The sequence below is a fragment of the Hyperolius riggenbachi genome, chromosome 3 (assembly GCF_040937935.1).
Source record: "Hyperolius riggenbachi isolate aHypRig1 chromosome 3, aHypRig1.pri, whole genome shotgun sequence".
In the NCBI taxonomy this organism is placed as follows: domain Eukaryota; kingdom Metazoa; phylum Chordata; class Amphibia; order Anura; family Hyperoliidae; genus Hyperolius; species Hyperolius riggenbachi.
In genome coordinates, this window is record NC_090648.1 from 502012574 (window position 1) to 502084662 (window position 72089).

General features: G+C 46.3%; 2 protein-coding genes across 3 annotated transcripts in view; one reads left to right on the plus strand and one right to left on the minus strand.

Annotated features, from left to right (window-relative positions):
* Positions 1-3808: 3808 nt before the first annotated feature.
* On the minus strand, positions 3809-44443 carry IKBIP (IKBKB interacting protein). 2 transcript variants are annotated; one of them, XM_068278322.1, is made up of 3 exons: positions 43864-44443; positions 40492-40609; positions 3809-5809 (listed from the first exon to the last, which is right to left on the minus strand). In XM_068278322.1, exons 1-3 carry the CDS (start codon positions 44082-44084, stop codon positions 5066-5068), a joined length of 1083 nt encoding a protein of 360 aa, XP_068134423.1. In that variant the 5' UTR covers positions 44085-44443; the 3' UTR covers positions 3809-5065. The 2 variants fall into 2 exon arrangements, with proteins under 2 accessions (XP_068134423.1, XP_068134422.1); XM_068278321.1 differs by lacking the exon at positions 3809-5809 and adding an exon at positions 21683-22948.
* Positions 44444-58837: 14394 nt separating this feature from the next.
* POLR3B (RNA polymerase III subunit B) overlaps positions 58838-72089 on the plus strand; it is a 186349-nt gene continuing 173097 nt past the window's right edge. The window contains 6 exon segments of the mRNA XM_068278323.1: positions 58838-58977; positions 62306-62338; positions 69219-69275; positions 69356-69420; positions 71899-71974; positions 72071-72089. The exon segment at positions 72071-72089 is cut by the window's right edge and continues 82 nt beyond it. Of these exon segments, the coding sequence (XP_068134424.1) occupies positions 58906-58977; positions 62306-62338; positions 69219-69275; positions 69356-69420; positions 71899-71974; positions 72071-72089 (322 nt within the window). The 5' untranslated portion in view covers positions 58838-58905.

Sequence of the window (72089 nt, forward strand, 5' to 3'; positions counted from 1 at the left end):
ATATATCCGGTGAGCAGGGGCAAGACAGGAGGTGTTCGCTATCTCCCGTAACTCAGGGTGGCAGACCTTTTCCTCACGCAGTGTGTGATGTGCACTAGGGTGTACTGTGGAGGCATTACTCACTATGAGAACGCTCCTCTTGCTGTGTTCTTATTTTTAAGGTTTCACAATCTGGATTGATTGTGTATGGATTACTGGCATGACTATTGTGGTTGAAAATTACTTGGGACATTGTCTTATGTGTATAGTCAGCAGCCTGAAACAGGAAAACCCAGGAAAATAGACTGAGCGCAACATCACGGTGAAATAATTATGTATAAATGATTTAGTCAGTTTTTGCTCATTGTAAAATCTTTCCTGTTCCTGATTTACATTCTGACATTTATCACAAGGTGACATTTTTACTGCTGGCAGGTGATGTCATTGGAAGGAGATGCTGCTTGCTTTTTTGGCAGTTGGAAACAGCTGCTATTTCCCTCAATGCAACAAGGCTCCCACAGTATGTCAGGACCTCAGTGCTGTGAGGCGCTGACATCACACTGTGGGAGGGGTTTCATCACAAAATCAGCCATACAGACCCCCCCCCCCTGATTATCTATTGCGAGAAAAGGAAAAGATTTCTCATGGGAAAGGGGGTATCAGCTACTGATTGGGATGAAGTTCAATTCTTGGTTACGGTTTCTCTTTAAACAGGGGCTCCCTGGCTACCTACATGACCACACCCACTTTCTGATATATGACCAGGTCGATTTTTTTGTGGGCACAATAACTGTCTGCTTAAACCCCTAGTTATGTCTCTGTGGCCACTCTAGAATGGGCTGATGTATGAGACTTCCCCTCCCGAGTTAAGTATCCATTTCTTTCCTTTTTTTTTTTTAAAGTCACAGGTTAACTTTAAATAAGTCCAGTTTACTTGTATCTTGGCAAACCTTGCATCCATTTGGTTAATTTTGTTTCCCTTTTTTTTTTTTTTTTGTATTGTTCTTCAATTTCAATGTCCTTTCTATAGTGTAGTGTAGTGTGGTGCCCAAAACTGCATCACATACTCCAGCCTGTGTGGCCTCACAAGTGATTTATACAGAGGGAGTAATATACTAGCACCTTCTTTTAATATTCCATTGTAAGCATCTTCAAAACTTTAAAGGGCCTCCGAGCAGTGCAGAAACTATGGAAAGATGCATATCATTTTAAAGCTCTCTTTCTCCTCTTTCCAATGATATATAAACCGCCGCCCTACGCCTTTTAGTTTTCTCTATTTTTGCGAAAACTAAAATAACGCGAATAATAGCGAAAACTAAAAGGCATAGGGTGGTGGTTTATATATCATTGGAAAGAGGAGAAAGAGAGCTTTAAAATGATATCCATCTTCCCATAGTTTCTGCACTTCTCGGAGTCCCTTTAAAGAGGAACTCCAGTGAAAAATAAACGTAATGAACAAAAGTGCTTAATTTTTGCAATAATTATGTATGAATGATTAAAGGGATACTGTAGGGGGGTCGGGGGAAAATGAGCTGAACTTACCCGGGGCTTCTAATGGTCCCCCGCAGACATCCTGTGTTGGCGCAGCCACTCACCGATGCTCCGGCCCCGCCTCCAGTTCACTTCTGGAATTTCTGACTTTAAAGTCAGAAAACCACTGCGCCTGCGTTGCCGTGTCCTCGCTCCCGCTGATGTCACCAGGAGTGTACTGCGCAGACACAGACCATACTGGGCCTGCGCTGTGCGCTCTTGATGACATCAGCGGGATCGAGGACACGGGCGTGCAGGCGCAGTGGTTTTCAGACATTAAAGTCTGAAATTCCAGAAGTGAACCGGAGGCGGGGCCGGAGCATCGGTGAGTGGCTGCGCCAACACAGGATGTCTGCGGGGGACCATTAGAAGCCCCGGGTAAGTTCAACTCATTTTCCCCTGACCCCCACTACAGTATCCCTTTAAGGCCCCATACACACTTGAGCGTTTTGCCGGCGATTTCGGCAAAACACTCAAGCGCTAGCGCTTTTTAAAGCACTAGTGCAATCATTCCGTATGGGCCCGTTCTCACTTGGGCGATTCGCGTTAATCGCCGGCGATTAATGCAAATCGCCAAACGCAAACTTGTAGCCTGCACCATTTTCAGACGATTTTCCTGCGATCACATTTAGTGCAATAGAAGCGCTAAACGCAAAGGTGAAAAAAAAATCGCCACGTGTGAATGGCGATTTTTTTTGTGTTAAACGCCAAAAATCGCCTGAGCTGTGTTTTGCAAGTGTGAATGGGGCCTTAGTCAGTGTTAGCCCATTGTAAAATCTTTCCTCTCCCTGATTTACATTCTGTCATTTATCACATAGTGACATTTTTACCTCTGGCAGGTGATGTCACTGGAGGGAGATGCTGCTTGCTGTTTTGGCAGTTGGAAACAGCTGTTTCCCATAATGCAACAAGGCTCTCACAGTGTGATGTCAGAACCATGGTCCTGACATCACACTGTGGGAGGGGTTTCACCACAATATCAGCCATACAGCGCCCCCTGATGATCCGTTTGTGAAAAAGAAAAGATTTCTCATGGGAAAGGGGGTATCAGCTACTGATTGGGATGAAGTTCAATTCTTGGTCACCGTTTCTCTTTAAATGCTTTAGGGCTCATTCACACTACAAGAGCTTTTCTGAGCGCTTTGTGATTTTAAAAGCTCCTGCTAATATTATCCTATGTGTGTGTGCACACTGGAGCGATGTGATTTTGTAAAAGTCCCCCATAGCATTGCATTAGCAAGAGCTTTTAAAATCTCTGTTTAAAAAGCTCTTGTAATATGAATCGGCCCTGAGTGGCTACTGCTTGGCATAAAATACATTTCCTCCAGTCTGATGTTTTTAGCCGTATCCCATTTAGTTTGCATACAGTATTGCTATGCCACTGGCTCAGCCATCCTGCATGACCTTACTTTATTTTCTGGTATGTGGAGAAAAAACAAAACAAAACTTGACACTGTACATATTTTAGCAATAAAGCCGGGTACACACTTTCAATTATGATTGCTTGGACAACCACGGACCAATTTTACCACCATGTAGTATGCGAGTTTACCTACACAATATGCTCATAGGATTCAATATCTTTTGGAAACAGAAACACAAAAGAGAGGAGGAGCGCTCTCTGGTGCATTAACTTTTTTAATTATGCCTCTTTCGCAAGATAAAAATATAAAACTCACAATGTAAAATAACAATATAGCTTATAACGTACTAGGCGCAGGGCAGCTGCCGACATCACCTAGTGTTCCTGGCCCCGCTAGCGCTACTGGATCTCCGGATTCCCACGACTACTGGCCATAGAGTGGAGGCGATTCAGCAGGAGATACCATCCCTTGGGCACGGTGATATACACCTTGTGTGTTATAAGCTATATTGTTATTTTACATTGTGAGTTTTATATTTTTATCTTGCGAAAGAGGCATAATTAAAAAGGTTAATGCACCAGAGAGCGCTCCTCCTCTCTTTTGTGTTTCTGTTTCCAATCAGCTTTAATACTTTGGTCCCAGAGTATTTTTGGAGCAGCAAGTGGTGGACACCCTGTGTCGTTGTGTCATTCCACTTAATTGAGCGCAGCGGAAAGGTGTTTGTGTGTTCAATATCTTTTGACCTTCCTACTGTATGAAGGTGGTAAAATTGGTCAGTTGTTGGCCAATCATAATTGAAAATGTGTACCAGGCTTAAAGAGAATCTGTATTGATAAAATCGCACAAAAGTAAACATACCTGTGCGTTAGGGGACATCTCCTATTACCCTCTGTCACAATTTCGCCGCTCCCCGCCGCATTAAAAGTAGTCAAAAACAGTTTTAAAAAGTTTGTTTATGAACAAACACAATGGCCACCAAAACAGGAAGTAGGTTGATGTACTGTATGTCCACACATAGAAAATACATCCATACACAATCAGGCTGTATACAGCATTCCTTCTGAATCTCAAGATATCATTTGTGTGTTTACCTTCTTCCCCCTGCAGCTCTCATCCACTGAAGAGTGACAGGCTGATTGTTTCTTCCTGCAGACAGCTCTGCGGTGTCTGTAATTCCTCAGCATGTGACAGCTCAGCTCCTTTCACAGCCTAACAGAGGAGGATTTATCCAGCTTGTAAAGCTCTCTTCTCTCACTGAGAGAGCAGAGAGGCTGCCTAATGTAAATAACACACACGGGAGTGTGCATAGAGGGGGCCTGGAGAGGGGCGGGCATAACACAATGATCTTAAAAATGATCTTTCTATCTCGTGGTTTTGCTTTACAATGCAAGCCTGGTACACACCTTCAATTTTGATTGGCCAAATATTGGCCAATTTCACCGCCTCCAGCTTTGATGTGTACCGTAATCGTACAAATCAAAGATGCTAATCATTTTTTTTTAACGGTGCCAGTTATAAGCAGCTTGGAACTACTGGTAGATTAAAAATCACCAACTACTACTCCTTTTGATTGGGCCAATTCCAACCTGCATAAATTTGCATAAAATGAGCACAAAATTTGCACAACTCAACATCATTAGCAACTCATCGACCATCACTAGCATCCTACAGAGCCAGGAAGGTTTTTTCTTTTTCAATTTTGGGCTGGCAATGTTAGAGAATTAAACAGAAGATTTCGGATTTTGGATCTATGCTAATCATTGACTCTTAGAAATAATAATAAAAAATCTGTTTATTTTGCTACTGTACAAAATGACATAACATGACCATTGCATGGCACAAAAGCTACAGCTCACATTGGGGCTCCTCCTTAGTCTGGTTCTGGATATGTGTTTAGTTTACAGGGACAACAAAGGGACAATTTGCATATTTAGCAGTGATACATTGTGGGACACCTTATATGCTCACTCCAACCTGAATAATTCACAAATAGCTTCTGGTTTCAGATGGCAAAATTCTGTTTTTCCTATAGTCCTGAGTTATGAAAAACTCTTATATATCTAAATGTTAACTCTTTCAGGCAGAGGAAGAAAAAAAATGAACACAGCCTAGTCATTTGTGTGTTAGGCACTGTAAATACACATGTCTATCTCATTATGTCACATGTCACCTCGGGTATCCTTTCTTAAGACCTACACATTACTTATTTGATTTTCTAAAGATAAAATCTCAGATTTAATGACCGTTAGGTTGTGCATTTTTTCACTTAGCACGCTAATGTCTTTCTCCCTGTTCAGTAGATCCGCCGCTAGTCGCCCAATTCTTAGCGAGAGGTCACTCAACAACTCATCTAAACGTGTGAAGTCCTTCCTCAGGGTGTGGACCTTGGGCTTCAGCTCATTGGCAAAATTCACGGCCTGCAAGACCTTCAGCCGGTCGCTTTCGAGACCCGAGAGCTTATCGGAATTCTTAGTAAAGTTGGCTCTGAGTTCTTGCAGTCTCTGCTTAAGGTGGTCTATCCGGTTGGAGTTTGTGGACACCGAACTCTTGAGGGCAGCAATTCGGTCAATGCTGTGAGCTACGGCATCTCCGATAGTTTGCGCCATGTTTTTCTCCACTTTCTCCAACTTCTCCTCCAACTCCTTGACAGAGTTGGCCAGCAGCACAACGTCCTCCTCCATGCCAGAGACTCTTCTGACGTCCGTCTTCACGGTGGCGATCTTGGTAGAGACGTCTTTTGCGGTGGCTGCCGTGCTCTGTTCTATTTGGGAGATTGCTTCTCCGAGGCTGGTTAGGTTGCCCTCCAGCTGGTTTCTTTTTCCGGCAATACCATCAGTCCATTGCTCCATGTTGGCTATATCCTTCTGCAGCTGTTCAATGCGCTGGTGGACACCAAACTCCTTCAGCTTGGCCACAATATGGGAGGCTTCCTTCAACTAGAAAAACAAAACATGGATTCAACATCAGCGATTGCACCTGAAAAGCACCTGTCTAAATAGAGCATCGAAATACTGTAGCTTGCCAACATCATCATGCTGAAATGTTACATTTATGTGAAATGACAAGACTTCTGCAGCTTGTACTGACACCAAAGCTTCTGAGCCCACACCAGATTCTCAGCTGAGGTGGTCCTTAGGCCACCTTGGCCAGGTTAAACGCAGCATGTGTACGAAGCTTAAAAAGTACCTGTTTTTTTTTATTTAAATGTAAAGCTCTATTTCAGAGCTACAAGGATCAGCAAATGTCAGCGGCAGTCTCTTCCCGTAAATCATTGGATGTCTGAAAAGCAGTACTCCTCCACAGTCAAGCTGGCCATGGCCCTCTTTACGCTATACGGGAGGGGGAGGGGGAAGCACTCTTTGGCTACCTATACTGGGGAGGGCACTTTCTTGCTACTTACACTGGTGGGGGATGCCCGGTCTGGCTACCTATATTGGGGGGCACTTTCTAGCCACCCACATGGGGGGGGGGGGCACTGTTTAGCTACTCATAAAGGGGAGGGTGGGGAATACTGGAGGAGTCCCGACACCCAAGGGCCACAAAGCTTCACTTTTGCTGATGGGGGGGGGGGGGGGGTGTTTGGGAGTTGGCATTTCAGACCTCTAATGATTAGCGGGCAAATGGGGTGACTTACAGCAACTGATATCTGCTGATCCTTGTAGCTCTGATATAGTTTTAAATTGAACATTTTACAAACTCTAAAAAAAGTCCACGGCATGACTTAGTTTTGCAAAGATGCAACCAAACAAATCACAAGACTTCTCAGACAGTATCCTTTATATCAACTGTAAAGCACGGAGGTGGAGAGGCGATAACTTGGGGTTGTAAAAGTGCAGAACTGTCCCAGCGTGTATGGAGGGCTTGGGCTGCGGCAGAAGGGGTTACCTCACCTACGTCGCCCCTTCTGCCCTGCCGCCGTCCGTGTACCCCTCCCCCCAAACAATTACTTCACATTCTTGCTAAAGAGGACTTGAACTCAGAACTTCATCTCTGCTCTAAAAGATAAGCAATAGCTTAATAACCTTTAAAGGAAAACATTTCTCTGTTACAGCTGATGCAAATCCTGCAATAAATCTGCAATGTGTCTACTTCCTGCTTTCATGGAAGCAGACATATTGTTAACATCCTGTGTTTAAAAATTAGCAGCTCTGTCATGGCAGAGATTTAGGCCTCATTCACACCTAAAATTGAAAACGCAAGAGTTTTGCGTTTCTGTGCACTTTTTTCCCCCCACCCGGCGCTCCACTGCGCGCTGCGTTTTGGTAAAATCGCTTTTCCAGAACGGTTTTGTAATTCAGTCCCTGACATAGGTCAAGAAGTGAACTCTTTGACCTGGAAAAGAATAAATGCAATGTATTTATTCTTAAAAACCCTCACGCAATCGCTGCACGGCGCAATTTTGTGAGCGTTTTTCCTAAACCTTCCATTATAGCAAAAACGCCCCAAAAAATGGTACAGGCGCCGCTTTGCAGAAACAACGCGCTGATCTGAACCTTCTCACAGAGATTCATTGTACAAGCATTTTATGGGCGATTTTGAAAATCACCTGCGCTTGAAAAAAAGGGCAAAACGCCCTTAGTGTGAAGAAGCCCTTCCTGAGCTGACACAGCTGAGAGATCATATTACAGTGGTGATTAGACAGGGATGCAGGGGAATTAGACAGGCTAAACTCTCTAAATACATACTGGGTGCATTTCTCTGTGTTTTCCTTCCGTTCTGTGCAAGAGTTCAGGTCCCCTTTAAGAATGCAAAAAAATTACATTTTGCAAGTATCTGAATAGTGGGGTGTACTCAGTTTTTCACACACATCTTACCTATTTTGGCATTTTTATATAGTAGATAACAACACCGAGGGAGACTCTGTTGTGTGATCTTTATTTTTAGAATCTGCTAAAGATGAGATGAGATGATTTTCTGCTACATAAAATCGTAGAATACTTTCTCCTCCAGACTGTAATACGTTGACCCCTCTTTGACTAGGTGAGTTTACATCTTAAGTGAAGCAGGGAATTTCCTAGGTGGCTGGATTATTCGATATTTGCCCGCACTGGTGAACTGCGTGGTGTAAGGATCATTTCAGCTATACTTTGGTGATTATTCACACAGCAAGACTAATGCCAATCTGCTGTCTCCTGCATCTGACCTGCTTACTCTAGAAGTGATATTCCTGCATACTAATACACACAGCTGATAAAATCTGCCCAACTATACAGCACACAATGATATGGACTGCATTGCTGGATCAACATTTAGGGCTGGTGCACACCAAAACCCGCTAGCAGATCCGCAAAATGCTAGCAGATTTTTAAACGCTTTTTTAAATTTTTCTATGGCGTTTTGCTAGCGTTTTGCGGATTGCTGCTGCGGATTTCAGTATAGTAGATTTTATATATTGTTACAGTAAAGCTGTTACTGAACAGCTTCTGTAACAAAACCGCCTGGCAAACCGCTCTGAAGTGCCGTTTTTCAGAGCGGTTTGCGTTTTTCCTATACTTAACATTGAGGCAGAAACGCATCCGCAATCCAAAAAATGCCTCACCCAGGCATTTTTCGTTTCTGCAAAACGCCTGCCGCTCTGGTGTGCACCACCCCATTGAGATACATTGACCAAGCAGATCCGCAGCCGCAAGCGGATCTGAAAACGCCCAAAAAGCCGCTCGGTGTGCACCAGCCCTTAAAGGGAACCTAAACTGAGAAGGATATGGATTTTTCCTTTTAAAATAATACCAGTTGCCTGACTCTCCTGCTGATCCTGTGTCTCTAATACTTTTAATCACAGCCCCTCAACAAGCATGCAGATCAGGCACTCTGACTGAAGTCAGACTGGATTAGCTGCATGCTTGTTTCAGGTGTGTGATTCAGATACTACTGCAGCCAAAGAGATCAGCAGGACTGCCAGGCAACTGGTATTGTTTAAAAGGAAACACCCATATCCCTCTCAGTTAAAGGGACTCCGAGCACCTCTCATGGGTATGCCTTTAAGCCAGACGACTTCCAACAAAGTCGTGGTATGACCCTCTAGAGGAGCCTCTTGTAATGGCCATGCGTGTCACTTCCTCTTCCTGCTTCATTCAGTGATGCACTTCTCTAACAGAGAAGACAGGGGTGACCCGGAAGTTATAACATAGCAAAGATGGCAGCTACGATTTTTAAATTGAAAACGAACAAAAACTATTTGGTGTAGAATGGCATCAAATGAAAGAGGAGAGCACAAGCTACAGAACGGTATGCATCTTTAAGAACTTTGCAGTACTGGTCAGAGTCTTAAAGGCATACCCATGAGAGGTGCTCAGAGTCCCATTAAGGTTCCCTTTAAACATACAGGCCAATAACATGAGATCCCTTAAAAGTGGACCTGAGTTTGTAAGCGATTTAATGAGCGTTTTAGGGAGCGCTTTTAAAAAGTGTAAACAATTTGCCAGCGGTTGTGTAGCGATTAGCATTTTAAAGTCTGAGTGGTCCTTTCAATTAATTTTAATTTTGTTACAGTGTGCAGTACCTTCAAAACGCTAGCAAAATCGCTCTGTGTAGGTTTTGATGAGCGATTACGCCAGCGATGATATACTTTACATTGAAGCACTAACGCTAACAAAATGCTGCATGTCCTGCGTTTGTGAATCTTCTAATCGCAATCGCTCCAGTGGAAGTTGTCCCATCCATTTACATTAGCTGAGCATTTTTACAAAACGCTAGCATTGTCAAACGCTCCCTAAACGCTCAAAAAAAAAAAAAAAAAAAACGCCCTTGTGGGTACCAGCCCTAAAAGTTGCACGTGTGTATGAGACTTATGGCCCATACTCACGGGCGGCAAAAGTGGCCTGTCGCCAGCACACGTGAGCGTGTGGGCGAAAGGCCGGCGACAGCTCCTCGCCAGGTCCCTCCGCGTACACACGCGGAAGAGGGACCAGCGGCGCGACGGAAGCTGTCGCCGACCTTCCTCCTCCCTCCGCCGGAAGCTCTTCATACTCAATGGAGGTTGCTGTCGCTAGTCCGCGTACTCACGCGGACTAGCGACAGCTGCGGCGGAGTTGCGGCGGCGACTATCGCCAGGCGATTGAACTTTTCAATCGCCTGGCGACATCAGCGACGGGCGACAGTTCGGGGTGCGCGCCCGTTGCGGGCGACAGTTCGGGGTGCGCGCGGCCCATACTCACGGGCGACCTGTCGCCGCAACTCGCGCGCCCCGCATGTTGCAGCGACAATTGTCCCTCGTGAGTATGGGCCATTAAGGTGCGTACACGTCTGATATTTCTGAACAACTTGTCGTTTGAACGACTTGTAGTTCAAACAACAAGTCGTTCAGATGTCCTGTACACACTGACCAACAAGTCGTTTGATATGCTAATTTACATGTCGTTTAACGAACTTGGTAATGGACAATGGACTAGATTAAATGACTGATCAAACGACCTGTTGTTTGAATGTCTTTTAGTATCAAACTAATAGACTTTCAAACAAGTCGTTTGTACACATGTACGGACCTAAAGGTGGCCATACACTTATAGATTTGCAGCAGATTCGACCATCAGATAGATTTCTGTCAGATGCCTGTCAAGTCGAATCTGACAGGAATCTATCTGATGTGTGCCACACACTAGGAACAGATTTCCATTTTAAGCCCAATCTACACGATACGATTCTTTGTACGATCCGATTAAATCAGTCATGTCTGATTGGTATTCGATTCAATTCGATTTGCCATTGCAAAACAAGGGCAAATCGAATTGAATCCTGATCGGACATGTCTGATTTAATCGGATTGTAAATAGAATCGTAATCGAATCGTACAAAGAATCGTATCGTGTAGATTGGGCTTTAGAGTTAAATCTATTGTAAATCGATCTAAATGCATTAGATCCAATTCAACTCTATGGGCCATTGATCTGCTGCCAACAGCAGATCGACCTAGATCTTCCATCCTGTCAGATAGATCAAATCCATCGAAATCGATCGAAATTGGCCACAAATCCATCGATTGATAAATTTGAAAGAATCGATTTCTGATTGATCTATCGATGGCTGAAATCGACCAGTGCATGGGCCCCTTTACTGCTGTTTGACCGACAGTTAGTTCCCGGATCCGCCAAGCAGATCAGCCAAAACTGCTGCTATCAGTCTAAAGGTGGCCACGAACGGTCCAATTTCTAGCAAAAAAAAATCGTTCGAACGATCAGAAATTCTGATCGGACGAAAAATCGTTTACTACACCATCAACTAACCAATCATTGCTTCCCATCTTTCACGACCAACAAGAAAATCCAAATTTTGGTTCGACGAAAATTCAATCGGACGATTGTTTTTATAATTGTTCATCATCGATTGTGCCCATCAACTGAGATTATTTACAACCAATCCGATCAGAATTTCTGATCACTCGAACGATTTTTCGCTAGAAATTGGACCATTAGTGTCCAGCTTTACAATCGTTTGTACACACGCCAAGCTGTCGTTCAAACAACCGGTTTGAACGACAAGTCGTTCAGAGATATTAGACGTGTGTACGTACCTTTATGCCTGGTACACATTTTCATTTTGAATGGCCAACGACAGACCAATTTTACCACCTCCATGTAGCAGGTTTGAATACCATGAGCAGATTGTGCAGGTAAACCCTCATACTACATGGTGGTGGTAAAATTGGTGATTGGCGGTGTATACCATACTTTAGGCTTCTTGCACACTGCAAGCGATTCCGATTCAGATTCCGCTTTTTAATCAGTTTTTACCTCCGATTCAGATTTCGATTTGCAGTGTGCAAGGAGCAAACTGCAAATCGGAATCTGAATCGGAAGTAAAAACAGATTAAAAAGCGGAATCTGAATCTGAATCGCTTGCAGTGTGCAAGAGGCCTTAGTGTGTGTTTTTTTTTGTTTTGTTTTTATTATAATCTATGAAAAGGATTCCCGTTTTGGTTGTGACTGTGAGCAATGCTAGCTTTCTGTAGCACAGCAGCTTAGTTGTAACGTTTATTGGCTATGTACCGGTTACTACGCATTGTTGATTGTGCACCTAATCACACCTCAATCCAACAAGACTGAGTACTTGCACTTGCCCATATTGAAATAATCAAATATTTGCTTTATATTCTGGCGCTTTGAGTCCGCAAGGAGAAAAGCGCAATATAAATGTTATTTGTCTTGTCTTGTCTTGTCTTTATGAATTCATCTGCAAAATGAAGTAATCCCCAGACTGTACCTTTCTTATACTAGGTACACACCATGCAATTTTCTGGCAGATTTACCTGTCAGATCGATTATTTCCAACATGTCCAATCTGCATTTCAAGCGATTTATCGATTTTCTGATCGTTTTTTTAATCGTTTTTTCGATTGATTTTCATAGAACTGAACGAAAATCAACTGAATAACGATTAAAAAAAAACGATTGGAAAATTGAAAAATCTATTGAAATTCAGATCGAACATGTTGGAAATAAATAGATCTGGCAGGTAAATCTGCCAGAAAATTGTATGGTGTGTACCTGGCAGAACATATGTTTACTAAACAAACAAAATGTACTAAAGAGGAATTGTAGTAAAAATAAATAATGAATACAATTGCATGTGTACAAGTGCCCCTCAATCTTGTTTAAAACCACTTTACCACCACCAGATAGAGTATCTACATCCCTGTATTTACACAAATCTAAACAAATAAACACTTGGTTCTGTTTCTATTTTTAGAACACATTAACTCTATCTCCATCTTGTGGCCAAAAAGTAAAACCACATCCAAATACCCTATTATACACCTTCCTATAGAAAAATGAAATACATTTTCATTATTTTTAAAAACCCTTGGAGGTCAAGTTATCCGATATAGTTAAACGTAGAAGAAAAGCAGATCGGGCACTGGTAGCAATGATCCAGAATTACTTTAATCCAGCACGGTACAGATTACATACAAGGAGTGATAGGGGTCGGCCTAACGGCCGTTTCGCAGGTCTCCCTGCTTCTTCAGAGGCCAAAAGGTGCCATCTAGTCTGCCGTCTGAGTGCCTGCCTTACACTTTTTTTCTCCGACTTGAATTTTTGTTTAAAGAGAACCAGAGACGAAGCACCCTCATGTATTTTATTACATTTATCAGTGGGAACATGACAGTAAACACCTACCCTGCTTTTAGTTTTATTCTTCTCAGTCTAATCTATCTGTTATCAACTGTGATAAGAATCCACCGACTATTCAGTCGAGGTTTGACCTGGAATCATTATAGCTGAGTCACTCTTCTGTGAAGTCTTTTCAAGCCCAAGCCTCCCCCCTCCTGGCTCAAATTTCATGCTTTACATACTGAGAGCTGTGATGATATGGGAGGGGCTGATGCTGCAGGAAAAATCTCTGTCTAACACAGACAAGTGTGGCTGTGTGATCTGTGTGCTCTGTCTGTGCAGCCAGTCATCATTATTATCTACTGTATGCAGTTTCATTACTATGAGAGACACTTCCTACAGGCAGCCACAAAGCATACCAGAATATGAAGTTGAAAGCACACAGATGAAAGCCTACAGCAGCCCTTCTTGTCTATAGTCTCATATAGCCTATACAGCACATCCAGAACACCTCATAACCTGGAACAGAAGGAATATGAGCCGGCGGCCATATTGGATATTTCCTGGAGGAATAATGGATAAAAAGCACTCAAAATGGCACACCAGAGTGGCGAAATTATCAGGGTAGAGCATTTATTCTTTACAAGCTATCAACTGATATGTTTATTTTGTGTGAATCGTTCATCTCTGGTTCCCTTTAAATATCCAGAGCACCAGATCTGTAAACAGCACCCATGAATGAGTGCATTGTCCCCCTCCTTACACACGCACAATTACTACAGGGATTGTGAGTCGATCCTAGGGCGACATTTCGGGGTGGAGTTCTGTACGACTAGCAACACCTTCAGTTCCTATTCAGGGGGAAGGAGGACTTATGGCGCAGCACATGACAGAGTGGGCAGGGTGAGTAGAAGAACAATAGGGACAGCTTGAGCTTGGTCGAGATGAACTGTCAGTCTGGATCCCTGGGTGACACATTGTAGGTTTCCAGACACACCCAAGATTCTTGGCATAGGCTGCTCTGACTGGCCCACCTAAGCCAAGAACCGAAACAGGGAAAAAAGGGCGTCGCCGTAAGGGTGTGGGTGGGATCTTTTGCAATCCTGACCACCCTGGATTGCAGACTAGAGAAATACAGGAAGTCCAGGAATGGGGGTGGGATGGGCAGGGAATCAACTCGACAGTAAGAAGGGCGCGAGACATGCCAAACGTTTTCAGCTGGCGCAGGAAGAGCAGGCGTTGTTGGGCTTTCTTCTGCGTTTTAGTGGCGTTTGTTTCGCACCTTAGGTTGCTGGAGATGGTAGTACCCAGGGGTCAGGCGCTGTCCTGTAGGCTTTGGGGCTCCATATCAGTACAATGGTTGGGGCCCCCTGTAAAATTAACACTGGGGCCCCAACCAATTCTCCACAGCAAATGAGCTCCTGTGTGGAATTCAGATGTTCTTATACCAAACGTGGGTTAAAGAGAACCCGAGGCGGTTCCTTGGTGGGCAGATGGGACACAGGGCCATGTCCTCTGCCTCATGACATGCCTCTACTTTCTGCCCCCCTCACCCCCCCCCCCCCACACACACACACAACCACGCTATAGCCCCTCGAGATTAGAGACAATATTTGTCACTATCTCGGAGGGTAAACAGAAGAGAGGAATTCCCTGTTCAATACGCCCGCCAGGGGCGTTCCTGCAGGATTTCCAGAGCTGCCACTGGGCAGCTGCCCCTGGCCACGCCTCCTGCCACTCTCCCGCCTCCCTGCATGCTGAGAGACACAGGCTATCATTCATAAAAGTATATTCGGTAAAAAAATCTGGGTGGGAAAATACCGCATTCGGTATTTTAGACTTCTGTGTGCTCATTCATAAAAATGTTTACCGTTGCGATAGAGGTTCGTGATTTGCCGAACTAGGCTGGCGGTAACATGAGAAGCTGCCGAGTTGATACATTTTCTCCGTGCAGAGACAGCGTTACAATAAAAGAGGCATCCCCAACTTCCTATTAGATGTGCATTTTATTTGTAACACTGCTTCCCTTTGACCTGAATCTGCACTGAATATGTCTATTAGTCTTTCTAAACAATCTGTTTATTTGCCACAGCTTAGAAGAACTTCAAGAATGGTTACACATGCCAGCTTTCTGATGTAAAAAAAACCTATGAAAACAGGTACACAAGAGGTTAAAAAAAAAAAAACACAGCCTGGGGTATTCCGGGAAGCCTTGTTTGTTCTGCTCTCACTGCTGCTGCCTGGGAGATCTGTCTCCATTAACTTTGCTCTTATCCGCACCCTTATCGCCTCTTCAAAGCAGGCGGTATGTTCCGTCCCAATACCGCCTGCTCTAATCTTTATGAACTGACATTTACTGACATGTGCTGGAGGTGTTCACCACACAAAGCGGTAATTTAGCTCACTGCTCGGGAATGTCAGCTTTTCATGCAGTAACAGCCTTTATGAATGCACATTTTGCTAAGTGCTCGGTAAAGTCAGCTGTTTTCAGCATTTCCGCATGCGGGAGTGCTTTATGAATGATAGCCACACAGTCTCTCCTTGCAGTGACATGACCCAGAGGTCACGAAAGTGAAAGTGGGCCACTGCGGCCCACAGGAGCAGCGGTTTTGTAGGCTATCTGATCCGCCCAGCCCCCCGAATCAGGTAGCATCTTTTTTTTTTTTTCTTTAAATAATTTGAAGAGCCCACCTTGGGATCTCTTTAAAGAGAATCTGTACTGTAAAATTCTTACAATAAAAAGCATACCATTCTATTCATTATGTTCTCCTGGGCCCCTCTGTGCTGTTTCTGCCACTCCCTGCTGCAATCCTGGCTTGTAATTGCCAGTTTTAGGAAGTGTTTACAAACAAAAGACATGGCTGCTAACAGCATGTGATGGGCTGAGAGTAGCTCAGTGTGCGAGTCTTACAAAGCTTGGAGAGGGCCTGGAGAGGGTGTGTATAGCTTCTATCCTATCACAGCAGAGGAGCACATTCCAGCCTGAGTCCGACAAAGCTGACAAAGGAAAGAAGATTAGATGATATAACAGAGATAACACAGCCACTGTGCAACTAGGAAAGGCTGCAGTAAGCCAGAGCACATTAGAACAGGTATAGGAACTTATAAGATAGAAGAAATAAAGCTGGAAATTTTGTTACAGAGTCTCTTTAAGGCTACATGCTGTGACAGTAAATCCAGGCCCAGGGATCCTCCAAGGCTCAGGCCTGTAGCAGGACATGTTATTTCAGGATTTATAGCTTATTGGTGACACAACAGTGCTCTCTACTGTCATCAGCAGAATCAAACATTCTTGCGATATCTCCAGTTGTAAAAATTCAAGATGTTATATGGCTGATTCGGGTCGGGGTGTGACAGGGAAGGAATGCCAAATATGTGACTTACTGAGCTTCTATAATCTACCTATAATATGTAAAATAATTGGCCCATTGCATATATTAGGCCTTAAAGGACACTTGAAGTGAGAGGGATATGGAAGGTGCAATATTTACTTCTTTTAAACAATGCACATTGCCTGGCTGTCCTGCTGATACTTTGCCTCTAATACTTTTACCCATAGACACTGAACTAGCATGCAGATCAGATTTTTCTAACTTAAAGGGGTTCTGTGGATCTTTAAAAAAAACAAAAACCAGACACAGCATCAGGGGAATAATTGGACCGGGACAGGCGGTGGGGAATTTAGGATCATATGAGGACGGCGCAGGACATGACAGCTGCAGGGGGCTGATAGAAGGCCCAGGTAAGTGTCGGTTTTTGTTTTTGTAAAGATCCACAGAACCCTTTTAAAAGGACACCTGACGTGAAAGTGATATGGAGACTGCCATATTTATTTTCTCTTGAACAATACCAGTTGCCTGGCAGGCCTGCTGGACTATTTGGCTGCAGTAGTGTCTGAATCAAACCAAAAATAAGCATGCAGCTAATCTTGTCAAATTAGAAAATGTCAGAAACACCTGATCTGCTGCATGCTTGTTCAGGGTCTATGGCTAAAAATTTTAGAGGCAGAGGATCAACAGGACAGCCAGGGAACTGGTATTGCTTAAAAATAAATATGGCAGACTCCATATCCCTCTTGTTACAGTTGTCCTTTGAAGCATAAAATGAAGCAAACTGCAACCAAAAAGTCCTGTCTTGAAAAATTCTGATACCATGAACCAGAAAACCAGAGTACAGTCAGTTTAAGACTCTGTGGGAGGAGCTGCTGCTTGAATTACATCATCCTGCTGTTCAGACTGGAAGAGGGTGGGCGAAGACTGAATCTCTCTGTAAGACTGCAGCCTTTAGCAAGGGCACTAAGTGACAGTAAGTGGACAGTGTCTGAGATCCTAACAAATTATTTGACATCAGCGAACACAAACACAAGCAAACATTTACACGGACTGCTACACAGATCTCTGAAAACTTGCCCGGAGTGGGACTTTAAACATAAACTTGTATATCTGTGAGCGCTGGTGACAGACCGTGGGGAGCTACAGGGTGGTTTATAAGTCACAGCTGCCTGGCTGTCCCCAGCTGAGCTTCCTGTGGGAAGAATGGGATGTTTTCATTAGTAATTCAGCCTGTCTGTCATTTTGCCCTTGAGCTATTTTTATGAAGAGAGTTTGGAGACGAGCCAGAACACCAGAGCAGGGAGCGAGGGGGGTTTATTATCTCACATAATCACAAACTCTGGTAGAGAGCTGAGCGTACCTGGGGTACATTATTATTATTAAGTATATAGCGCCATTATGTTCTGCAGCACTTTACAGAGTACATAGTCATGTCACTGACTGTCCTCAGAGGAGCTCACAATCTATTCCCTACCATAGTCATAGTCTAATGTCCTTCCATATTATTATTATGTATTTATATAGCACTGACATCTCCTGCAGCACATTACAGAGTACATAGTCATGTCACTGACTGTCCTCAGAGGAGCTTACAATCTAATCCTACCATAGTCATAGTCTAATGTCCTACCATATTATTATTATGTATTTATATAGCATTGACATCTTCTGCAGCACTTTACAGAGTACATAGTCATGCCACTGGCTGTCCTCAGAGGGGCTCACAATCTAATCCTGCCATAGTCATAGCCTAATGTCCTTCCATATTATTGTTATGTATTTATATAGCAGTGACATCTTCTGCAGCACATTACAGAGTACATAGTCATGTCACTGACTGTCCTCAGAGGAGCTCACAGTCTAATCCTACTATAGCCATAGTCTAATGTCCTATCATATTATTATTATGTATTTATATAGCAGTGACATCTTCTGCAGTACATTACAGAGTACATAGTCATGTCACTGACTGTCCCCAGAGGAGCTTACAATCTAATCCTATCATAGTCATAGTCTAATGCCACTACCATACTATCATTATTTATATAGCACTGACATCTTCTGCTGTACATTGTACACAGTATACACAGGAACAGGAAGGGCAGCACAGAGCAATGATAAGACCTGATCTACAAGTCATGTGAGTAAAGCTGTCACACAGGGATGCAGAGATATCAGAGCTGGTGTACACTGTATACAGTATAGACAGGAACAGGAAGGACAGCACAGAGCAATGATCAGACCTGATCTACAAGTCATGTGAGTAAAGCTGTCGCACAGGGATGCAGAGATATCACAGCCGGTGTACAGTGTATACAGTATAGACAGGAACAGGAGGGACAGCACAGAGCAATGATCAGACCTGGTCTACAAGTCATGTGAGTAAAGCTGTCACACAGGGATGCAGAGATATCACAGCCGGTGTACAGTGTATACAGTATAGACAGGAACAGGAAGGACAGCACAGAGCAATGATCAGACCTGATCTACAAGTCATGTGAGTAAAGCTGTCGCACAGGGATGCAGAGATATCACAGCCGGTGTACAGTGTACATAATATACAGTATAGACAGGAACAGGGAGGACAGCACTGAGCAATGATCAGACCTGATCTACAAGTCATGTGAGTAAAGCTGTCACACAGGGATGCAGAGATATCAGAGCTGGTGTAAAGTGTACACAGTATAGACAGGAACAGGAGGGACAGCACAGAGCAATGATCAGACCTCATGTTTGATCATTTTACTGTTCGATTTCTCATAGAAGTGAATGGAAAGAGATAAGAAAAACAAGCGGACGGAAGATAAGAGAATTGAGTGGAGAATCGAGCGACAAAACTGATCGAGCGAAAAAAATACATCATATATTCCCAGCATAAGTAAAGCTGTCACACAGGGATGCAGAGATATCAGAGCTGGTGTACAGTGTACACAGTATACAGTATAGACAGGAACAGGGAGGACAGCACAGAGCAATGATCAGACCTGATCTACAAGTCATGTGAGTAAAGCTGTCACACAGGGATGCAGAGATATCACAGCCGGTGTACAGAGTACAGGCTGCTGTGTACAGTTTATAGTGACAACTGTCTCCACACTGCAAACAGAATGTGACAGTATAGAACTTGTTAAAAAACAAAAAACAAGCTTTATTTCCAAGCCAATAGCATACTAATATACATTTTCTATAACAAGGTCTCCATTTTTGCCGAGGCTTCTGAGAAACAGTGCAAATAATAGAATACAGTGCGTAATACAATTAACATTGCAGTGACTGACTAATGATGTGCAGCTACAATGCTGTAGCGTACTATAAAAGCAGAGGTGATGCTATGTACATTATTAGCACCCTCAGAACAGCACCCAGCCTGCTAGTAAAGACTGTCATCCGAAATAAAAGAATCTTCCCAGTTATAGCCAGGGCCGGATTTGTACTCTTGACTGCCCAAGGCCACTGTCACCAGCCGCCCCCCTTCAGTATAGGTAGCGAGATTACCGCCCCCCACCTTCCCTTCAGTATAGGTATCGAGCTGACTCCTCCACCCTTTCCCTCCAGTATATGTAGCCAGATGACCCCTCCCACCTTTCCCTTCAGTATAGGTAGTGAGCTGACCCCTCCCACCTTTCCCTCCAGTATAGGTAGCCAGATGACTCCCTTAATCCCTCCTTCCCCCCCCCCCCTTCAGTATAGGTAGCCAGCTTGCCTTTACACTGCAGCAGCCATCAGTGTCACTCATTTTTCCACTCTTCTCCAGTGCAGAAGTTTCCTCTTCCTTTCCGTCTCCAATTCTGACCAAGCCAATAGCCACAATGCAAATGTGCACAGAGAGCAAGATGGCTGCTGCACAGGCGGCTGGCAGCAGAGTACCGCGGTCAGGCACTCGCCTGATCTCCCTGCATTGCCGCATTTGCAAGCTTACAAATGCTGCACCAGCTTAGCCTGCTGCTTTGGTGCCCTTGCTCCTGTGGTGCCCTAGGCCATGGCCTAGGTGGCCTTAGCCTAAATCCGGCCCTGGTTATAGCATTTAATGTAATTAATTGCTGAATACTATTTTCCCTTGTTCAGAATATCCTTTGAAATATTCCTGCAAATAACATTTAAGTTATAGAAAACACAGCGCATAAGGGAGAGCTTTAAAATAGCTGTTAGGACTGAACATTGTAGTTCTGAGGTACAGCCATGTACCCCTTCCACTCCCACCCCTTACACACCCCCTGCTGTATCAGTCATGCCCACTCCCACCCTTACACACCCCTTGCTGCATCAGCCATGCCCCCTCCCACCCCATGCTGTATCAGCTGTGCCTCCTCCCACCATTACGCACCCCCTGCTCTATCAGCCATGCCTCCTCCTCCCACTCCTTACACACCTCCTGCTGTATCAGCCATGCCCCCTCCCACTCCTTACACACCTCCTGCTGTATCAGCCATGCCCCCTCCCACCCCTTCTGCTGTATCAGCCATGCCCCCTCCCACCCCTTACACACCCCCTGCTGTATCAGCCATGCCCTCTCCCACCCCATGCTGTATCAGCCATGCCCCCACGCACTCCTTACACACTTCCTGCTGTATCAGCCATGCCCCCACGCACTCCTTACACACTTCCTGCTGTATCAGCCATGCCCCCACGCACTCCTTACACACTTCCTGCTGTATCAGCCATGCCCCCTCCCACCCCTTACGCACCCCCTGCTGTATCAGTCATGCTCCCCCACTACCCCTTACGCACTCCCTTCTGTCTCAGTCATGCCCCCTCTCATCTCTTACGCACCCCCTGCTGTCTCAGCCATGCCCCCTCTCACCCCTTACACACCCCCTGCTGCATCAGCCATGCTCTCTCCCTACTTGCTGTTCACAAAATGTAGACATACAGCAAGTAGACATACGTGAACCGGCCTGCTGTGAACAGCAGAATTTAGACTGAGAAGGGGAGGAGCAGAACCGTCCTGCCAATCAAAACACTGGGATCCTCCTCACAATAGAAGGGACAACAGTGATGTCTCCATGTGCTACTGCATTCCCCAATCGGAACACCCTAACCTGCTAAATTTGCTTAAAACCCAATAACTGCCTCACATTTTTGTAAATGCGATTGATAGTAAATATGCATTAATTATATATATATATATATATATATATATATATATATATATATATATATATATATATATATATATATATATATATATATATATATTTGCAAATTTAGTATCATGTGTATGTAAACCCCTCCCACAAGAAACTCTGAGGACCGTGGTACTGTTTCCTGTCTGTGAACCTTGTTACCTTGTGGGAAATAGCTGTTTACAGCTGTTTCCAACTGCCAAAAAGCATGCAGCAGCTACATCACCTGTCAGCAGTAAAATGTCACCATGTGATAAATGTCAGAATGTAAGTCAGGGAGAGGAAAGATTTTACAATGGGCAAACACTGACTAAATCATTTATACATATTTATTGTAAAAATGAAGCACTTTTTTTAAATTTTTTTCACTGGAGTTCCTCTTTAAGCGAAAAGGGAAGGGGGCGTGGCTGATACAAGTTGGCCAATTGGAACAGCTTAGTGCGGGAGGAAGGGGATGGGTACATCTTATGACTTAGGTCTGAGTCACACTCCATAGCCTGTTGGACAAATGTGCAGTTTAAATTCTCAGGTAAAATATCAGGTCAGGTTGTTAGGTGTACTGTATGAAGCCACCTGATTTACAGAAATGAATGGACAGGAGTAAAAACATTTTTATCCAATTTTTTAGTATAGTTAATTTGCATATTTAGCTTTCAGCCTGGGGTTCAATTGTAAGTGAATGTTCAAAAATCAATTGCCTTTTTTTCTACCCAAAATGATATACAACCTAATGTTCAAAGTGGTGATTAGAAACTGTGCTTTGTCAGTTATTTTCAGTCATTTGATTCCTCCTCGGGCAGCGAGTCATCACTCGTTAAAGATGGCGTTTGCATTTTGTCCTTCAAAGCAGAGAGGTCATTTTGCATCTTCAGAATACTGTTGTCAAGTTGTATCCCCTCCAGGGCATGCTGGATCTCCAAGGTCTCGGAGATGATCTTCAGCAGATTGTCCTCTGTGTTGAACACCTGCACAGTCAGTTCGTTGATCTTTTTGTCAAAGTCAAGCATCTCTCTGGAGATCTTAACGAGACTACGGACAGCATCATCAACGGTTGGCAAGTTGGCGATGCACTCCTGCAGCTTTGGCTCCAGCTGATGCATGTTCTTCTGGACTTCTTCATTTATGTTGGCCAAGTCATCCTGCTCCTTCTCCAGCTGCTCAATGGCCTTGCCATCGTATTCCATGACCGCTGTGATACCTTGAAGTTCTTCATCCTCCTGACGTTTCACGGTTCTCAAGTTCCTCGGTGTGCTGTCTGCAAACTCTTTAAGTCTCTCAGACAGAACTTTGATGGTCTGGTCGGCCGTATTAATTTTTGAAGTCATCTCCTGGTGGAAGGCCTTTGCCTCGGATTTCAAGGAGCCGGTTTCCAAGTTCATCTCTTCCAGGCTATTCTTCCAGGTTTCTGTGACGTTCTGAAATTTTGTGCTGATGTTCTGCATCATTTTGGAAAGTGTCTGTTCTTTGCTTTGAATGCTGTCGATATCGTTGTGGAGATTAGATACTTGCTGCTCTAACTGGTTTACTAGAGAAGATGAGGCGGTGGCTTCGGCAAGGAGGTCATCAGTCGTCACAAGCTGCAAGAGAACGCCCATGTGCTTTAGTGGAACACAAATGACTGCTTTTAATAGAATGCAAAAAGCTAAAAATGGGTTGCAGGCTAAAATATTTAGCAGGATAGGGAGGTAACCATTATACGTCCATATTCTGAGTTTTAGGCTGGTTTCACAGTGGGACGTTACAGGCGCACGTTAGAGCAGCCTGTAACGCTCCCCAACGTACAGCAATGAAAAATCAATGGGCTGTTCACAGTGCCCACGTTGCGTTACATTGAAACGCTGCGCCATAAGACTACTTTACACGCGGCAGAGCCGCGTTAGACTGCTTGCACATGCTCAGTGAAGTTGGGGAGGAGCGGAGAGTGGCCGGGCACATGGCTAATTAATATTCACTGCACGGTGTGACGTGCAGTGTTTACTTCCTGGAGCGGCCGCTCTGTGCGGCGATTGGCCGGGCGGGACCACGTGATGCCGCATGCGTCCAAGAGTATGCATCACGGCATCATGGACGCCAGAGTGAGCTGCACAACGCGGCTCACTCTGACGTCCACATCAGAGAGCACCAGGCGTTGCGTTAGGGGCACGTTATGCGACCTTAACGTCCCCTCTAGCGCAACGTCCTGGTGTGAAACCAGCCTAAAGAAGAATCTCAGCTAATGTTATACCATAGTTCGCATAATGCAAAAGTGCCACTACTGACATCCTCCCTCCCCCCCCCAATCACCAACGTCACCCCCAGCACTTAATATACTCTGGGGGGTTGGGAGGAGGGAGGGGGATATCAGGGAAAAGGATTGGCGGCAGTGATCTGGAGGGTCTGTACCTCCCCGGACTAAAGTAAAGAGCTGACCGAGTGGTGGAAGTCTGACTCAACAGCATCATTTAGTGGTTGGGGGTATTTAAAGGAAACCTCAACCGTGGATATAAAAAAAAAAAAAAAAAAAAAAAAAAAAAAAAAAGTTTCACTTACCTGGGGCTTTCCCAAGCCTCCTGCAGCCGTCCTGTGCCTGCGCAGCTCCTCCAGTGTCCTCCGGTCCCCCGCCGCGGCTTAGTTTAGTTTTCAGCCGACTGCCAGTCGTCCTCCTGCAACGTGTCCTTTTCTTCTGCATTCCGACGTAAAGCACGTCCATGAAACGCATTCCCCGCCGTGAAGCGCGTCCGAATGACACGCTTTACGCCACTTTACGTCGGGGAATGCGGAAGAATAGGACGCGTTGCAGGAGGACGACTGGCAGTCGGCCGAAAACGAAACTAAGCCGCGGCGGGGGACCGGAGGACACTGGAGGAGCTGCGCAGGCACAGGACGGCTGCAGGAGGCTTGGGAAAGCCCCAGGTAAGTGAAACTTTTTTTTTTTTTAATCCACGGTTAAGGTTCCCTTTAAGGGATCCCCACAACAGTATTATATTTATTCTCCGAGGAAGCAGTCAGTACTGCGAAACGCGAGTATCACATTGCAGTAGGTCTGAAGTGTTTCTGCGCTCTGTGACCTGCTTGGTAAGCCGACGTTTCCCTATAAGTTTTTTAGCATGTGTGGTGTTTCTTATCACTAAATTTCTGGGACGCTAATCAGAGTTATCCTTTATTTGTTTTACCTAGCATGTGTTTGTTTGATTATGGATTGGCCACATGCCATTTATAGTTTGAGCATCCCATTCTGGGACCATTGCCATATGGAATATCCGTATAATATATACCCTGGGGACCCCCGCCAAATTGTGGGACCCCCAGCTCTCCTCAGCCTGCGGGTGTCAGGCCTGTAGGGATATCTACTCACGAATCAGCTCCAATGCCCCAATCTAAATCCACACGCTTCACCCTATGTGGCGCGTCCAGTGGCGTAACTAAGGAGCTGTGGGCCCCGATGCAAGTTTTACAATGGTCCCCCCAAGCATTCTATACATAGCAATTGATACGACGCACCAAAACCTGCCAATGGCAGCTACAGTGTCAGAGGTGCAAGAAGGGGATGGGGAACAGTTTGTTAATGATTACCACTATTCAAAGTATCTATAGAAGTGATTATTATGAGCACAGGACCAATAGAGAGCTAATACTACAGTTGAGGGAGGGCCCTTTGGGGCCCCTCTGGCCCAAGGGCCCCGATGCGGTCGCAACCTCTGCACCCCCTATTGCTACGCCCCTGGGTGTGCCCCACTTGAACGGTAGGTGAAGAGACAACACCTGCCCGACTTCGGTTACACCCAGGCCTTAGTGTGGGAGGTATTGGAGCTGAATGCAGGGTGAGCAAATAAACTTTAAGTATCAGCTGAGAGAGAGATCAGCTGACACGAGTGGCAATACATGTCAGCTGAGTAACCAGTAAACATCCTGACTGTGTGTCAGCTATAGCATAGTGGTAGGAGCACTGCCGCTGACGTGAGAAACCAGGGTTCAATCCCAGCCAGGGTCAGCATCATATATTACTATTAATTACATAAACCCCTGCCTAAGTGTCAGCTGACTCTACCTCTGTTGCCTCCTCAGACCATACTGCAGCCGAGAGGAGCGATCCCTTACAGCGGGAGTCTTCTGGCAGGCAGAGCATGGCTACGGGAAGATGGCGCCCAAAGCCCTGCACTGGTAACAATTGGTGATGGTGGTTGGGGGGATGCCACAGGTTTTCTCGCCTGGAGTGACAAACTTTGTTATACTGGACAGTTTATTCTGTATTTACTTATTGGCTAGATGAATGTCTCTTGATTTTGTGGTGTTCATCATCCAGTGCCAGCCACTTCTTATGTCGGACTATGCCCGACACCGGACCCATAAAGGAATAGGCAAATGTCGGACATGGTCCAACAAAAGCGTACTTTTACAATGGTCAGCCCGGCCTGCTGCCACTGAAACTCAGGGCTGTGTTAAATACTATTCCCCTCATGAGCTTTAACAACTTGGGGGCAAACACATATCCAGAGCAGGAGATTTGGGCGCAGCTGGCGCCACCATAGACCGTAATAGGAACTACGGCTTTAGCAGCGCACAGTGAGTAACTTCGGCGCCGTCAGAAGACAGAGCTGAAGTTACTTTTAAAACACTGTAATTCCCTACCATCCACGTGAACCTGAAGGGGGAATAGTAATGAATGCCGCCAGGACTTGTGCAGCAGGGTAAGCCGTATATCGGCTTTATCCTGCGCCCAAGTCTCCCGGTGGCGATTTCACTCGTACTAACTTGGGGGAGATATGCGAGTCGAGCACCAGCTATTGCCGGGGCTGAATTACCTCTTTTTTTTTCTAATTTGAGCTCCAGCAATCACTGGCACCCAAACCAGCCTCTGAGCTCCGCTACAGCCGTAATTCTCATTACGGCCTATAGCGGCACCTGAATGATTGGCGTAGTGTTGTGCTGAAATTAGTTGATCCGCAACACAGGATTGGAAGGTTTTAATTTGCAGAGTTTACCAAGAAAGGTCAATACTGGCAAAATACTAGGACATGAGGATTCAACAGTGGTGTTCACACCAGTATTGGACATTATCGTCCAATTTGCGCCATTTTCGTCTTTCTGTAATTCCCCGGTATCCCAGTGTAATTTCCCCAATTGTTATAAAGGTGTGAGAAATCTATTGGAGCAGAGGCAATACTGTGACTGTAAAAATGTGCATACACACACACACACACACACACACACACACACACACACACACACACACACACACACACACACACACACACACACACCCCTATACACAACACCACACACACACACACACACACACACTGTACACACACTGTACACACACACACACACACACACCCACTGTACACACACACACACACACACACACACACACACACACACACTATAACTCTGGCCCAGAGGGATTGGGACTCCACCCCTAGGGCAATAGTTCTGGCCCTGAGCTTCAAAAATCTTCTGTAGCGCTGTACATAGTACAAAACAAATAGTGGGGAGCATAGATACAAGGGACTTTCAAAACTCTGTACAATCAGGACATCCAGCAATACAAATACAGACAGGTCTGGTGTGTGGTTTGAGACATGACCAATACTGGTACACGTTCATATGATAAATTACAGCAGAATAAGAAACACTAGGAGGAGGTCTCTGCCCTTGTGAGTTTACAATCTAGAGGGTAGTGGGGTGGAGACATTAGGGAAGGGGTTAGCGGATGAGGCAGAGAGCCTCCAATGCTGCCTATTGCAAATTATACAGTAGGCTTGTCTGAACAGGTATGCTTTGAGAAGGGCTGTGGAGTTGAAATCAGAGTTGAGGACCAATTTTTAGGTACCTGGAGTCAGAGTTTTCATAAACTGAGGAGTCGGATGAATTTTGTACCAACTCCACAGCCCTAGTAAGTATTAGACTAATAAGTCAGGGTCAAGCAGTGGGAGCAATTTTGGGGACCTGGAGTCTGGGAAGCAGTAGATTTGGGCGCATGAGACAAGTGGACAAAAAGGGCGCCCCATTCACTTCCATTATAAATATCGTTTAATGGGCGCCGAACAGTGAAAAAAAGGCGCCGGAGATTATTAACGTTTTAACAAAGGCGCCCGGAGATTTTTAAGGATTTATAACTATGTTTGTGATGATTTAACTTTACAAAATGAGCCCGTGACGAATAACGTTTATGAAGATACTAAATCACTATTTCTAAAACATTTCTAAAACATTATTATCCACCCAAAAAAATTATTTACATTTTTTTATTTACATTTTTTATTTATTAATGTCTGTAAAACATTATTATCCATAGGGGTCTTAGGTTTAGGCACCACCAGGGGGGGTCTTAGGTTTAGGCACCAACAGGGGGGTCTTAGGTTTAGGCACCAACAGGGGGGTCTTAGGTTTAGGCACCAACAGGGGGGTCTTAGGTTTAGGCACCAACAGGGGGGTCTTAGGTTTAGGCACCAACTGGGGGGTCTTAGGTTTAGGCACCAACAGGGGGGTCTTAGGTTTAGGCACCAACAGGGGGTCTAGGGGTTAGGGATAGGTACAGGGAGGGTTTAATAAACGTAAATATAAGTTTCACTTTACAAACAGGGAAGATTAACGTTTTAAGAATTGCCGATCTCATACACATTATTTAGTGATTTATAAATTCTTAAAACACTATTTGTAAACGAAATTTTACACAATATTTCAATAAACGATAATACTGTTTATCGTTTACACCACGCGCCCTTTTTTCCCGACGCCCTTTTCGTACGTACGCGTCCGTGGTTTTCATAAACTGAGGAGTCAAGAGTTTTATTTTGTATTATTTATTTTATTTATAAAGCGCCAACATATTATGCAGCGCTGCATAATAGGTAAATGGGATAACACACAAGGTAGGACATACAAGGAGCTCACAACAAAACAAGATCATGCAAATGATTTGATAAAAATAGTTCAGTGTCTTTGGTCACAATATAGTCTGTTCTAGACCACAAGAGGGGTGATGGACAATAAAGATTGCATAATCAAGCTGGATACACTAGGGGGGAGGGCCCTGCCAGAGGCGGGTGGGGGTAGAGACAATAGGTGCGCTTGTTGAGAGGGTGCCCAGCAGAACATATTATGGTGCTGATGTAAGGGGGCAGGCGAGCATGAAAAGGTGAGTCTTGAGGGCTTGTTTGAGGATATTAAAGGTGGGGGCGAGTCTGATGGCTGGTGGGAGCGAGTTCCAGGAGAGTGGGGGCAGCCCTAGTGAAGTCCTGCAGTCATGCATGGGAGTGAGATATGCGCAGTATGAACAGTTGCAGGTCGTTGGAGGATCGTATGGGGCGGGTCGGTATGTGCCTGTGGACAAGATCGGGTATTTTTTGTAACGATCGGTGTCAGCACACAGAGAGAATCTGATTATTGGTGATCTGCAGTATCACCAGCAATGCAGATATATACCCGATTGATGATCTGCAGAATCACCAATAATACAGATATATGACTAACCTCTGGACACCTCTATAGTGTGAGTGTTTGGTGCAACAGTAATGACTTTGAGTGGGACCACCCGAGTGGCAGGTGATCCTTGGCAGTATGAGAATTGCCTCCCTCTGGGAAGTGTGAAGACCTTCCCACAGCCTGAGACTTCCAAAGGGGTGGGGTCCCAGGCTGAATAGCGGGAAGGCCCAGTTGCTAAGTGACACCTAGAAGGTGGGTGTCACAAGCAGGACTGGAGACTAATCTCTCGATAGAGAGGAATAGCTCGCAAAGTCAGGCAGGCTAGGTCGGCAACACACGGGCAGATAAAGTACAGAGACAGAAGGCTGATTCGGTAACCAGGGACAGGTAGGGTTGGCAACAGGTAATCAGATATACGTAGATACCGAATCAGACAGCAGAGGGATAGTCAGAAAGCAATAGGTCATAACATATCAAACAATGCCTAGTCTTAGGTGTGAGGTCCGTGGTCTCAACACCCTGGAACTAGTCTGAAGTATATCACACTGGTAATACTGTATCCCTAGTCTTGGGTGTGAGGTCCGTGGTCTCTACACCCTGGAACTAGTCTGAAGTATAACACAATGATAACACAGTGGCACTTTGCACGTGTTTGCACGTGGCACTTTGCAGTCGGCAAGTGCCACGTGCCGAGTGACAGTCAGGACACTAACTGTCACACTGGCATTACTCAGCAGCACAGCAGTTCTGTAGTAAGCTAACACAGTAGTACTACTACTCTAACAACTACTAACACTGACTGCAGTACTACAGTACTAACTAGTAGTAACTACACAATTACACAGTAATGCTATTCTCTAATCCCTAACCTAAACTGCAGCTAGCTAAGGCTAATAGCTGGCCAGCAGGCAGCAGCTGGCCTGGTCTGTGCACATCACACAAACAGACACATAGCAGCTGCAGCAGCACTGGAGCTCACACTGACTGTCTGTCACAATGAAATCAAGCTAATTAACGATTTAACTATAGTGTAGTGATAGTGAAGGGGTTAATCACTAAACAGCCTTAGGTTTATAACTGTGTACAGGCAGCCCTTGCTACTAGGCCAGCAGCACTGGAGCATGTCTCTCAGTGTGCATTCAGCAAGCTAGGACAATCTGTCTCATCATGGCAGCTCTCAATATTATACAGGGGGGGCTGGCCAGTGTTCCTTTCTGTGATTGGGTGCCAGGGTTTAGGCTGGGAGCCCTTTGATTGGCTCCAGGACGTCATCTCCTTAGTTACAGTATTCTGGATCCGGATATCTGCCTAATATCCGTGGATATCCGCCCAAATATCCGCAGATAGCTATCCAGATTTGGGCCTAACTATCTGGAATCCGAATCCGTTCCGATAGCTGAAAAAAGGTTGGATATCCGGGTTACCCGGATATCCGGAATCCGGATGAGCAGCCCTGTTGTAGATCAGGTCTGATCATTGCTCTGTGCTGTCCTCCCTGTTCCTGTCTATACTGTATACTGTGTACTCTGTACACCAGCCTTCCCCCCCCCCCCCCCCCCCGCAGAGAGTTAAATGCGCAGCGGAGCGGGCTGTCATTAATCTTACCATTGCCTCTCTCCGTACCGGGATCTGGCTCTTCTAGGCTTCCTGCTTCCTGTGACATCACAGGAAGCAGGAAGCCGAGAAGACCAGATGAGATCCCGATGCGGAGAGGCAATGGTAAGATGAATGACAGCCCGCTCCGCATTTAACTCTCTGCAGGCGGGGGGAGGGACACACTGGGGGGCATATTAGGAGGGAGGGAGGGAGAAATAGCGGCCACACATCCCACATAGCATACAGCATCCACTGCGGCTGGTGCCTCGATCAGTTTTTTTTTCCCCCTTGCCCAGCGTTCGGGACAGAAGGGGGGGGGGGGGGCAGTGCGGGATGGCGGAAGGGCCCCTCCAAATTGGGACCGTCCTGATAAAAACGGGACGGTTGGGGCCACTGTACTGTATACAGTACTGTGTACACTGGCTCTGGTATCTCTGCATCCCTGTGTGACAGCTTTACTCACATGACTTGTAGATCACGTCCTGTCATTGCTCTGTGCTGTCCTTCCTGTTCCTGTCTATACTGTATATTATGTACACTGTACACCAGCTCTGATATCTCTGCATCCCTGTGTGACAGTTAAACATGTAGCAGATCAGGTGTTTCTGACTGACTGGATTAGCTGCATGCTTGTTACAGGTGTGTGATTTAGACACTACTTCAGTCAAAGAGATCAGCAGCGCTGCTAATCAACTAGTATTGTTTAACAGGAAATAAATATGGCAGCCTTCATATCCCTCTCACTTCCGGTGTCCTGTAGGTGTTTGGAGAGCGCACAAGACAGAAGAAAGCTCAGAGAATATTACCACTTTTACAAGTGATAATTTCTCTAGTTCCGGTATTATCTGACCCGCCTGATCTCATCTCACAAGGACGATATAATGCGTTCCCCGGATTAGGAGAATGCCCTGTGAAAGCTTTCCTGACGTTTTGTCCTTGTGTGTGATAATGACATCTAATAACGGCAGGGATAGCTGAAGTTCCGCAGTCCGCTGATTATGAAGGCCGCCACCCCCTCTATGAGAACGGCGGTCCGTGTCAGATGCGCACTTTATGTCTGGCAGGACAATCCCAGCGGGACGCTGTCTGGGACGGACGCCGGCGAATTCGCTGAGATCCGCCACGTGGAACTTGAGTAGTCGGCCTCTGAAGGCCCAAGGAGTGACCGCCTCCCATACCAACTAATATGAATCAATGAAGGTGCTGCAGCAACGGCTCAGCGACTGCAAATGAGGCTTACCGACCCTTCATCACGCCCAGGAAAAAGCAGTAACTCTATGTCACACCAAGCAGGCATGCTTACATTGCTAAATGGTACAGAAACGCTATATACTAGTCTACAGTATGATCTCGTTACAGTAAACTCTCATATAGTAAAACTTCCACTATAGTAAACTACCGTATTTTTTGGACTATAGGATACTCCGGAATATAAGACGCACATATGTTTAGAGGACAAAAACCAGGGGAAAAAAAAACCCCATAAACTAAACCTGGTGTGTCCTTGTTACAGGAGCGTTTTGTAGATGTTCTCCCCCAATTACTGTGTCCTCCTCCTGTCCCCCTTGGTGTCCTCTATTCATACCTCCCAACTTTTTGAGATAAGAAAGAGGGACACTTAAGCCATGCCCTGCCACACCCCTAGTCAAACCCCGGACACACCCCTAGTCACACACACACACCCTAAAGATTTCATAAGAAAAATATGCTGTTTTATTATTCAAACCACACTGGTCCTTTCTAACCTGGTTCATTTTCCTTCATATTAACATTTGAAAATAAGAAATATATCAATTTAAAGGATGGAAATAAAGAGTCAAACATTTTTCAGAAAAAAAAAAAAAAAATCATATATTTATAGATCTGTACATCAGTCAAAAAAAGAGGGACAAATGAGGAAGAAAGAGGGACAGGGTCACCAAAGCGTGAAGGCTGGTTCAGACGGACGCTTGCGGAGCGTTTACCGCCAGCGTTCGGGGCTTGGCGTTAAAACGCTCCCATTCAAGTGAATGGGAGCGTTTGTACCAAGCTTTCACGCGGCGTTTGGGTCCCGATTTTCCCTGGCATTCGAGTAGCCCCTGGAAGCTACATGTAGCTTCCAGGGGCGGTTAACCGCGACGGGTAATGTCCCCCTAGGGGAAGAAAAAACGCGACCACATCCGAACGCAACGCGAACGCTGCTGAAAGCCCGAACGCATTGCCGCCCCGACGCCAATGAACGCGACACCTCCAAACGTCCGTCTGAACCAGCCCTGACTGTCCTTCCAAAAGAGGGAAAGTTGGGAGCCACGGTGTATTGACTCCTGTGTCCCCCAGTGTCCTCATCTACTCCCCCCGAAAAATGCAATTAGCGGAAGCAGCCGAGTGTATCTCTCACCCAATTCTGGGAGCCCGTGCAAATCAACTGCTTCTCCTCTCGCTCGCTGTTCCCCTAGTGGCTGTCGCATGCAAATGGCACGACCAGGACATGCTGGCACTAGGGCGAAGACTGAGTGAGGGATTGATCGCTGCGGGCTCCCTCGGGTCAGGTGAGAGATACATGCGTGCGGCTATCACTAATTTAATTACCAGGACCAGATTTACCTCACAGGAGCCTATAGGCACAGATTTCCTGGCACTCTAGACTGAACCTACAAACCCCCGCCGAAGAGCACTGCAAGTGTGCTGGCTGGCCCAGCTGTCACTTCTCACTTACTTCCTTTGACAAGCATAGGTAGCTACAGGTGTCCCTTAACATTAAGTAGCCAGAAATACCCCCAGTATTCAGTAGCTAGAGGTTCCCCTGTCTGAAGGGAGATCTGGGCAGTAGAATGCTGAGAGCAGGGCGAGTAACCTCTCATTTACACTCTCATCTCATTAGGACTCTGCATAGGGAGGGTGGGAGGTGCTTGGGGAAGCCAGTGAGCTGCCTTTCCATCATCAGGCGCCTGTAGGCATGTGCCTATAGTGCCTTATGGTAAATCCTGCCCTGCTAATTACATTACAGAGGGACAGAAGAAGACACGGAGGAGTGGAGGAGGACACGGGGACACTACAGGGAGTCATCGATATCACGGCGGCTAATACTGGTAAGTGTTCATATGCTAAGTCTATGGGAGTAACTCCTGGTATAGTAAACCTGGATATAATAGAACTTCTGTTATAATAAACCTGTTCTTTGGCCCCTGCGGTATTCTGTATCTGGCTGTAGTGGACAGTGGGCGGGGTCATGCGTCATATGTCAGTCAGAGATCCATGAGCCGTGGTTGGTGGGCGGACGGGCAGCCACTTGTAGCCTGCTTGTTATCTCCACACTACCACAACCAGCGAGGATTACCTCAAAAGCACCAGCCGGGGAGACCTGTGCTTCCTGTGCAAGCTGCTGCCTGATTACTGAGGGAATTTCCTGTTATCTGTGACTTGCTTGTGCATGGCTGCAACACTACAACATCATGCAGGCTGCACAGAAATGTGGACAGAGGAGCACACTATCAGTACTGTACCTGCATTTACTGGTGAGACCTGTGCTTTCTGCGCAAGCTGTTGCGTGATTGGTGCAGGCAAATCCCCGCATATGGAGCACTGTGCATTTTGGTCTAGCTTAGAGGCGATCTGTGCTTGCTTGCTGAAGCATGGGGGAGGAGGGGGGCAGAGCCTGTCTACTCCTGGCGATCATCGTATCTCCTCCACTTCCTGGTTAGTTAGTTACACATAGAAGCAGATTATCTCTCTGTGATAGGCTGGCTCAGAGGTACAGGTAGAAGCAGAGCACCTCTCTGTGATAGGCTGGCTCAGTGGCACAGGTAGGAGCAGAGTACCGCTCTGTGATAGGCTGGCTCAGTGGCACAGGTAGAAGCAGAGTACCTTTCTGTGATAGGCTGGCTCAGTGGCACAGGTAGAAGCAGAGTACCTCACTGTGATAGGCTGGCTCAGCGGCACAGGTAGAAGCAGAGTACCTTTCTGTGATAGTTGGCTCAGTGGCACAGGTAGGAGCAGAGGACCTCTCTGTGATAGGCTGGCTCAGTGGCACAGCTAGAAGCAGACTACCTCTCTGTGATAGGCTGGCTCAGTGGCACAGGTAGAAGCAGAGTACTGCTCTGTGATAGGCTGGCTCAGTGGCACAGGTAGAAGCAGAGTACCTCACTGTGATAGGCTGGCTCAGCGGCACAGGTAGAAGCAGAGTACCTTTCTGTGATAGGCTGGCTCAGTGGCACAGGTAGGAGCAGAGGACCTCTCTGTGATAGGCTGGCTCAGTGGCACAGCTAGAAGCAGAGTACCTCTCTGTGATAGGCTGGCTCAGTGGCACAGGTAGGAGCAGAGGACCTCTCTGTGATAGGCTGGCTCAGTGGCACAGGTAGAAGCAGAGCACCTCTCTGTGATAGGCTGGCTCAGTGGCACAGGTAGAAGCAAAGGACCTCTCTGTGATAGGCTGGCTCAGTGGCACAGGTAGAAGCAGAGTACCTCTCTGTGATAGGCTGGCTCAGTGGCACAGGTAGAAGCAGAGGACCTCTTTGTGATAGGCTGGCTCAGTGGCACAGGTAGGAGCAGAGGACCTCTCTGTGATAGGCTGGCTCAGTGACACAGGTAGAAGCAGAGTACCTCTCTGTGATAGGCTGGCTCAGTGGCACAGGTAGAAGCAGAGTACCTCTGTGATAGGCTGGCTCAGTGGCACAGGTAGAAGCAGAGTACCTCTCTGTGATAGGGTGGCACCGGTAGAAGCAGAGTACCCCTCTGTGATAGGCTGGCTCAGTGGCACAGGTAGAAGCTGAGTACCTCTGTGATAGGCTGGCTCAGTTGCACAGGTAGAAGCAGAGTACCTCTTTGTGATAGGCTGGCTCAGTGGCACAGCTAGAAGCAGAGTACCTCTCTGTGATAGGCTGGCTCAGTGGCACAGGTAGGAGCAGAGGACCTCTCTGTGATAGGCTGGCTCAGTGGCACAGCTAGAAGCAGACTACCTCTCTGTGATAGGGTGGCACAGGTAGAAGCAGAGTACCTCTCTGTGATAGGCTGGCTCAGTGGCACAGGTAGAAGCAGAGTACCTCTCTGTGATAGGCTGGCTCAGTGGCACAGGAAGAAGCAGAGTACCTCTCTGTGATAGGCTGGCTCAGCGGCACAGGAAGAAGCAGAGTACCTCTCTGTGATAGGCTGGCTCAGCGGCACAGGAAGAAGCAGAGTACCTCTCTGTGATAGGCTGGCTCAGTGGCACAGGTAGGAGCAGAGGACCTCTCTGTGATAGGCTGGCTCAGGGGCACAGGTAGAAGCAGAGTACCTCTCTGTGATAGGCTGGCTCAGTGGCACAGGTAGAAGCAGAGGACCTCTTTGTGATAGGCTGGCTCAGTGGCACAGGTAGAAGCAGAGGACCTCTTTGTGATAGGCTGGCTCAGTGGCACAGGTAGGAGCAGAGGACCTCTCTGTGATAGGCTGGCTCAGTGGCACAGGTAGAAGCAGAGGACCTCTTTGTGATAGGCTGGCTCAGTGGCACAGGTAGAAGCAGAGGACCTCTTTGTGATAGGCTGGCTCAGTGGCACAGGTAGGAGCAGAGGACCTCTCTGTGATAGGCTGGCTCAGTGACACAGGTAGAAGCAGAGTACCTCTCTGTGATAGGCTGGCTCAGTGGCACAGGTAGAGGCAGAGGACCTCTCTGTGATAGGCTGCCTCAGTGGCACAGGTAGAAGCAGAGTACCGCTCTGTGATAGGCTGGCTTAGTGGCACAGGTAGAAGCAGAGTACCTCTGTGATAGGCTGGCTCAGTGGCACAGGTAGAAGCAGAGTACCTCTCTGTGATAGGGTGGCACCGGTAGAAGCAGAGTACCTCTCTGTGATAGGCTGGCTCAGTGGCACAGGTAGAAGCAGAGTGCCTCTCTGTGATAGGCTGGCTCAGTGGCACAGGTAGAAGCAGAGTGCCTCTCTGTGATAGGCTGGCTCAGTGGCACAGGTGGAATCAGAGTACCCCTCTGTGATAGGCTGGCTCAGTGGCACAGGTAGAAGCAGAACACCTCTCTGTGATAGGCTGGCTCAGTGGCACAGGTAGAAGCAGAGCACCTCTCTGTGATAGGCTGGCTCAGTGGCACAGGTAGAAGCAAAGGACCTCTCTGTGATAGGCTGGCTCAGTGGCACAGGTAGAAGCAAAGGACCTCTCTGTGATAGGCTGGCTCAGTGGCACAGGTAGAAGCAGAGTACCTCTCTGTGATAGGCTGGCTCAGTGGCACAGGTAGAACCAGAGTGACCCTTAGGCCACACTATAAGACTCCTCCCACCCACAAATGACACAATCTCTTAACAGGGTTTACAAGGCAGAAAACTGCCATGGCAGTTTTTCAGACAGGGGCGTGGCTAACCATCAAAACCTGGATTTTATGGCCCAAGTCAGTTTTTCAGATATTTTTTACTGCTGCTATAAGTTCTGCTGCCTGTGCTGATAGTGTGGGTTTTATTTTACTCCGGAGGTCCGCTTTAAGAACACTTTTTGAATGTTATAAGCAATAGATCCCATGAACACAAAATTATATTTGTACTTGCAGAATAAAGTCTAGTTTTTCTCCAATTAATTTAGTATTATCTTATTTGGCCAGGCCGGCTGTAGAGGGTGCGCAAGGGGAACAGCATTTTCTGACAAGAGTAGCGTTCGCGTATTGACGTCTACGCCGTTCGCTGAAGAACCACATAACTTCCACCAGGCAGATGGTTTGGGAATTACCCCAAGATTATCTGCACAGTGTAAGCAGGGGACAGGAAGGATGAAGCAGCTAAGCTCCTTATCAGAGTCGGCCTGCACTCCATATGAGTTGTGTGCAGCAGAAAACGAGAAGGGATTCCGTATAACACACACATGAAAGACACAGTCTTGGTTTGCACAGCGTTTACACTATTCAACACAGATGGTCGACGATACGCTAATCATTCCGAGCTGAAGTGCAAAATTACGCAGCTTGCAAATGCATCATTGGCTGCCGCATTGGACTGGTCTGGTTCCAAGCTTCAGAAGTTTGCGCACAACTAAATAGCAATTTTTTATGCAAACTTACAAAACAAACATTACAAAATGTATCAAATTACAAACTTACTAAGTCCAAACCAATTCAGCTCAAGCACCACTCCACTTCAATATTCCAATTCTTGACAAAGCCCAACTAGCTTCGTCATTAAATGAATCATCAGGGGCCCCCGATGAGTCATTTGATGACGAAACCGGTTGGGCGGATCCTGGATGTAGCGCAGCACTTGTAGCTAGGCATCAGCTGTAAAAGAACGGCATGCGGAGCAAGCTGCACGTGCGGCAGCAGTACCCATAGGATATCAGTTAAAGTGAACCTCCGGACTAAAAATCTACTCAGCAGCACTGAAAAGGCTTGGTGTTTCTTTAACAGTTTCACAGCATCAGAACTTTGCTTTTCTTACCAAAGAATCATTTTTAGCTAGCTGCATTTTTAGCTAAGCTCCACCCATCAAAGTAAAAAAGCATGATGGGATTTCCTATGTTGTTGTTCACGTTGCCTAGCAACTGGGAGGGGCGATCAGCACACAGGACAGTTGGAACTGTGTCTCATGCTCCCTGTCACCTCCTTTCAACCAAAAAGATAGCTGCCCTCATGAAATCAAACATTTGCCTGTTCTTTTAAAACAGGGTGGGTAAAAGATTATATTACCTATCTATTTTAATTAACATAACTAATGTAACTTAATGACAGTATGTTTGTTTAGGCTGGAGTTCCTCTTTAAGGAGATCAATGCAGAGCCAGCCGTGGCCACCTGAACAGAGTAGAGCCCTAAAACAAATGTGAACTTGTTTTAAACTACAATAAATATGAGTGTAGTAGCTTTTCATCAATACATTCAAATCTAGTGTTATTTGAGGTAATGAAAAGGGAATGACGTGAGATACTGCAGTGAGGAGATTTGATCGTTTAAGGTTGGGGGTGACCTTGGAATATCCTCAAGGCTTTACAAGACGCAGGTGGTTTAACTATCCAGTGAGTGGCACCTGATCAGGTGCGGTGGAGGCTTTCCTGTCAAGAATTGGAACATTTGGATATTGAAGTCAAGTGGCGCTTAACCGGAACTGGATTGGACTTATTGTTCTTATATGTAGCAGGGAGCGCGCCCAAAAATTTGTTAACAGGACTGTGTATCTTTGATTAGGGAGCTGGAGCGCACTGATACATTTTATTTTTCACATTACAATCTTGACAAGCACCAGTTGGCATTATGGGCCTGATGCACAAACTGCCGGTAATATTGTGCACGGCATTGTTACCGGTACAAACGCCAGGGTACCGCGCATTGTGCAATTAGCGCAACCCGTGATACGTGGGTAACGTGAGCGTTGCAACGGCAACACACATTACATTATGTGCTTAATAAAGTATCAATCCTCCTTCTCCTAAAAAATACTTTTTCCAACCCGGATAGAAACTGTCACTTGCATACCTGATGTTTAAATTTTTCAGGTAGAGAACGAAAAATAGGAACACAGCCTAGTAATTTGTTTGCTAGGCACTGTACATACACGTCTATCTCATCATGTCACATGTCATCTCGGTTGTCCTTTAAATGACTACTGTAAGGGGTTGGGGGGGGGGGGGAAAGGAGTTGAACTTACCCGGGACTTCTAATGGTCCCCCACAGACGTCTTGTGCCTGCGCAGCCACTCACCGATGCTCCGCCCCGCCTCCGGTTCACTTCTAGAATTTCAGACTTTAAAGTCTGAAAACGACTGCGCCTGCGTTGCCGTGTCCTCACTACTGCAGATATCACCAGGAGCGTACTGCGCAGGTGCAGACCGTACTGGGACTGCACAATATACTCCTGGTGATGTCAGCGGGAGCGAGGACATGGCAACGCAGGCGCAGTGGTTTTCAGATTTTAAAGTTTTACATACCTGGAGCTTCCTCCAGCCCCCTGTAGACCACGTGCGTCCATAATGTCCTTCTGATCCGCTCCGTTGTTGTGCTGTGAAATCCACAATCCAGATGTGTTGCAGGCCACTACACATGCGTGGTCCCGGCCATGCTCACCACCCGATCATGCTCCCGTGGCCGGAAGCGCTCTGCACAAGCGCAGCTACAGTCTTAAACTGCACATGTGCAGAACGCTACCGGCCATGGGAGTGCAATTGGGGGGTGTGCAGGGCTAGGACAGTAGTCCACAACACAGCCAAGTCGCTGACTATATGGGGGTGACAGTGGCATGAGGGGACTGGGAGGACGGGAGGACGCCCCAGGGGGCTGGAGGAAGCCCCAGGACATTCTCTGCATGGAGGTTGAATGTTCTCCCCATGTTTCCATGGGCACTCCGGTTTCCTCTCACATCCCAAATACATAATTGGCTTCCCCCACAATTGTTCTTACACCAGGTAGGGTTTAGATTGTGAGCCCCTCAGACAAAAAGCCGGTGACCAGACTATATACCATGGGAGAGTGCTGTGGACATTTACAGTAAACGCCAAGTGATCAGGCAAAGTAGTTTACTATATCAGAAATTGTCACATTCAAGCACATAGAATATGCTTCAGCAGGCGAGCACAGACCGCGTCGAAGTTAGGTCGAAATGCACAGTATCCAATATGTAGCAATGTGCATGCAATAATCATGCAGCAGCTTGCACAGGAAGTATAGGTCTGATCTGTGCTCCTCTGTCCACCCTGGATGATACTGTAGCATTGAAGCCATGCACAAGCAAGTCACAGATGACAGGCAATTCCGTCAGTAGTCCAGAGTAGTGTGCAAACAGTGATCAAGCTACAAGTGCCAGTCAGCCCGCCCATGGGTCTCCGACTGACGTATGATGCATGTGCCCCGCCCACTTTCCACTATAGCCGGATACAGAATACTGCAGTGGCAAAAAAAAACCAAAAACCGTTGGGCACCCCATGCGCCGCTATAGACTGCAATGGGAATTAAAGCTATAGCGATGCTCAGACAGTAATTTGGGTGCCGTCAAAAGACGGAGCTCAAATTTCTATAAAAAACAGCGTCATTTGGAAAATTACGTCTTTCCCGAGTCCACGGCGGCCTGGAGGGGGAATAGTAACTAACGCCATCGAGACTTGTGCAGATTTTCCAGCATTGCCTTTGGATAGGAACTGGGGTTACATTTCTAAATCGATGCCAACGCTGCATGAAATTCAGCAAGCAAATTACCTTCCCAAAAATGTCTCCAACTTTGGCTTCCAGTTCCCCCAGGGCGGAGGAGCGCGACTGCAGCGAGCGGTACTTCTCTTCCAGGAGGGTGAAATTGTGCGACTGTTGAAATACAATCCTAAAAAAAAAAATGAAAAAAGTATCTGTAACAATGCTGTGTCAAAATATTTTGAATCTACTGTATAGAACTCAATCATGGTATCTAAAATAAACACATCCCTAAATTTACAATGTAAACACACTTCCCAACGAGAAAGAGGGACACTTAAGCCACGCCCCTGTCATATTTCATAAAAAAAAAAATGTGTTTTATAATTCAAACCACACTGGTCCTTTCTATCCTGGTTCATTTTCCTTCATATTAACATTTTAAAATGAGTAACATATCAATTTAAAGGATGTGAATAAAGTTTAGAGTCAAACACTTTTTTTTAGTAGAGAAATATATATATTTACATAGAAAGAGGGACAAATGAGGAGGAAAGAGGGACAGTTGGGAGCTATGATTTAAAGCAAACCTGGACTGAAAATGTAAAGTCATAATAACAATACACAGGTCATACTTACCTCCTGTGTTGTCTACTCCTCAATCTCTTTCTCCTGTCCCACGTCCTGTTTGTCCACTGTGATCGATGGAATTCTCCAAACTCCATTTTGAAAATGGCCATTAGCCCATAATAGCTTCCAGGTCAGTACACTGTTAAACTGTAATATCACCCATTTGAGCCATAGGGAAACATTACCTTGCACATCAATTGTTCTTTCAGTTATAACTGACAGCAACTGATCTATAACTGACAGCAACTGATAAATAAGTGGAAGGGGCGTGTCTTAGTGTCCCTCTTTCTAATCTCAAAAATTATGAGCGATGTGCCAATAAGGCAGACAGGTATTCCCATAGCTATGCCAGGCCAGGCATGCTTTATTGCAGTATTTAAGCCAATAATAACACCTTTATGGGTGCCATGTACAGTGTAACGGGACAGCTGGTAAGCGTGCCACCGGCTATGAGAGGACAGGAAATGACCCGTTATTTATACACTCCTTACAGCTGCTGTGCAGGGATTTGTAAAGATCTTTTCTGAGGGCTCAAACCCACTAGTGCGATTTTGTGAGCGTTTAGGGAGCGATTCAAACCGCTAGCGATTTCCCTAAATGCTCAGTTAATGTTAATGGATGGGCCAAATTCCACTGGAGCGATTGCGATTACCAAATCGCAAAACTCAGGACATGCAGCATTTTTGAGCGTTAGCGACTAGCGTTTCTGCAATGTAAACTTTATAAACGCTGGCGTTATCGCTCATCAAAACCTGCACAGAGCGATTTTGCTAGCGTTTTGAAGTTACTGCACACTGTAACAAAATTAAAATTAATTGAAAGGACCAATCAATTAAAAAGCTAATCGCTACACAACCGCTGGCAAATTGATTACACTTTGTAAAATTGCTACTGGAAACGCTCATGAAATAGCTTACAAACCGCTCTTACAAAACGCTAGTGATTGCGATTAGCGATAGCGTTTTGTAGTCGGTTCCAGACTACAGATTGATTCTTCTCGTCTGCCTGCTATATATCTAAGGCTGGGTTCCCACTCGGGTGTTCTGTGCCACGGAAAGTGATGTCACATATGCTGTCACCCTCCCTGCAACAGGAAACCGGCAGATCAACCTTTTAGATCAGGGGCATAACAATAGCCCCCGCAATCCCCAGCGTCGCAGGGGAGGGGGGGGGCAGAGGTTAAATGGGGCCCGCTCCTGTACGTAATACAGAGCAGCTGCGGATCGCTATACGTGACCTTCCTCTGGTTGCAGGACAGGTCCTCTTCAGTGTACAAGTGCCGTACAGCCAACCACCATGCGGCTTCCATCCCTGTCACATAACGTATGGGGATGGAAGCTGCTTCCTGATTGGCTGTACAGCACTTGTACACTGAAGAGGAGGGAAGAGGACCTGTCCTGCGGAAAAAGGTAATGCATGATGTACCACTGTTTCTTTGTACTACATATTGGAGTGGGACTCCACATATCCCCCAATAAGCTAAACACTGTAATGGGGAAAGGGGGGGGGGGGCACAAGGGGCCTGGTCGACATCTCTACAGGGGGGTGCTATAGGCACTGGACACTGGCAAGCCAACCCCCACTGATCACTCCCACGTCGCGGTCCTCCGTTACCGGCAGCCTCTGCAAATTGCCCCGGAAAGTCCTCTGGTCCAGGGCATACTGCGCAGGCACAGAATGCTTCCAGCCATGGGAGCAAGATGGCGGAGAGCGCACAGCCCAACTGCGCCTGCGCCGACTTACCAGGGCCAGCTGCGGAGGCTACAGGTTTCCTCCCTAATCCCAAAAACATACATATAAGTTAATTGGCTTCCCCTTAAAGGACAACTAAAGTGAAAGAGATATGGAGGCTGCCATATTTATTTCCTTTTAACCAATACCAGTTGCCTGGCTGTCCTGCTAATCCTCTGCCTCTGATACTTTTAGCCATAGCCCCTGAACAAGCATGCAGCCGATCAGGTGTTTCTGACATTGTCAGATCTGCCAAGTTTAGCTGCATGCTTGTTTCTGGTGTAATTCAGACATTACTGCAGCCAAAGAGATCAGCAGGGCTGCCAGGCAACCGGTATAGTTTAAAATGAAATAAATATGGCAGCCTCCACAATCTTCTCAGTTGTCCTTTAAGTTGGCCCTAGACTACGATACATACACTACACGATACGTACATAGACATAGGACTATGGTAGGGACTAGATTGTGAGCTCCTGTGAGCAGGGATAAGCAGAAACTACGGCAGTGCGAATTTACACATCGTACTTCGCATCTACGCATGGTAGTTCGTAGGTGAAGTTTCAAAAGTACACTTACGAATTTACGCGTAGCAAAGTACCGCTACGTGTAGCTTACGCCCATTATGCGTAGTTACCATGTGTATTGCATAGTGCACTACGAATGCGTTACTCGCGTCTAGTTTTCCGCTTGCGATTGTATGCTTACAAATTTACGCATTGGAAAGGGGAATGTACGCATAGAAGAGTTCCCAATGTGATCATTTAAAGAGGAATTAATGCGTAAAATTATCTGCATACGGGCATAAGCATCCGCATACACTACGCTTCGCACTACGCATAATTGCGTATTTTAATGCGTAGTCTACAAAATGCATACGAAGCGAATATTTGATTTCGAAGCCGTAGTTTGGCGAAGCGTAATTGCGTAAAACTACGCGTAGTTCCAGCGTAGCGAAGTTGACTAACTACGACCATCCTTGCCTGTGAAGGACAGTTAGTGACAAGACAGTATACTCTGTACAGCGCTGCGGAAGATGTCAGCGCTATAGAAATACTAAATAATAAATGATTAGGGACAACTTACCATGTTAAAGCCACACAGACTGCCAGACACAGACAGCACAGCACCGTCCTGACATCCGGGCAAGGGGACCCGCTCCCAGAGGCCGGGGATGCGGCAGCAACCTTCCCCGCGGCGTCCTCCTGCGCCCGCTGTCCCGCCGCGGCACTGGTCCGCTGGACATCCTTCGCCTCCTTGGCCGACGGCGAGCCCCCTTTCTTCCTATGTTTAACCTCATTTGACATTTTTACACGACACCCCAGACAGCTAACTATACATATAAAAGGAAAGTATTGAACCTAGATATACAGAAATTCAGCGCGTGTGACCGTGCTGCTCAGCCCTGCGCCGGCGTACTCAGGAGAAACATGCTATGGATGGGCCTGCTAAGTGGCCAGTGCTAAATCTTCATGCCAAGTTGTAAAAAAGTTTTTAAAAGTTTAAAAAAAAAAGTTTGCAAGAAGCAGATCTGGGCAGAGAGCCTGAGACCTTCACACAAGGATGATTAACCCCTGCTCTGCTGAGCCCCCAGCCACCAACCGCAGTCAGCATCAGAAGCTCCCCCCTCCCTGCCTATGTGGCATCCAGACTGATCCTCTTCTCTACAATGAGAGCATTTGGCTTTGGGCTAAGTCTGCTACGGCAGCTCAGAGGGCTCAAACTTCCTGCAGGGATTTTTTTTAACCTTTCCAAATGTATAGTGGGTGGTTACAAATGAGAAATCCTATTACAACCTGGCAGCATCAAGAGCCAGTGCACACCAAAAACCTCTAGCAGATCTGCAAAACGTTAGAGGTTTTTGAAGCAGATTTTCAGAGCGATTCTAGGCATGTTTAGGGCCCATTCACACCTAAAATCGCTAACCACTAGCGATTTTTGGGTAGCGTTTTCCGTGGGTGATTTTTTTTCGCGATTTAACACGGAAAAATCACTGTACAAATTTGCGTTTTTGGAGCGATCGTGAGTAGCGTTTCTATATAGGCTAATGGCGATTGATCCTAAATCGGCGGGAAAATGCTGCAGGTAACACGTTTGCGATTAGCGATAATCACGGAACACTCGCGATTATCGCTAATCGCTCAAGTGTGAACACTGCCATAGACTAATATAGCACTGGCGTTTTTAAAAAACCACTAGTGCTTTAGCGATTAGCGGGAATCGCACGATTCCTGCTTAGGTGTGAAAGGGCCCATAGAGGTTTTCTAATAAACATGCCTAGCGGTTTTTGGAGTGTTTTTGTTTAGCAGATTTCAAATATTGTTACAGTAAAGTTGTTACTGAACACAAAAACGCCTGGAAAACCGCTCTGATGTAGTGTTTTTCAGAGCCATTTTCCACTCTCCTATACTTTAACATTGAGGCTGAAATGCCTCAGAAATCTAAAAAATGCTGCAGCCCCCGAGTTTGTGTTTGTGGAAAAAACGAGACGCTCTGGTGTGCACCATCCCATTCACTTTCATTAGCCAAGCGGTTTTCCCCCTGCAAGCGTTTTAAAAACCGCTCCAGAATTGCTCTGGTGTGCCCTTAGGCTGAGCGCACACTTGCAGGATAGTAGACGCATGCGTTTTATGCTAGAGAGTGAGGGTCCTTTTCCACTGCAAAACGCAAAACTTGCGTTTACGTTTTTTACCAGTTTTGATGTACGTTTTTTATGCGTTTGCGTTTTTCTGATTGGCAAGTGTTGTCTTGATTTTTAAGAAATAGATACTAGTGGTTAAATCAATACAAAACGCACAATGCGTTTTTCATGCATTCCTATACTTTACATTAGAACGCAAAACGCATCATAATTGCACAGACATGCGTTTGCGGTTTTTTTAAAATCGGAACGCAGCAGTGGATTCTTATTTTAAACAGGCTACACTTAAGAATCAGCAAACGCATGCATTTTAAGTTTTTTTGGCAAAAAGGCAGCTAGTGGAAAGGGGCCCTGTCTGCGTTTTCCAGTGCGTTTACGGTTTAGTACACTGAGCAGTTTTGTTAAGCGTTTGTATAGTTCCCAACTGTCCTTCTTTGGGAACCCTGTCCCTCTGTTCCTTTATCAACCTAATTTGTCCCTCTTTCAAAACTGATATATGTGTATGGGCATCATTGGTTTGTGTGCAGTCTACAGCTTTGGAGTTAATCTTCCTAATGCTGGGTACACACTATGAGATTTTATGGTCGATTTAATGTCAGATCGATTATTTCCAACATGTTCGATTTGCTTTCCGAACGATTTCCGAGAATTTTTAGATCAATTTCCTATTAAAGTTAACGGAAATCAATCGGAAAATGCTCGGAAATCGATCGGAAAGCAAATGGAACATGTGGGAAATAATCGATCTGACAGTAAATCGACCATAAAATCTCATAGTGTGTACCCAACATAACATACGTGGGATATTTGGTGACGATAGCAAGTAAGGCGGTTTTGTTATGAACTGCAATTTGACTTCAATGGAAAACGCCTTCAGAACACAAAAATCTGACTGCAAGGTTCTGTATCTACCAGCAGAACACTCAATTCCAACGAATTCAGCTGGTTAGTTATCCCTAATGGTTTCTCACATACAGACAGTAGATCTTCTGTATTCCTCATCTTCTAGTATGCGTTATCTATGAGGAATGGATGTGGTGGGATAGTGACCTCTAGTGATCATCTCCAGTAGTGCAGGATTTTAAGATCAATGCAATCAATACCTATTAGGGCTAATTCATAATACAAGAGCTTTTTAAACGGTAGAGATTTTAAAAGCTCTTGCTAATGCAATGCTATGTTTTTTTTTTTTTTACACAAAATTACTTAGCTCCAGTGTGAACACACTAATAGGATAACATTGGCAAGAGCTTTTTAAAATCACAAACGCTTAGAAAAGCTCTTGTAGTGTGAACAGGCCTTTACTGTGCCATGGAACCAGTCTTGAAACACAGCAGAGCCCACAAACAGCATAAGGGCCCGTTTCCTAAGGCCCCATCCTCACTCGGGCGCTTTCAAGTACAAGTGATCCTATGGAATCACTCACACTGTGGTGATTGTGACGCCCATAAGTCAGCTCTACACTGAGGCACTGCCTACCCCCCCCCCCCCCAACGAATCACTGTGACCCCTTGACTGTCTCTCTCCCCCCGCCCCCCATCGTGGGGAAAGTATAATAGAAGACACTAAAATAGGGGGTACTGTAAAAAGAAGCACTAAATTGGAGGTCAGAATAATAATGAGCATATTAATAAAAAGCACTAGAATAAGAAGACTGTAATAGGGGGTAGTTAAATAAACAGCCACAACTACTTTTGAAGTCCATGCCTCCTGCAAAATAGATGCAAGGAGTTCTTTGAGATTTAAAAATGATCTGCAGGGTCCCTCCAGGGTAAAAAAGTTGAGAAAGGCTGATGTAGACGTTAAAGAAAATCTGTAACGAAAAAACCTCCCCTAGGGGGTACTCACCTCGGGTGGGGGAAGCCTCCGGATCCTATTGAGGCTTCCCTCGTCCTCCTCGGTCTCAAGGCGGCGGCGATAAAGCTCCCCGAACAGCAGGGATGTAAATATTTACCTTCCTGGCTCCAGCGCAGGCGCAGTATCTGCTCCTTCCCACGGGGATAGGCGGAAATAGCCGATTTCCATCAGGCCGCTCTACTGCACAGGTGCAAGTCTCCGGCGCCTGCGCAGTATAGCGACCCGACGGAGATCGGCTATTTCCACCTATCTCCGTCAGAAGAGCCGCAACAGCCTGGAAAGGTAAATATTGAACAGGCTGTCGGATTTGTCGCGCCGGCTTTGAAGGGCTGCAGCGAGACCCCCGTGAGACAGAGGAGGACGGGGGAAGCCTCATTAGTATCCTGAGGCTTCCCCCTCCCGAGGTGAGTACACCCCAGGGGAGGTTTTTTATTCTTACAGTGTCTCTTTAAGTTAACCGAGGGTCTTCTTATCTATTTGCCATAAATACCTCACACTCCTTGCAAGATCCCTGGTAATTATTGTATCTGGAGGACACTTATATTTGCAAAAAAAATCTCTCTACCTCCTTCTGATTGTATGTTCTAACATTGTCAGCCACCAGGAATAGAGTATGAAGAAGGCTTACAAGATGAAAGCTTATGTTTTTTTCTTTTAAATAAGCCAATAAACAAGAACTTGTATTTTACAGACAGGAAGTTTTGAATAAAGAGAATAATCCTGATTCAAAACTTTCGGCGTAGCTAAGGAGCTGTGGGCCCCGATGCAAGTTTTACATTGGGGCCCCCCAAACACTCTATATATAACAATTGATACAGCTCATCAAAACCTGCCAATGGCAACTACAGTGTCACAGGTGCAAGAAGGGGATGGGAAATAGCTTGTTACTGATTACCCCCAAGCACTCTATACATAGCAATCCCTGCCAATGGCAACTACAGTGTCAGAGGTGCAAGAAGGGGATGGGGAACAGCTTGTTACTGATTACCCCCAAGCACTCTATACATAGCAATCCCTGCCAATGGCAACTACAGTGTCAGAGGTGCAAGAAGGGGATGGGGAGCAGCTTGTTACTGATTACCCCCAAGCACTCTATACATAGCAATCCCTGCCAATGGCAACTACAGTGTCAGAGGTGCAAGAAGGGGATGGGGAACAGCTTGTTACTGATTACCCCCAAGCACTCTATACATAGCAATCCCTGCCAATGGCAACTAGTGTCAGAGGTGCAAGAAGGGGATGGGGAGCAGCTTGTTACTGATTACCCCAAGCACTCTATACATAGCAGTCCCTGCCAATGGCAACTACAGTGTCAGAGGTGCAAGAAGGTGATGGGGAACAGCTTGTTACTGATTACCCCAAGCACTCTATACATAGCAATCCCTGCCAATGCCAACTACAGTGTCAGAGGTGCAAGAAGGGGATGGGGAACAGCTTGTTACTGATTACCCCCAAGCACTCTATACATAGCAATCCCTGCCAATGGCAACTACAGTGTCAGAGGTGCAAGAAGGGGATGGGAAGCAGCTTGTTACTGATTACCCCCAAGCACTCTATACATAGCAATCCCTGCCAATGGCAACTACAGTGTCAGAGGTGCAAGAAGGTGATGGGAAATAGCTTGTTACTGATTACCCCAAACACTCTATACATAGCAGTCCCTGCCAATGGCAACTACAGTGTCAGAGGTGCAAGAAGGTGATGGGGAACAGCTTGTTACTGATTACCCCCAAGCACTCTATACATAGCAATCCCTGCCAATGGCAACTACAGTGTCAGAGGTGCAAGAAGGGGATGGGGAACAGCTTGTTACTGATTACCCCCAAGCACTCTATACATAGCAATCCCTGCCAATGGCAACTACAGTGTCAGAGGTGCAAGAAGGGGATGGGGAGCAGCTTGTTACTGATTACCCCCAAGCACTCTATACATAGCAATCCCTGCCAATGGCAACTACAGTGTCAGAGGTGCAAGAAGGTGATGGGGAACAGCTTGTTACTGATTACCCCAAGCACTCTATACATAGCAGTCCCTGCCAATGGCAACTACAGTGTCAGAGGTGCAAGAAGGTGATGGGAAATAGCTTGTTACTGATTACCCCAAGCACTCTATACATAGCAGTCCCTGCCAATGGCAACTACAGTGTCAGAGGTGCAAGAAGGTGATGGGGAACAGCTTGTTACTGATTACCCCCAAGCACTCTATACATAGCAATCCCTGCCAATGGCAACTACAGTGTCAGAGGTGCAAGAAGGGGATGGGGAGCAGCTTGTTACTGATTACCCCCAAGCACTCTATACATAGCAATCCCTGCCAATGGCAACTACAGTGTCAGAGGTGCAAGAAGGGGATGGGAGCAGCTTGTTACTGATTACCCCCCAAGCACTCTATACATAGCAATCCCTGCCAATGGCAACTACAGTGTCAGAGGAGCAAGAAGGGGATGGGGAACAGCTTGTTACTGATTACCCCCAAGCACTCTATACATAGCAATCCCTGCCAATGGCAACTACAGTGTCAGAGGTGCAAGAAGGGGATGGGAGCAGCTTGTTACTGATTACCCCCCAAGCACTCTATACATAGCAATCCCTGCCAATGGCAACTACAGTGTCAGAGGTGCAAGAAGGGGATGGGGAGCAGCTTGTTACTGATTACCCCCCAAGCACTCTATACATAGCAATCCCTGCCAATGGCAACTACAGTGTCAGAGGTGCAAGAAGGGGATGGGGAACAGCTTGTTACTGATTACCCCCCAAGCACTCTATACATAGCAATCCCTGCCATTGGCAACTACAGTGTCAGAGGTGCAAGAAGGTGATGGGAAATAGCTTGTTACTGATTACCCCAAGCACTCTATACATAGCAGTCCCTGCCAATGGCAACTACAGTGTCAGAGGTGCAAGAAGGTGATGGGAAATAGCTTGTTACTGATTACCCCAAGCACTCTATACATAGCAATCCCTGCCAATGGCAACTACAGTGTCAGAGGTGCAAGAAGGTGATGGGGAACAGCTTGTTACTGATTACCCCCAAGCACTCTATACATAGCAATCCCTGCCAATGGCAACTACAGTGTCAGAGGTGCAAGAAGGGGATGGGGAGCAGCTTGTTACTGATTACCCCCAAGCACTCTATACATAGCAATCCCTGCCAATGGCAACTACAGTGTCAGAGGTGCAAGAAGGGGATGGGAGCAGCTTGTTACTGATTACCCCCCAAGCACTCTATACATAGCAATCCCTGCCAATGGCAACTACAGTGTCAGAGGAGCAAGAAGGGGATGGGGAACAGCTTGTTACTGATTACCCCCAAGCACTCTATACATAGCAATCCCTGCCAATGGCAACTACAGTGTCAGAGGTGCAAGAAGGGGATGGGAGCAGCTTGTTACTGATTACCCCCCAAGCACTCTATACATAGCAATCCCTGCCAATGGCAACTACAGTGTCAGAGGTGCAAGAAGGGGATGGGGAGCAGCTTGTTACTGATTACCCCCAAGCACTCTATACATAGCAATCCCTGCCAATGGCAACTACAGTGTCAGAGGTGCAAGAAGGGGATGGGGAGCAGCTTGTTACTGATTACCCCCAAGCACTCTATACATAGCAATCCCTGCCAATGGCAACTACAGTGTCAGAGGTGCAAGAAGGGGATGGGGAACAGCTTGTTACTGATTACCCCCAAGCACTATATACATAGCAATCCCTGCCAATGGCAACTACAGTGTCAAAGGTGTAAGAAGGGGGTGGGGAACAGCTTGTTACTGATTACCCCCAAGCACTCTATACATAGCAATCCCAGCCAATGGCAACTACAGTGTCAGAGGTGCAAGAAGGGGGTGGGGAACAGCTTGTTACTGATTACCCCCAAGCACTCTATACATAGCAATCCCTGCCAATAGCAACTACAGTGTCAGAGGTGCAAGAAGGGGATGGGGAGCAGCTTGTTAAGGATTACCACTGTTCAAAGTATCTATAGAAGTGATTATTATGAGCACAGGACCAATAGAGAACTAATACTGTAGTTGATGGAGGGCCCTTCGGGGCCACTCTGGCCCAAGAGCCCCGATGCGGTCGCTACCTCTGCAACCCCTACTGCTACGCCCCTGCTTTCTGTCCGTAAAATACAAGCTCTAGTCTCCAGCAATGCTTAGCTACTAAGATAATGAATTACATACACAGTGTTTCTCTATCTCCTGCCTCTTCCCCCTTCCCCTTGCTTGTAGAGTGGTTAGACTCAGGCTGGGGTCTGGAATGATTTGTCTGTGATCTGTCCACACAGGAGCAGCTTGCTAGCAAGAAAGGATTAAAGCATGTCAGCAAACTAGCCAAGTACATCTGTAGGTAACTTTTCTTTCATAATAGCACCATCATTTGGACAATCTGCTCTGTTCAAAAGCCTGTTCTGTTTGTGATATTTACATTTGGTTCCTAGCATTGCTGAACTTAGCCTTAATTTTATCACTTTAGTTAGGCAAAAAATATCTAAAGTTTGCCATACAATCATCGATTTTGATCACCCAAATGGGCCCCACCAGCCAGCCATTGTGCCCCCTAATAAAATTTGAAGCTGTAGTCACCACTGGCGGCGCCATTGCGATTTCCGCTGATCACAATCATGCAGCATTTTCCTGGCGACTGTGTTGCAATTCTCATTCACTGGCATGAGAATCGCAAAATGCAATTGCGTCGTGAACAAAGCAATGCAAATCTTGATCGCAATTGCTTGTGATCGCGTTTGGCGGTTCAGCGTGAGAACAGGGCCTAAGAAGTCGGCCTTCACCACTGTGAGTACTGCTGGCTATTTGTGCTGGTTGGTTGAGACTGCTGGTTACATGAGTTCTGTATAAATGAGATAAAATGTGGGGTCCTTAGTAATGGCTTCCTTACTTAGATTTTATAGTCCATCAGGGGCGTAGTTAGAAACCATTGGGGACCACATAGCCAAATTTTGATTGCCCTCTTCCCCACAAAAAAGTTACAGGACACCTTCGTGCTCCGTCCTCACCCCCTACACACACCAGTTTTAGGTAGCCAGAGGTACCCCCAATACCACTTAAGGACCAGCTAACGCCCATAGGAGTTAGTTCACGGAGGGTGTCTCCGTGAACAGCCGGAGAGCTGCTGATCGCGGCTCGCCGGCAAAATGTAGACACGCGGGGAAGAAATCCCCGCTGTTTACATCATATGGCTCCGTAAGGCAGATCGGCGATCCCCGGCCTCTGATTGGCCGGGGATCGCCGGCATATGATAGGCTGAAGTCTATCCTACAATGCGCAGGACGGATATCTGTCCTGCGCCGCTCATAGGGGGAGGGAGAGGGACGGAGCGCTGAAAACGCTGCGGAGGGGGGCTTTGAAGAGCAGCAAGCCGGCGGCGATCAGACCCCCCCAGGAGGACATCCCCCTGGTGGGGAAAAAAAAGGGGGTAAGTCTGATCGCCCTGGCTCTATCCTGATCTGTGCTGCGGGCTGGAGAGTCCCTGCAGCACAGATCAGGCAAACCACCCCTGGTCCTTAAGTGGTAAAGAAAACCTGTACTGAAAAAAAGTTCCCCTGGGGGTACTCACCTCAGTAGGGGGAAGCCTCTGGACCCTATCGAGGCTTCCCCCGTCTTCCTGTGTCCCACGGCGGTCTCGCTGCAGCCCCCGGAATGCACAGGTGACAAACCAGACAGCCTGTTCAATATTTACCTTTCCAGGCTCCAGCGGGGGCGCTGTCGCGGCTTTTCTGACGGAGATGGGCCAAAATAGGCGATCTCTGTCGGGTCCGCTCTACGGCGCAAACACAGGAGACTTGCGCCTGCGCAGTAGAGCAGCCCGATGGAGATCGTCTATTTTTTTCTATCTCTGTGCAGAGAGCGGATACTGCGCCTGCGCTGGAGCCCGATAGGTAAATATTTGCATCGCCGCCGCTCCGGGAGGATTTTCTCCGCCGCCGTGGGACCGAGGAGGATGGGGGAAGCCTCAATAGGATCCGGAGACTTCCCCCACAGAGGTGAGTACCCCCTAGGGGAGGTTTTTTCATTACAGATTTTCTTTAAAGAGAATCTGTACTCTAAAATTCTTACAATAAAAAGCATACCATTCTATTCCTTATGTCCTCCTGGGCCCCTCTGTGCTGTTTCTGCCACTCCCTGCTGCAATCCTGGCTTGTAATTGCTATTTTTATGCAGTGTTTACAAACAAAAAACATGGCTTCTAACCAGAGTGAGAACAGCTCACTGTGTGACTCATGCAGAGCTTGGAGAGGGTGTGTATAGCTTCTGCCAATGACAAGCAGTGCTGCACATTCCACACACTCCAGCCTGAGCCCGACAGAGGAGAGAAGATAAGATTTATTACAGAGACATTGCAACTAGAAAAGGCTGCAGTAAGCCAGAGCACATTAGAACAGGTATAGGAACTTATAGGATAGAATAAATAAGGCTCAAAATTTTGTTACAGAGTCTCTTTAAGTATCTCCACAGTATAGGTAGCCAAAAGTTCTCCCCCACTAAGGTAGCCAAAGGTACCCCAAGTAATAGGTCTCCATTATGGGTAGCCCCTTAGTATAGGAAGCCAGTGGCACCCTCAGTATAAGATAGCCCCCAGTATAGATAACTTCTCTACACTGCTCACTATACTCTGCGCCTGAGATTCAGGGGGGGGGGGGGCTCACTGAGGACCCCATTACCCGCACCAGGCACTGCCACTGGGTCCCCTTGGCTATGGGCCCCTAAACAGCAGCTATGACTGCTATGGTAATCCTTACGCTCCCCCTAAAAAGTTTTTTTGTCCCTCCTATTACCTTATTGGATAATGTAGCCTCTGCCCCATCCCTCCGCGTTCCAATATTGCAAGTGCTCTCTTCAGAGGGTTCATGTTTCGCTAGTGCAGAAAAATCGCAAGCCTTTAGCAGCGCTATTTTTCAGCAATTTTCCCGGTAAGAGCTGTTTGCGATTCTTGCTTGGGAGAATAAGAATCATACCGCGGAAATGGGCGTGGTCACGCTACCGAATGTGGGCGTGGTCATGGGTGGGGCCAAATATACATGATTTTAGTATTGCTGTAAAAGGTCTGCCAGGGAAGTTTGAGCTCTGCCATAGTTTTTCCCCCCTTCCCCCAAAATACATGTAATCTTACAGCATTTTACCAAAAATCCACGTAATCTGGCAGAGGTTCTTCCAAAATATAGACAATATGGCAGTGGTTCACAAAAAATAGATAGTAATCTGGCAGCAGCGATTCCCCCAACATACACATAATCTGGCAGCAGTTCCCCGAAATACATTTAATCTGACAGCAGTGGTTCCCCAAAAATAGGTAGCCCCAGGTCTATAGGTGTCCCCAGAATAGGTGGCCAGGGGTATAGATGTCCCCAGAACAGGTAGCCAGGGGTATATGTGCCCAGTATATGTAGGCAGGGGTACAGGGCCGGTTCTAGACTGGCACATATGAGGGGGCAGTCAAATGGGTAGGGGGCAACATGTACGAGGAAATTTGCGCCGCGCAAAGTGTGCCACGGTGACGAAAATGGGCATGGCAAGTAAATGCACATAATGAGAGACAGCCTTTCACCAGTAAATGCACGTAATGAGAGACAGCTTTTCACCAATAAATGCACGTAATGAGAGACAGCTTTTCACCAGTAAATGCACGTAATGAGAGACAGCTTTTCACCAGTAAATGCACGTAATGAGAGACAGATTTTCACCAATAAATGCACGTAATGAGAGACAGCTTTTCACCAGTAAATGCACGTAATGAGAGACAGCTTTTCACCAGTAAATGCACGTAATGAGAGACAGCTTTTCACCAGTAAATGCACGTAATGAAAGACAGCTTTTCACCAGTAAATGCACGTAATGAGAGACAGCTTTTCACCAGTAAATGCACGTAATGAGAGACAGCTTTTCACCAGTAAATGCACGTAATGAGAGACAGCTTTTCACCAGTAAATGCACGTAATGAGAGACAGCTTTTCACCAGTAAATGCACGTAATGAGAGACAGCTTTTCACCAGTAAATGCACGTAATGAGAGACAGCTTTTCACCAGTAAATGCACGTAATAAGAGACAGCTTTTCACCAGTAAATGCACATAATAAGAGACAGCTTTTCACCAGTAAATGCACATAATAAGAGACAGGCAGGGTATATGTGCCCAGTATATGTAGCCAGGGGGTATATGTGCCCAGTATATGTAGCCACAGATATATGTCCCAGTATATGTAGTCAGGGTTATATGTGCCCAGTATATTTAGCCAGAAGTATATGTGCCCACAATAGGTAGCCAGGGGGTATATGTGCCCAGTATATGTAGCCAGGGTTATATGTCCCCAGTATATGTAGGCAGGGTATATGTGCCCAGTATATGTAGCCACAGGTATATGTCCCAGTATATGTAGTCAGGGGTATATGTGCCCAGTATATGTAGGCAGGGTATATGTGCCCAGTATATGTAGGCAGGGTATATGTGCCCAGTATATGTAGGCAGGGTATATGTGCCCAGTATATGTAGCCACAGGTATATGTAGCCAGGGTTATATGTGCCCAGTATATGTAGCCAGGGGTATATGTGCCCAGTATATGTAGGCAGGGTATATGTCCCAGTATATGTAGTCAGGGTTCTATGTGCCCAGTATATGTAGCCAGAGGTATATGTGCCCACAATAGGTAGCCAGGTGACCCCCCCCCCCCAGCAGGAGGACAGCAGCACAGTGGAGGAAGAGCTGTGGCATCAGCGGTGGAGAAGGGGGGCAATCTCCTGTACATTTATTGCAGGATTTGTATCATCTGTAATAAATAAATGTTTTTTGGGTTTTTTGTTGTTGTTGTTATTATGCTGTTGTTTATCTTTTACAGCAGAGCAGACGTTCTAAGTTCAGCTTCTCTGCTCCTCAGCTGTAAGAGGTTTTTTTAGGGCTGGCTCACGCTTTTCATCAGCGTTTCAGCGCTTTGCTGACTGCTGGTAATCAGCAAAGCGCTGTAATAAAGGTGGCCACTAATGAATCAATTTGCCAAACAATTATTTACAAATGATTATTCGTATGAACGTTTGGAAATTAACATTTGGGAGCACTAATGGACAAAAATCTCCTACCCAATGTAATTAAATTGACGGGATTGATCCGAAAATTGTTTTGATTTCATTAATCTGATCGGATTGGTCAGGAGATTTTCGTCCATTCCGAAACAATCATTTCCGATCATTCATACAGATAATCGTTAATAAACAATCGTTTGCAGAATTGTATCGTTAGTGGCCACCTTAAGGCTGGTTTCACAGTGGGACTTTACAGGCGCACGTTAGAGCAGCCTGTAACGCAGCCCACCGCACAGCAATGAAAAATCAATGGGCTGTTCACAGTGCCCACGTTGCGTTACACAGTAACGCTGCGCCATAAAACAATGTACTGCACACAGTACTTTATAAGCGGCAGAACCGCGTTAGACTGCTTGCACATGCTCAGTAATGTTGAGGAGGAGCGGAGAGCGGCCAGGCACATGGCTAATTAATATTCACTGCACTCAGTGACGTGCAGTGTTTACTTCCTGGAGCGGCCGTTTTGTGCGGCAATTGGCCGGGCGGGACCACGTGATGCTGCATGCGTCCAAGAGTACGCATCACGGACGCCAGAGTGAGCTGCACAACGCGGCTCACTCTGACGTCCACATCAGAGAGCACCAGGCGTTGCGTTAGGGGCACGTTATGCAACCTTAACGTCCCCTAAAACGCAACGTCCTGGTGTGAAACCAACCTAAAGGATACCAGAAGTGACATGTGGCATGATGAGAAAGACATGGGTATGTACAGTGCCTAGCACACAAACAACTATGCTGTGTTCCTTTTTTTCTTTCTCTGCCTGAAAGAGTTAAATATCAGGTATGTAAGTGGCTGACTCAGACAGGAAGTGACTACAGTGTGACCCTCACTGATAAGAAATTCCCCTTTTTACCTCTTTCTTGCTCTCAGAAGCCATTTTCTGCTAGGAAAGTGGGTACTATTCCGTTAGACGGGCGCAACCACTAGGTGGCGTTAATTATTATTTCCCCTGCAGGCCGCCATGGATAGTAGGAAAAGATGTACCTCTGCTGCCGGTTGCGCCCGGCTAACGGAAAAGATCCGGAAAGTGTTTTTTAGTTGGAATTTCTTATCAGTGAGGGTCACGCTGTAGTCACTTCCTGTCCTGAGTCAGGACTGAATCAGCCACTTACATACCTGATATTTAACTCTTTCAGGCAGAGAAAGAAAAAAAGGAACACAGCATAGTTATTTGTGTGCTTGGCACTGTACATACACATGTCTATCTCATCATGTCACTTGTCACTTCGGGTATCCTTAAAGAGAACCAGAGATGGCAGCATGGTGGCATAGTGGTTAGCACTCTTGCCTTGCATCGCTGGGTCCCTGGTTCAAATCCCAGCCAGGTCAACATCTGCAAGGAGTTTGTATGTTCTCCACGTGTCTGTGTGGGTTTCCTCCGGGCACTCCGGTTTCCTCCCACATCCCAAAAAACATACAGATAAGTTAATTGGCTTCCCTCTAAATTGTACCTAGACTACAATACATACACTACACCATACATACACAGACATATGACTATGGTAGGGACTAGATTGTGAGCTCCTTCGAGGGACAGTTAATGACAAGACTATGGGCTCGATTTACAAAACGGTGCTAACTTTAGCACTGGCCCTTAGCACGTCTAAACTCAGTTGAAATGTGAGATCTGATTGAGAAAACCAGTGCTAACCTACTTAGCACCCTGGTTAGCACGCCTAAAGACTTTAGACGTGCTAAGTAGGTTAGCACCGCTTAGTAAATCAAGCCCTATATATACTATGTACAGCGCTGCAGAAGATGTTGGTGCTATATAAATACTAATAATTATAATGAAACAAAGAAAATATTTTATACATACCTGGGGCTTCCTCCAGCCCCATACGCACTGATCGCTCCCAAACCGCCATCCTCCGCTGCCCACAGCTACGAGAACCGGCTCCCCGCTCTTCCGTCAGTCAGAGCCAGTCTAGCGTAGGAGAAGTGCGCTCTTTGCGTATCTCTGCAGCAGCCGCTGGAGAGATACGTAGAGGGCGCACTTCTCCTGCGTAGCCCGGCTCCGATTACGTCAGTGACGGGTGCCGGTTCTCGTAATTGCGGGCAGCGGTGGATGGCGGCGTGGGAGCGATTTGTGCGTTTGGGGCTGGAGAAAGTCCCAGGTATTTATAAAATATTTTCTTTGTTTCGTCTCTGGTTCTCTTTAAACTCTCTAAATACATACAGGGTGCAATTATCTGTTTTCCTTCTAGCCTGTGCAAGAGTTCAGGTTCACTGTAATTATAAAGGTAGGACTGTTTCTCCTATGTAAGTTGGGAACCTTGACCAAAATGAAGGTGCCATATAGGATTCCAGGTACGTGACAAATGTTATACCGACGCGCAAGACGTTACCTCTCTCCCTCTGTGGTTAGTGCGACTGGCACTTGCCCTTCTCAAACATGGCCGCCAGGTGCAGCGTGTGAGGGAAGCGGCCACAGTGGGAGGCGGAACCTTCGCGGCGCGGCCCCTGAGGCGGGGGGGGAAGCTGTTAGAGGCTGCACTGATGCGCTGAGCTGGGCTCTCCCATGTGTTGGAGCTGCAGAGAACAGGCATGGAGGTGCTGGAAGAAGAGTTCGGGGCTCTGGGTCGGCAGCAGCTCGTAGCTCCTGTGGATACAGTGGAGGTGAGAGGCAGGCAGCACTCACTTCCGGTGCCCCCTCTATCATCCTGGGGGGCTCTGCTGTCAGCTGTCACCAACTAACTCAGCTGCCCAAGCTTTCTGCTGTTGTCATTACTGTTATTATTGTTGTTTTTAGTTTGTTTCTATCTCTCTACAGGATCTGGAATAAGTGGGGCTGGACCATAACTTTGCATAGGGCTCATCATATTTAGATTCAGATAAATTAATCATTGGCTCTGGAATGGAATTTAGTTAAAGTGGCCATACATGTAAGGACTTGGTCACAGTGGCTCCATGCTGGAGGGGATACCTGCATTATTTATGGTGAAAATATGAAGTAAAAATCCTACCATATTCTAGGTGGTCGGCAGTGGGTGCAGGGCAAAAAGAGGGTAGCCTAACAGCCGTTTCGCACGGCGGTGCTTCTTCCGAGGGCACCGCCGTGCAAAACTGTTGTTGGGCTACCCTATTTTTACCCTGCACCCACCGCTGACCACCTAGAACGTTGATGGCTCTAAGCCTAACTCCGGGAGGCAGAGGCATGATGGGATTTGTAGTTTTGTCTCTGGTGTGCCAAGGTTAGCCATCACTGAATATGGTAGGACTTATACTTCATATTTTCACCATAAGTAATGTCACTCCAGCACAGAGCCACTGTTTGTGACCATTGAACCTACCAACTGCATTGAAATGCCGGAAGTTTGATGAGTGAATAAACCACAATTCACTGCAGTGCCTGAGAAGTGTCTTTCTTTTTTTTGGTCCATAAAAAGTAACTGTATATTACTTTCAAGAGCACGCAGTTGTTTGCAAAACCAGGTGGTGTTTTTGAAACTCCCTTTCCCTCCCCGTCGACCCTCCAATGATTAGTATATACCCACAACAGTAATCTTTATAGTGTTGGCCACCACTGTCTCCTTGAATTGATCCTTGTATGGACTTAGCGGCTGATCGCATCAGATTTGACCATGCCTGATCAACAGTTCAACCAATTTTGTGCAGTAGTTGATTGCATGTATCAATTGGACGTGCTGAAAAATCTCAGGTCGACATGCTCTATTGGGTGCATGGCGGTAATGGCATGGGATAATCACAAACTTGACGGAAACCCCCAGCTACTGATCCCACCTCCACTCCCCTGGGGCCTGTGCAGTTATACTTTACCTGTCACGCCATCCATGCTGAGTGTCCATGCCCTATTTCCACATTGAAGTCCTACATGCTATAATGCCAGTATCCACGTTGGGGTGCAAATGCGTAAGTACGTGGACACTCAGTGTGGACGTCCGCAGGTGAAGTATAACTGCAAGAAACACACGCACCAACCAACCATTAGGGGGACAGTGGCTAGGGGCAGTGAGGAGGCATGGTGGCGTCACTAAGCTGATTCTCGATAGACTTCATGCTGAAAACAGATCTCTCTCCAATTGGATTAGATCAGAGAGAGATTTGTCTTTTGAACGATTGGCTGTCAAAATCTCTAGATGTATGTCTACCTTAAAGGAGTCATCAAGCAAGTAATAGTACCCAGAGAACTACTTACCCGGGGCTTCCTCCAGCCCCTGGCAGCCCCTATATCTCCTGCTACAGCTCCACGCCTGTGCAGTACGCTCCAAACCACGTAGAGGTGATTGACAGCGCCACAGTGGAGCGGGATTTTATACTCCAAGTCCTAACTCTCTGGGATCTGGATCGTGTCCTCTGATGCTCTCGATACCTCAAGTGAGATCACCGCCTGTCACATGACGACAGACGGCGATCTCACCATAGAGAGATGGCACCACCTGGAGGACAGGATTAAGAAATGCATCGCTGGATCCTGGAGAACTGAGTTCTGTGCAGGGAATGTCACTGGGGTGTTGTTGTTGTTTTTTTTTTTTTTTTTTGGGGGGGGGGGGGGGTTGTTTTTTAATTATTATTTTTTATTTAGAGTCTAAAAGCACACAAACAACAACTTTAAAATCCAGAAAGAATCATACGGCCAGGTAGGTCAATAGGGATGATCGATGAGATGTGAAATATTCTGGATTTGCATATAAATAAAATGCAGCTTAGAACTGCAAGGAAACCCTCGGATGAGGCCAGTCTGGCCTCAATTCACTAAGATCATGCTGGAGATAATAAGGCAAGAGAAAACTTACCTCCACACAGTAAGAGAGTTATCTTACCTCTTCATTCCTTATGTTACCTCCTCTGTAGTTAATTTACCTCCTCTGTAGTTAATTTACCTCCTCTGTAGTTAATTTACCTCCTCTGTAGTTAATTTACCTCCTCTGTAGTTAATTTACCTCCTCTGTAGTTAATTTACCTCCTCTGTAGTTAATTTACCTCCTCTGTAGTTAATTTACCTCCTCTGTAGTTAATTTACCTCCTCTGTAGTTAATTTACCTCCTCTGTAGTTAATTTACCTCCTCTGTAGTTAATTTACCTCCTCTGTAGTTAATTTACCTCCTCTGTAGTTAATTTACCTCCTCTGTAGTTAATTTACCTCCTCTGTAGTTAATTTACCTCCTCTGTAGTTATTTTCACACGCAGTTAATGAACAGCCTGTCTTTAACTCTGGAGTTATTTTAAGGATTAAATAGTTAACTTAAAGACAGAAGAGTTAACTTTAGGTTTGCCTGAGGTAAAATGTTTCCTGAATACTACATGCCTTATCACCATGGTAACAACTCTAGAAGAGTTATTAAAGACAGGAGATAACCTTAGTGAATTGATGCTACATTGGATTTGCTTTATTTTCCAATCTGTTTCTGATTGTTTGCAAATAGCAAAATGCAAGGACATCTGCAAAATAGTGGAAGTGTCGGTACTCTAGCATGATCCTGCTCATATTAATTACTATAGTTCCTGAGGAAATTAAAGAAATCCTCTGAAGTCAAATTACAAGCTCATCGCCACTGTTATTTTTGTTTGTGATCTTTATATTGGGTCTGATAATAGCTCTCTCACTTATCTGTAATCTTTATTTCAGATCTGATCATTGCTCTGTCTCACTTATCTTTGATCTTTATATCAATTTTGATCATTGCTCTCTCTCCATTATCTGTGATCTATGTATCAGGTCTGAGCATTCCTTTGTCTCACTTATCTGTGATCTTTATATCAGGTCTGATCAGTGCTCTCTCGCTTGTCTGAGCCACCTGCTTCCTGTACACAGACAGGAAGTGATATGTGGAAAGAACCAATCAGACTCATATTTTTGCATTGTCAATCATGGATTTGGGCTTATGGCTACACAGCGACTACCTCTAACCTCTGTATGTAAATGGTTACTGATGGAAACATTTGCATGAAAGTTATTTGTAATAAATACATTTTTATTCTGCAGGAGAAATGGAAGCTGCTTCCGGCTTTTCTGAAGGTAAGAAGATAAGTCTGTTTCTGGTATATGCTGATTATCATTAGTCACAGTGATGCTCCAGCCAGTAATGTTGTTGTTTTTTTGGGGGGGGGGGGGTTTGGTTGGGGGATGGAGAGAAGCTCTGTCTGGACAGGGAGGGTCAATAAGATGCGAATACTGTAATTCTGTGTTGATGCAGGATTATGCAAATTGTGCGTGCAAATTTATGCATCTTGAAAACGGACCTGTGAAATTCCCCTTCGGGAGGTTTTGATTTTTCCATTTTTTTTCAGGATAGGGACTAACAGCAAGCTCATGGTGAACCAGAACTCATTGGAGTGTGTAAGGGGCTACAGTGGTCCTAAAAGCCCCCGAAACAGTCTGTATGCATGTTTGATTATTATTGCTCTGTACAAATTAACAAGCTGACACATCATTGCATTCCAGCGGTTCTGGAGGTGTGTTTAGCTTCTAAGGATACAATGATTAACTTGCATATATTCAGCAGTGATGCTCTGGGAGACATCTCAAGCTCACTCTAACCTGCATTATCACAAATTCTTTCTGTTTTAAAAATGCAAACTTTTGTTTTTCTTAGCATTTTAGTAAGGAGGCTTTTAGGACCATTGTAGTCCCTTACACACTCCAATGAGTTCTGGGTCACCATGAGCTTGCTGGTTAGTCTGTACCTCTCGGAGTTACAAGCCCTACTGCATAGAGCCAAATTAATTCATTCCATGCACTGATGAGGATCATCCAATCCGAAACAGTCTGTATGCATGTTGGATTATTCTGGCTCTGCACAAATTAACAAGCTGACATATCATTGCATTCCAGCGGTTCTGGGGACGTGTTTGGCTTCTAAGGGTAACAATGGTTAATTTGCATATATTCAGCAGTGATGCACTGGGAGACATCTCGGAAGCACACTCCAACGTGAATTATCGCAAATACTTTGTTTTAAAGAGAACCCGAGGTGGGATTTAATTATGTTAGTGGGGCACAGAGGCTGGTTGTGCACACTAACACCAGCCTCTGTTGCCCCATGGTGTGCCTCCAGGACCCCCCTGCGCGCTGCTATACCCTCCGCAGTGCTAGCGACACGCAGCGCGTCGCCAGCACAATGTTTACCTTTCGCCTGTCTGTTAGCGCCACTCCCCCGCCTCCTCCGTATCGGCGCTACCCGCCCGCGTCACTTCCCTCCAATCAGCGGTGTGTCGCTAGCACTGCCAGGGGGGACATGGAGGCACACCATGGGGCAACAGAGGCTGGTGTTAGTATGCACAACCAGCCTCTGTGCCCCACTAGCATAAGTAAATCCCACCTCGGGTTCTCTTTAAGAAAGCAAACGGTTTCTTTTCAGGGTAGGAACACACTAGGCAGAATGGCATTTCCCCATAGCACATAGTGGAAAACGCATATGCATTTCCGCCTGGTGCATACCTACCCTGTAGCCTCTGACATTTACATCATCCTGAATCAGCTGGGAACTATATGCATGTCATTCACCATCCCTATGGCTTCGATTCATCATTGTCTTTGCGATAGCGAATTCGAAGTTTATCGATTTCTAGTTGTATTCATCAAGGTTTTTCCGCATTCGGTGTGAATTCGATAAAATATCGGTAACGTGTCGATATTTCCATTTTACAGCGGTAAATTTAACACAAGGCCATAAGATTCCCATGGAATTGTGGGTAAAAGGCAGTCCTTTGAACACTATGTAGCAACATTCTGAATAGGGCTTTACACCTGGACCAGGATTCTGGGAGTGGTTTGGGACAATCCTACAATTTCGCCAGCTGCAGCTTGATAGACTTTTCTGAAAAAATGTAGCGCAGCTAGCAAATTTAGTTATCCCTGGCACTGCCTGTGTTCTCTTACAGGATGATTCAAGAGAAATGCAGATGTCCTGTTATAGCAAATAAATCCATTCTCTTGCAAATTGATATGGGTGCAGACCTTATTCTTGCCCTTCTGCGCCTTTGAATCACTCTCAGCTGATACATAACCACTTCCAATGGCTCCATCTTCTCTGTCAGCAATGATCTGACAGGAATAACGACAGAGCAGTGAAGGAGATAACTAATCCTAAATTTAACGCTAAACCACGCCCACTTTCATTTCCATGAATTGCACTTTATTCCGTTTTATCGCATCATTACCGAATGATTACCGAATGCTCGCTAACAGCTGTAGATAAATTTGATGAATCCTAAAATCAACTTATCGAGTTCGGTATTTTACCGAGCTGTTGGTAATTGATTCGATAAGTCTTGATGAATCGAGGCCTATGTCTGAATTGTACACATTTCGCCTGATGTTTGTGCTTCACTATATTATCAGCTGTTTTAAAGGGAACCTGACACCAGAGGTGTATGGAGGCTGCCATATTATTTTTCTTTCAAAGTGGACCTGAACTCAGAACTTCCTCTCTGCTCTAAAAGATAAGCAGCAGCATAATAACTTTTACAGAAAAAAACATTTATTTGTTACAGCTGATACAAATCCTGTGAGCAATCTGCAGTGTGTCTACTTCCTGCTTTCATCGAAGCAGAAATAGGGTTAACATCCTGTGTTTACAAATTAGCAGCTCTGCTGAGGCAGCCAGCTGACACTAAGAGATCAAATTAGTTTGTCACAGTTGAGGGGAATTAGACAGGCTAAATCATCTAAATACATACAGGGTGCATTTCTCAGTGTTTTCCTTCTGTTCTGTGCAAGAGTTCAGGTCCACTTTAAACAATACCAGTTGCCTGGCAGCCCTGCTGAACTATTTGGCTGCAGTAGTGTCTGAATAACACCAGAGGTAATCATGCAGCTAATCTAGTCAGATCTGACAGTGTCAGAAACACCCGTTCTGCTGCATGATTGTTCAGGGGCTATGGCTAATAGTATTAGAGGCAGAGGATCAGCAGGACAGCCAGGCAACTGGTATTGAAATAAATATGGTAGCCTCCATATACCTTTCGCTTCAGATTCCCTTTAAAGTAAAACTGAAGACACCTGGGAAAAAAAAATCAAATCTTCGCCTGTTTAGAAGGAAGGCTCTGTATCTCATAGACATAGAGCCTTCCTGGTCCTCTCTGTCTCCTCGGTCCGCTGCTGTCCCTCTTTCCAATGTACCGGTAGTTGTTCCACCAACTGTCCGAATATGCATTCGGGAGTCCTTGGAAGACTTTGGAAGCCCTCGTGTCCCCGCAGAGCGTGCACTTGTGTTTGTGCAGTGTAGAACTGTACTATCAAACAAAACTTCTTCTTTATCTCTCTTTTTAGGTTGCTTCACATTTAGTTTAACGTGAACCCGAGGTGAGAGTTATACAGAGGTTGCCATATTTGTTTCCTTTTAAACAATGCACATTTCCTGGCAGTCCTCCTGATCCTGTGTCTCTAATACATTTAGCCATAGACCCTGAACAAGCATGCAGCAGATCAGGTACTCTGACTAAGCTGACTCAGGATTTACTGGATTAGCCATATGCTTGTTCCAGGGTTCTGACTCAGACGCTACTTATGCCAGAAGATCAACAGGGCTGCCAGGCAACTGGCATTGTTTACATGGAAATAAATACAAGAATAAACACAGTTTTATACCCATTTCCGCAGAGATATCTTAAAACCGAACTTTCAATAAATAGTTTTGAAATCCTAAGCCTCACTGGGAGATGGGAAGGAAGATCACAGAGCCCTGTTAGGCTGTATAAATCCTCACACCGCAGGTAACCCCTCTTTCCCACACTGTATCTTATCTAAACACACATCACCCCACCATACAACCCAACATGTTTCGCCCCGTAAAAATAGGGGCTTTGTCAGGGGTACAATAACAAAGTGCTAGAGTGCTCAAAAGTGCTATACAGACCTGCCTTTCATAATAGTCATGAGGCTATGACACTCTTGCTGTTTTATGTTTTCCATATCTAATGTATTTATGGCTCTCCCAGTTACGTTATGGGAACAATTTTACAGGCTTTTAACTATTTTAAAACTATTTATTGAAAGTTGCGTTTTAAGATCCCTCCGTGGAAAGGGTATAAAACTGTGTTAAAGAAATAAATATTGCAGCCTCTATATCCCTCTCCCCTTGGGTTCCCTTTAGGGGCTGTTCACAGTGCCTACGTTGCGTTACATTGTAACGCTGCGTCACAAGGCAACGTACTGCATGCAGTACTTTAGACGCGGCTGAGCCGCGTTAGACTGTTTGCACATGCTCAGTAATGTTGGGGAGGAGCGGAGAGCGGCCAGGCACATGGCTAATTAATATGCACTGCACGTTATGACGTGCAGTGTTTACTTCCTGGAGCAGCCGCTCTGTGCGGCGATTGGCCGGCGGGACCACGTGATGCCGCATGCGTCCAAGAGTACGCATCACGGCATCACCTGACGCCAGAGTGAGCTGCACAACGCGGCTCACTCTGACGTCCAGATCCAGCACCACCAGGCGTTGAGTTAGGGGGACGTTATGCGACCTTAACGCCCCCTCTAACGCAACGTCCTGGTGTGAAATTAGCCTTAAAGGACACCAGAGGCGAAAATAAACAAATTAAATAAACAATTGTATCGATCTTCCTTCTCCTAAAAATGACTTTTTAAGATGTTCCACAGTTTTATTTTCTGTTTAAATCTACTTTTTAAGTTTTAACTGTTATATTGTTTTTGCTCAATGACACAATCATTGAAGTATGCCAGAGCTAAAAACTATGAACTAGTGACCCTTTTTATCTTTTTCCTGCTCTCGGAAGCCATTTTCTGCTAGGAAAGTGTTTTATAGTTGGAATTTCTTATCAGTGAGGGTTGTACTGTAGTCACTTCCTGTCTGAGTCAGGACTGAGTCAGCCACTTACATACCTGATATTTAACTCTTTCAGGCAGAGAAAGGAAAAAAAGGAACAGAGCATAGTTATTTGTGTGCTAGGCACTGTACATACACATGTCTATCTCATCATGTCACATGTCACCTCCGGTATCCTTTAAATACCAGCAGAATATGAAATCATACCAGGCAAATTCTGAAGGCATCATCAAGCTGATGGATGTCCATTTATGGCTCCTGGAGATTTTATTTATTATTTGTTGTATTTATAAAGCGCCAACATATTACGCAGCGCTGGACAATAAATAGGGATACATACAATATTTAGGGGTGACATACAGCAAAATGACAATACATGAATACAAGAAAGACCAGATCACACAGCACAGTATGAGTACAAGGTAATGCTTAGTCACTGGATGGAGCATGGAGATCACACAGCACAGTATGAGTACAAGGTAATGCTTAGTCAGTCACTGGAGGGGAGCATGGAGATTAGGCAAGTTAGGTTCCCACAGATCCATAGCATGTGTTCACAGTAATGGAGGTGCATGATCAGGTTGGACAAAAAAGGAGGGCCCTGCCCAAAGGCTTACAATCTAAAGGGAGAGGTAGGGACACGAGAGGTAGGAGACCAGAGTTCAGCTGTGGGTTTAGAGCACTTGTGAGGGGTAGTAGGCCAGAGTGAAAAGGTGAGTTTTGAGGGCTTTTTTGAAGATGTTGAAGGAGGGGACTGTTCTAAAGAGTGGAGGTGGGGAGTTCCATAGTGTTGGAGCAGCTCTTGAGAAGTCCTGGAGGCGTGCATGGGATTGGGTGATGCGGGGGGTGGTCAGGCGAAGTTTATTGGAGGAACGAAGTGAGCGGCTAGGTGTGTACCTCTGAGTAAGATCGGAAATGTAGGTTGGACAGGTTTTGTGGACAGATTTGTAAGAGATGACGTTTTAAAGCTGAAAGATGGTTTGTGTAGCTGAGCTTACCTGCTGCCGTGCGCCAATCTGTGCATGGGCTAGAATTTAAAGAGAGTATTCAGTGATATTTACACATTCTACAGATCCTCTTGTTAGATTGTTATAATTACCTCCCAGGGCTTTCTTCCAACTCACTCACCGAGCCCCGTGGTATACGGTGCATAGCCCCCCCCCCCCTTTGGAGGAAAGGGGCGTGATGCTTCCATGGCACTTTCTCTATCTTGGACGTCGGAGTGCCATGGCACTATTCTGCAAGGAGGCGGGACTACGTGCTAGAAGGCGGCGGTCACGGGGAGTGTCGGAAGAAACAGACCTGGGAGGTAATTATCACTTTTTATTTTTCAAGAGGATCTTTAAAATGTGTAATTATGACTGAATAGGTTCCTTAAAGTGTACCTGTCACAGGGGAAGGGGGGCAGATGGGACACAGAGGCATGTTCCCTGGTCCATGACACGCCTCTATGTTCCCTATGCGTTGATCTCTGCCCCCCCCCACCCCCCCCTCGCGCCATGCTGTCACCCCCTGAAATCGACAACATGCAGCTTGTCGGATATCTCTAGAGGAAGGGGCGTCCCTTGTGTGAAAGGCAATCTTGCAAAATGCCCTCGGGGGGGGGGGGGGGGGCGTTCCTAACGACCCCTCCCCAGCTGTCATTGGGCATCTCCGCCCAGTTCTGCATCTCCTCCTCCCATTCCCTGCCGCTCCCCCGCCTCCTTGCACACAGAGCAGAGCTTGCAGCGCCGTGACCCCAGGGGGTCACTAAAAGTGGCTGATATCTAGCTGCAGGAGCGGCAGCAATTGAGGCTATCTGATCTGGCTAGCCCCCCGGATCAGGTAGCATATTTTTGTTGGGACAAAAATGCCCTCCTCGTATTCATTTTAAAGGACAATTGTAACCACCCCGTCAAAAAAAGTGATCCTCCCCAAAGAGGAAATCCTCTGGATCCCTGAGTCTTTCCGTTCTTCTCTGCGCCCCCCCTTCTACCCCCGCCCCTCCTGTTCTAGCCTATGACTGATGTGGAAGAAGCCTTCGGTGCCCTCGGAAGGCGGAGTACTTCCGATGACGAGCGGCTCCGCACTGTGCCCGCGTTCTGACGGCTGTTCCTTCTCTCCTGCCAGGTGAAGGGTCTCGTGAAGCAGCACATCGATTCCTTCAATTATTTCATCAATGTGGAGGTGAGTGCTCTGACTGCTGATGGAAGATGTTACACATTTGTGTCATATTTAGGTTTCATTATGCTTCTTTTTATTATTAGATTAAGAAAATAATGAAAGCAAATGAGAAGGTGATGAGCGATGCGGATCCCATGTGGTACCTGAAGTGAGTATTGTTCTGTGATGCGCACACATGTATCAGGGGGAGGTGCTACCTGACTCGCACTTATTACTGAGGCTATGCTTCCTGACATTCTCATAGGAGGAGCTATGTGAGTGGTGCTTCCTGACATTCTGACAGGAGGAGCTCTGTGGGCGGTGCTTCCTGACATTCTGACAGGAGGAGCTCTGTGGACGGTGCTTCCTGACAGGAGGAGCTCTGTGCGCGGTGCTTCCTGACATTCTGATAGGAGGAGCTCTGTGGGCGGTGCTTTATGGCAGGAGGAGCTCTGTGGGTGGTGCTTTCTGACAGGAGGAGCTCTGGGCGGTTCTTTCTGACAGGAGGAGCTCTGGGCGGTTCTTTCTGACAGGAGGAGCTCTGGGCGGTTCTTTCTGATAGGAGGAGCCCTGTGGATGGTGCTTTCTGACAGGAGGAGCTCTTTTGGCGGTGCTTCCTGACATTCTGACAGGAGGAGCTCTGTGGGTGGTGCTTCCTGACATTCTGACAGGAGGAGCTCTGTGGGTGGTGCTTCCTGACATTCCGACAGGAGGAGCTCTGTGGGCGGTGCTTCCTGACAGGAGGAGCTCTGTGGGCAGTACTGCCTGACATTCTGACAGGAGGAGCTCTGTGGGCGATGCTTTCTGACAGGAGGAGCTCTGTGGGCGGTGCTTGAGCTCTGTGGGTGGTGCTCTCTGACAGGGGGATCTCTGTGGGTTGTGCTTCCTGACAGGAGGAGCTCTGTGGGTGGTGCTTCCTGACGTTCTGACAGGAGGAGCTCTGTTGGTGGTGCTTCCTAACAAGAGGAGCTCTGTGGGCGGTACTGCCTGACATTCTGATAGGAGCTCTGTGGGCGGTGCTTCCTGACATTCTGACAGGAGGAGCTCTGTGGGCGGTGCTGCCTGACAGGAGGAGCTCTATGGGTGCTGCTTTCTGACAGGAGGAGCTCTGTGGGCGGTGCTTTCTGACAGGAGGAGCTCTGTGGGCGGTGCTTTCTGACAGGAGGAGCTCTGTGGGCGGTGCTTTCTGACAGGAGGAGCTCTGTGGGCGGTGCTTTCTGACAGGAGGAGCTCTGTGGGCGGTGCTTCCTGACAGGAGGAGCTCTGTGAGCGGTGCTTCCTGACAGGAGCTCTGTGGGCGGTGCTTCCTGACAGGGGGAGCTCTGTGGGCGGTGCTTCCTGACAGGGGGAGCTCTGTGGGCGGGTTTCTGACAGGAGGAGATCTTTTGGTTGTTCTGCCTGACATAACTTTATCAGCAGTGGCATCTTCCATGTTCCCCTACACTCGTGTCCTTTTAATGGATTGTTTCTTTAGTCTTTTCAAAATACTAATACTATCTTTTAGCCCTAATCAGACTTAAAGTAAACCAGAGATCAAAATAACTAATAATTTGATACTTACCCGGGGCTTCCTCCAGCCCCATATAAGCTCGTCCGAGTCCCACGCGGTCTTCTGCGCATGCACAGGAGGTCAAAGAGATCAGCAGGACAGCCAGGCAACTGGTATTGTTTAACAGGAAATAAATATGGCAGCCTCCATATACCTTTCGTTTCAGGTTCCCTTTTAAAGGGGAACTGAAGAGAGAGGTATATGGAGGCTGTCATGTTTATTTCCTTTTAGACAATACCAGTTGCCTGGCAGCCCTGCTGATACTCTGCCTCTAATACTATTAGCCATAGCCCCTGAACAAGCATGCAGCAGATCAGGTGTTTCAGTGGTTCAGACTTATAAGTCTGATCTGACAAGACTAGCTGCATGCTTGTTTCTGGTTTTAATCAGATACTACTGCAGAGAAATAGACCAGCAGGGCCGCCAGGTAACTGGTATTGATTAAAAGGAAATAAACATGACAGCCTCCATATACCTCTCTCTTCAGTTCCCCTTTAAGAAAACCTGTAACGAAAAAAACCTCACCTGGGGGCTACTCACCTCGGGTTGGGGAAGCCTCCAGATCCTATTGAGGCTTCCCCCATCCTCCTTGGTCCAACGGCGGCAGCAATAAAGCTCCCCGAACAACGGGAATGTAAATATTTATTTACCTTCCCGGCTCCAGCGCAGGCGCAGTATCCACTCTCCGCTTGGAGATAGGCGGAAATAGCCAATCGCTGACGGGCCGCTCTACTGCGCAGGTGCAAGTCGCCTGCGCAGTAGAGCGGACCTGACAGAGATCGGCTATTTCTGCCCATCTCCGTGAGCCGCAACAGCGCCCCCGCTGGAGCCAGGGAAGTTAATAAACCAGCGCTTGTCGAGGGAGGATTCCGGGACACTTCCGGGTGAGCCAGCGCTGGACTGCCTGCAGTTATGGGGAGGGGAAAGCCTCATTAGGACCCTGAGGCTTCCCCCTCCAGAGGTGGGTACCCCCAAGAGGAACTTTTTTTGTTACAGGTTCTCTTTAAATTAGCATGCAATCTGCACTGTCTGCCCATACAGTGGTCAGGGTTCTGTGGCAGTCTCTTTTAATATTTGAACACTCTGTTCTCTTGACAGATATCTAAATATTTATGTCGGGGTTCCAGATGTGGAAGAAAGCTTCAATGTGACGCGGCCGGTGTCTCCCCACGAGGTACATGCAGGATTGTACAAATCGTTCTGCAGACAGGTGTCTGGATAGATTCCTGTGCTGAGAAATCCTGCGCTCATTCTGTCCGCTCTCTTGTAGTGCCGTCTCCGGGACATGA

Excerpts from the sequence above, each read along its gene's own strand:
- IKBIP (XM_068278321.1), bottom strand. The coding sequence starts at position 44,084 with ATGTCAAATGAGGTTAAACATAGGAAGAAAGGGGGCTCGCCGTCGGCC. Across the intron at positions 40,610-43,863 it reads GTCTGTGTGGCTTTAACATG|GATTGTATTTCAACAGTCGC; the intron begins GTAAGTTGTCCC and ends TTTTTTTTTTAG. Across the intron at positions 22,949-40,491 it reads TTGGAGACATTTTTGGGAAG|CTTGTGACGACTGATGACCT; the intron begins GTAATTTGCTTG and ends GTTCTCTTGCAG.